This window comes from Motacilla alba, chromosome 12, assembly GCF_015832195.1.
Source record: "Motacilla alba alba isolate MOTALB_02 chromosome 12, Motacilla_alba_V1.0_pri, whole genome shotgun sequence".
NCBI lineage: Eukaryota > Metazoa > Chordata > Aves > Passeriformes > Motacillidae > Motacilla > Motacilla alba.
The window spans coordinates 15,569,390-15,641,153 of record NC_052027.1 but is presented as its reverse complement, the minus strand read 5'-3'; the positions used below and the strand labels follow the sequence as shown (position 1 = coordinate 15,641,153).

The 71,764-nt window shown below is 44.0% G+C and overlaps 1 long non-coding RNA gene across 1 annotated transcript; it reads left to right on the top strand.

Annotated features, from left to right (window-relative positions):
• The first annotated feature begins 38,721 nt into the window (after positions 1-38,721).
• LOC119706086 lies at positions 38,722-53,922 on the top strand. Its single transcript, XR_005258394.1, has 4 exons — positions 38,722-38,831; positions 50,908-51,009; positions 52,068-52,182; positions 53,517-53,922. It is a non-coding gene; the product is annotated as an uncharacterized LOC119706086 (long non-coding RNA).
• The last annotated feature ends 17,842 nt before the right edge of the window (positions 53,923-71,764 follow it).

Genomic DNA, 71,764 nt, shown 5'->3' with positions numbered 1-71,764 from the left:
TTTTCAGTTTAGCTGAGCTGAACAAATATTAGCTTGGAGTGATTTGAAACTGAAACATTTCAATAAATTGAATATTTTTTTGTGGGTTGAATGAAGAACTATATCCAACCATGAGTAAATTGAAATTTCAACTGCTCTTAATAAAAGCAAGAGGCTGTACTCATAAAATGGAAAATGCTGAAGTCAAGCTCTAATTTGGAAGACGGTTCAGTTTGAAACCTTTTTTCTTTTATTTATTATGAATAAACCTTTCCTAAGGAAAAATCCTTTAGTCCTACATTTCAAAAATAAGTGCACGTATTTTGGGTGGAAAAGCAGAGTCCTTGTTGCTCTCTCAGTTCTCCCCAGCTGCAAAATGCTGTTCTTGGTGGAGTTGACAGTGAACCCTTTCTGAACGAGTTTCATTTTGGAGCAGAATGTCTCCTTACATAACAAATCACCTCCTCCCTTGTTATTTAATCCTTCAGAATTTGTCAAGACTGGAGTCTTGAAGCTGAGAGATAAATGATGAAGTTGAGTGAAGGTGATGGTAACCACTGCTCCTTTCTCATCCTCACTGCTTGTGGGGCTGCTCCTTGTTCTTTTCCTCACCCTCAGTGTCAGGCACCACTTTCCCCTTTCTTAAGTACAATTTTGGAGAGACGATTTGAAGGAAAAGGGGGTTTGTTCCCTGAGCCATGAGAAGGTATTTCCAGTGGTTGCCTGAAAGAACAGAATCATGAGGGGAGAGTGAAGCAGAGCCTTGCTCTACATGCTCAGTGTCAATCAGAACTGAGCAGTGTGACCCAAAAAGCTGCTCTTGGACACTGCAGAGCTGTGACAGGAGAGATCCAGTCTGTTCCAGGAGGGAGGAGATGCAGGAAGGAGGATGTGAGGACTGAGGAAATAGTGTAAATTATATTTGTGTGGTACCTTGGGCTCCCCTGTTGAGCTCCCTCAGGTGCACTGGGCTGTGGCCAGGGGTGCACAGCACAGGCAGCATTGGGAAGGAAGGAGGATTGTGAAAATTCTCCCAGAATTTTAAGAGAATTGTGAAAATTCACCTAGAAAAAAAAATGGAATAAATACTTGCTGGGTTTGGGTGGATCAGTCAAGTGCCCCTCAGAGCCTACTTGGGTGTCTCCTCTTTGTGGCATCATTGCTTCTCATGAACCTCAGCCTTGGGCTGTTTTCATGTTTCCTTTTGTCTGTGCAGACTGTCAGTTTCTGAAGGAAATGTGGCCAACACGAGGTGCTCCAGTGCAGCCTGACCTGTGCTCTTCCATTAGCTCAGAGGGATGGTGCCAGTTCCCCCTCCTGTGGGAGCCAGAGCTGGAGCTCTGTGACATCACTTTATCTGCCCTGTTAAAAACTCACACCTGCAGATTTTTCCAGCAGAAGTCAGGCTACCTGGGCTAAGGGACAAAGCATTCACAGTAATTGCCTTTTCTCACTATTCATGGGGGCACAAGAAATCACAGTGCAGCTTTTCAAAAGGGTTTGGACCCTGACATCATCACCTTGGGGCCATATCACTGAAAGAATGTTCTAAAGTAGCCAGAAATATTTCCTGGGGAGCCTGTGGTTTGAAATTTCCAGTCTGATGAAGTAGAAGAAATTGGGAAACCAGTCATGGTAAAAAAAAAAAATTGGTTCCTGCACTTATATTGTTGTTGCCTTAAATAGTTTACATGTATTATATTATTTTTCTGTTGCTGGATGCATTGAATATCAACTCTTCTACATTTTTGGCAAGTCTCCTAATCTGTGGCAGACAACAACTTTTCCATTTTCTCCTTATCTGTTACAATTATGATTGGAAGGTCTTCTGCAATGAGGAAGTAAGAGAGAATTTCATGTTTTCCATATTCTAATTAATAGCTTGATGAAATATCCCAGAGAAGAAATAGTTGCTGTAATTGGTCTAGAACTAATGAAAGAGAAGCTCTGATGAAACATATTGATATTTACCACAGTCTGCCTACAGAAGCAATTTTTTTCTTTTTTTTTTTCCCCTTTAAATTCAAATTAATCCGTGACAGTAAACACTAAATGCTCACCATTTAGAGGAGGGGGATTTGTCACAGAGCAGTGGCATTGTGGCATTTGTAGAGACTTTTCCATCACTGAGGGATAATGGGTTTAATGATGGTGTGAACAGATTGCTAAGTGCTGCGGTGAGCTTTCTGGGCTGCAGGGAGGAGGTTGGAGTCTGGCAGTGTCAGCAGGTACCTGGCAGGAAAACACCATTGCTTTCTATACCAAATGGCACCACGTTTGTGTTTGGTCTTCATTTTTCTTGTGGGCTCTTGTTCAGAGCAGCAGTTGGATTGCAAAGTGCTGCAGGGTCGCTCTGGAGCTGTTCACTGGGACCCGAAGGGCTCTCTGCCCACCCAGGGCTCCAGCCCAGGCTGGGGTCACTGCTTCCACACAGCTCAAGTGCACACCACAGCCTCTCAGCTCCTTCATTCTGTCTCTCCTGCTGGATGTGATCTATCTGTGCATGGCAAAGGGAGCACGTTTTATTTTCAAGAAACTTGTGTATGAATCTAGTGCAATTAAAATGGTTAAACATAATGAACAATTCTGTACCATCCTTGTCTGATGCTGTGAAACAAACAGCTGGGACCATTTTCAACCACAAGCTTCAATGAGGCTCAGACAAATAACTCCTTGGTTGACCTGTGAAAGGGGAAACTGTGCAGATCACCTTGCTCTGCCACCTCCTCAGGGGAAGACAGAGACCCAAAATCCAACCAAAGTCCCCAGACAGTTTGTCAGCCCTGCAGGAATTAGGGTGCTTGTGAAATTCAGAAGGTTTTCACGGCACCAGGGATTACTTATATCAAATTTCCGCTTGTTTAAAATGTGTGATGGATGAGATTCAGAATTAAAAAGCATTTCTCTAAAGTGTGGCTACTTCGTGGAGCCCTTAGACAGTGTCTGTGGCAGAGGGTTTAAAGAAGTCCAAGCACTTCACTAGGATACAATGAGGACCATCAGGAGAACTGGAAGGTTGATAGGGATTTAACTGAATGCACTTCCTTTTCTTTTAAATTTATGGTATGTAAGACACTTATTAGAATATGCAATTAACCTTGAGTTCCTAAAATTGTGATGTATTTCCTTCCTTGGAATACAATTCCAAATGAACTGCTGGCATAACTTCAGAAATGTCCTTGAGGTATTTAATAAATATTAATTTAACAGGTGATTTTATGTACCGGTGGAGTGCCATATAAATACCCATTCTTGGTTATAAATATTAGATTTAATCTCGGTAAGGACACTTAAAGTAAAAGTGAAATATAGGTGGCCATCAATTCCCAGGTCACCTAATTAAGTGGCATCCTTGCTTTGTAATTTTTATTGTGCTAAACAAGGAATTTGTGTACTAATTATGATGACTAATAGTTATGTTCAATCTAATTATAGCACTGCCAGGAGGCACTATAATAATTAAGGGTCTGTCAGTGTTTTTACTACAAAATCTTGGCATTAGTGGTGTGCAGCTGAGCTGCACTGTGCTTGCTGCCTTATGATGTGGCAGCAGATTTCACACTGCATGTACTGTCTTGATTTGAATTACATTTGTTTACTTGAAAGGCATCTTTTTCTTAGTGTTTGAGAAAGAAGGTTCAAAGTAAAAATACTGTTTATTGGTTTTGAAGCACACACAAGCAAACTTCAAAAGTTTACATCACTGCTTGTTCTATTTGCATAAATATCAATATTTGGTTGTTTATTTGAGTGGAATCTCCTGTGTTAGCCAAACTGAACAGGAAATCCAGCAGGAGCAAGATCTGAGCAGTGCTTTGGGTTCAGTGTTTTTATCTGGGATGGCTCAGACTGGCATGAACGGGAGGATTTGCTCTTCATTTATTTGAACAGAAGGCAATGCCTTTGTGTTTACTGGGGCAGAAATGGGAACAAGGATGTAAAACACACCTGGGGCTCACACAGGCTCTGCTGCTCTGCTGGGTGTGGGTGTAAGGCACAGGATGGGATGTTTTGAAATGGAATTCATCAAAATCAGTATTTATTGTCGTGTCCTGTCCTGAATGGAGAAGTTCATTGTTAGGATTAACTATTTCCCATTAACTTTTATGGTTGTGGTCTACTGAGGACTCTAAAAATTGACAATGATGAAATAGATTTGATGAAGGATGGTAAATATAGATACAGAACAATGCATTTAAATGATAAAAGCCTTTTCTTTATTGATACAGGGATATATCTCATGAGAAATCTGTTTAAAACTATTATTACACACGCTAAAAAATATTTTGGTTATGGCTGCTGTACAGCAGGAGAACAGCAGAAATGTACAAAGTCTTCTCAAAAATGGATATGAGAGAGAAGAGTTTCTTTTGGTTGGTTTGTGTCAATTTTGATATGGGGAAAGGCAAGACAGGTGGGACAAATCTCACTTTCAAATAACCTGAAGCAGTGTTCCTTGGTACACCTGTGGCAGAGCTGTGTTCTCTCTCTAACAAGAATGACATTTTCCACCTGAATTTTCAGGGTAGTCACTGCACACGGGGTGACAGGAGCAATGATTGTCAGCTGTGCCCCCCTGTGCATCATCCTGCTTATGCAGGAAAATCACCACGAGATAGCTCAGCTCCAAATGAGCCGAGCCTCTGAGTACCAGGGGACTCATTAGCAGCCGTGTCTGGGCAACCAGCAGTGGTGAGGGAGGACATTTCACGGGATGAAACGTTCACAGGGCATTTCAGGAGCTGCCAGAGCCAGGGGGACGCAGTGGGGCTGGGGCAGGAGAGATCTCCTCTGGGCTGGGACTCTCAGCTCAGCATGGTCACAGGATCAGAGGCAGGGGTTGCTTTTTCTCACTGAAACGCCCACCTGGAGCATCACCAGTGCCAGAATCTGTGGAAGGGCCAGCTTGGTTTGATTTGTGTTTCTGGCCTTGCTGGCTGAGGCCAAGCACCTTCATTCCAGCTGCAGTGCTCAGAGCACTCCCTGAGGGGCCTGGCTGCCTTCTGCCCCTTCTCCCTGAGCCCCTGCCAGGGACACAGGCTGCCCACACAGCTCATCCCATCCCCTGAGTACCTCTGGCTGCTGCTCACCCCAGGGAATTGTTTTAAATCATCCCTTCTTTTATAGCTTCCTCCTTCTCCAAATGGAAGCCCCCTCAAGGAAAGCAGAAGCAGCTCACCAGCCTCAGCTGTGCCCTTGGTCCAGGTGTGCTGGTACCTGGTTATTGGCTCAGCACACATTCCCAATGCCCAGCGTTTGCTCTGTGTGCTCAAACAAACAGACCCTTCTCCTCCACCCTCTCAGAGATCAAAAAGAGCTGACAGTTGGTGTTTAATGTTGTCTTTTGTGTGCTGCTTGCTTGCTAGAAGATTTGTCATTCCTGAGAGTGTCAGGTGTTTCATTCAAGAGACCATTGAGAGAGTTGATGAAGAGTGAAATAATGCAATATAAGCAAAAGCCTCTTAAAATGAGCTTGGAAATTCACTACCAGCCTTTGTTCCCTTCTGGAGTGTCTAGTGCTGCACAAAGGAAAAACATGCAGTCTTAAGAAATGGTCTGCCCCCTTACACATGAGCTATGTAACACATTCTGAATGTGTTTTTTTTAATGTAAGGACAAGAAATTGGAGGGGTTTTTAAGCAAATCGAAGAAAGACGTTCAGCTCTTCATTGTCAATATTTCACTTCTCTGCTATAGGACTGGATACATCTCCTCAGTCTTCTCTAACTTTGATTTTCTCAACTGGCTGTGTACTTTTGTAACTTGGTAGACTCATGGATTATGGAAATTTTTACTCAAGGGGTTCAAATTCTGCTTGAACTTTGTGATCCTCACGGGTTTATTTGGTGCTGGCAGTGCACCAAAACCACAGCCAAGGAGAGTGTCCAAGCAGCTGAGGGACTGTGCAAGAGGGCTGAGACCAGGTGAGGAGCCTTGCTCTGATGTCTGCAAAGAAAGATTCACTCATTGGACTGAATAATCCAAGCCTGCTTGGATCTCTCAAAGAGATTATTCTGACGGTTTCAAACAGGGAGGCTCAGGAGTTGGAGCAGTAGGTGTTTTCACAGCCTGTCTTGGTGATGATCACTCCTGAGTTTCGTTTGACAAGTCTCACAATTAAGTGTAACACAGCTGGGAGAATGTAGGTCAGCGGTCTCTTTATTCTAACTATGATTTGTTTTCAAGGGGAAAAAAAAAAAAGCCCCAACAACTTTAAAGGAACTGAGAGAGAACAAAGAGCAGAAAAATTACTTCAAAACAAACTTTTAATGAAGCCTTCTGCTACACACTTAAAGAAGAGGTATTGTGTTTCCTGGAGCACGATTTACATAGCTGAATTATCTTTATGTGCTGCCACTTTATCCTCAGCCTCTCCTGGTTATTCTGACTTTGCTGTTTGCCACAGCCTGCAAAAACTTTGCTGGGAAAATAAGTCCCAAGGCTGTGAGTAAGAGACCAAAGGGCTGCAGAGGTCTCTGCAGAATTAATAGTCCAGCTTTTGTAGTAATCCAGCTGCCAGCCCATCTCCACCCCCCATCTTTGATGCCCCTGTAAAATCCTCCCACCCTGGCAGAGCTGTCCCTGGATGCTGTGCTGGGATGGAGCAGGAAGGATCCCCCTGTGCCTGGGGCTGTGAGAGCAGTGCTGGGTTCCCCAGGGCAGCTGCTCCTCACACACACCTGAGTCAGCAGAAATGCCTGCCTTAGGAGGGGTCGATTTTAAATTCCAGCTTCTTCCTTCTGCTGAGACCACGATTACCCTGGAGGCACACAACTGATTGTTTTTGCCTTACAGCAGCACAAGCCAACACAGAATGGCCATAATGGAAGGCATGAAAATGCTAAACATTAATATTTAGCATGTAGCAGCCTGAATAAGGACCCTTTATGTGAGACAAGCAGATTGCTGTGAAATCCCCTGCACTGTTGTGGGGAGAAACAAAAGATGACTGAGGTAGCAATAAGGTGAGGGTTATTCCAATAAGCAGCAGACACAGCACACCAGCTGCCCAGCATCACAGCAGAAACATTTTTGGGTAGTTTGAGAGCAGCCTCCAACCATTTCCTTCTCCAAAAAGCCACATTTTTGCATCTCAGTCATTACTTGCTATTTCATTCAAGGGATATCAAGGTATTGAGTGTAAAAATTAACCTGAGTGTGCATTTCCCTCGTGCCTGGCTTGATACCAGAAAGAGATTAGAGATGAATTTGCATTTTGTGAGGGAGAAAAACTAGTGTGAAATTCTAGTGTGAAATTGAATTTCAGTCTTTTGTGGGGTTTACAACAACCCTTCCCCCAAATAAGCGACACTTGCTTTAAAAACAGGTGAGAAATGTATGTTTAACTGACAGAAAATAGCATTCAGCCAGCTGATTACTTGATTGATTGCCACTGAGATGGATTGGCACTGAGATGGATTAATTGATTTTCCTGCATTTGGCAGGAGCCAGGGCTGTCGGAACAATTCTGAGCACTTCACAAACATTTCCCCTTTGCTGTCAGGTGTGATTTGCCTTCCTGTACAGATGGGGAAAACCCAGCAGTCAAGGATGAGTGCCCCAAGTGAAGCATCCTGCCAAAACAGATGTGGATTATCATCTGGGATGCCACAAGGAGCCCTGTGCCTCAGTGGCCTAAATTTTGATCTCATTTTTTGTTTTGGGGTTATCCAGCCAGGTTAGAATGAGGTGTTTGCAGAGCACAAGGTTCTACAAATGCTGTCTCCACGGGAGAGAAGCTTACAGCCATTTTCCTGATTCACAGCAATCATTGATAAAGTATTATGGATCCCAAAATATAAGGAGATGTAGCCAGCCAGCCTTCTGAGCTTCAAATATGGAACTAGTTTGGAAACCAGATGTTTCTCCCACCTCTGTTTGTTATCTTTCATGTCCTCTCCTAAGTCTGACAAGAAGATTAAGATAGATGGCCTCATAAAAGCCTTAAAGCACTAAAGACCAATTGTCCTGGCCAGCAGAGTTTGCCTTCTTCACACTGGATGGTGCCAATGTGAATTACCAGCACATCAAATACAAACACATCCACTAAGAGTCTCACCTCTGTCTTTCTTTGCTCTCCTCCTTCCATTTTGGACAGAGGTATTAATACAACAGTGACAAACTAGAAATCAATGTCAGATATAAAAAGTGTTTATTATCCATGAGAAACTGAGTTCTGCATTTCCTGTGGTGTCAGCAGTGATTGATGAGGCTGACACAGGAACATCCTCTTGTTTTGACAAGTTTGATGGAGCTTTTGACTTGATATTTTTTTCCTGATGGATAAAAAGGAAACAGATGTGGCAGGCTTAGTGTATATAGTGGTTTTTTTTTGGTACAGCTACTGTCTGCTGAGAAATCCTGGTCTTTGCAAATGAAAATCTTTGAGTAGCAAGCTTCTCTCCAGCTTCCTTTGCAGTAGCTCTACACACTTTCATTTCTGCACCCTCATTTCCTATCCTTCCATGCCAATGACATGCTTTCTTCTCTCAGCCAGTGCATAGTGGTAATCAATTGTTATTTTTTTACTTTTACAATCCATGATTTTTCTTTAAAAATTTAACTGAGGACACCCCCTCATTAATTTATGCTCCATCACATTACCTTCTCTTCTAGCCTGTCTCTCCAAGGGATGTTGTAGGCTGGTCTGCTGGATTCAGGATTATTAGTGTCAGTAAAAATTAAACAGTGAGCACTTGCTTTCACATGCTCCTGCTGTTCCTGGAGATCTCTGCATTCTAAGTGCTTGTGCACTTCTGCATGGTAGAAGGAAAAGAAAAACAGTCCAGTTAAATCAGGTCTTGTTTAAAGCAAGGGATAAAAGGGATGGGATTACAGAACTAGCTCTTAAATTGAACACTTACCTCTTTTTTTAAAACCTACACTTTAAATATTAGAAGCACAAGGCCAAGTCCTGCTGAAGCCTGACAACACACAGTGCTTAGGGTAGGAGCCTAAGTGCCATGTTTATTAAATGTTTGATGTGCTGCCATGTTGGTGGGATTAATTCACCCCCAAATGAAAAGATATTTTACAAACCTGAAAATTACCGTGGTCGTTGAAATGCTGGAGAAAGAGCAGCCAGCTCTGGAGACAGGGGCAGAGCTGCTTCTCATGACTGTGTTGTGTTTTAAATGTTGGCAAAGCCAAACCTCCGTGAAGGTTTATTATGTTTTCTGTGGTTGTGGAAAGATGAGTTCCCAGGCAGTTCTTTTTATGCAACGATTCAGTCAAAAGAAGCCAGTGACTGCCACTTGGAGGCAACTGTCTTGTCACCAGGACTTCTGGTTACTGGGTCAAGGTCCTTGGGATTTTGCTACAAAGCTGTTCTAGGGACATCCAGCTGCACAGCTGGAAAAGGGAATCACCCTTCCTAAGGCAGGACAAGCTGCTTTGGAATGAGTGCTCCCACGAGAGTTAATGGCTCACAGGGTGCTGGGGATCAGTGGTGCCTTCAGAAAACATCTGCATTTCTGAAATGTCATCTTGGCAGCATTCCTGTAACAGCTTGAAGGTTTTCTGGATTTCTTTGGTGGTCAAATGACCACAGCTACATCCTCCATAGGCAATGCAGTTCATGATTGTGCTCAGGCCTGCTCTGCCTGTGTGTGGAGCTGGGTGATTTCAGGGTTTATGATGAGGGCTGTATAATTCTGAGGGATGGAAGAATTGGGAAGTTGAACCAACCTGGTTCAAAGTAGCATGATGAATTAGAGATTTCTACAAAGATCTGAAACTCCATTATTTGAATTCCTGTCTGGTTTGGTTTGAATAGCTGTAAATAAAACTAATTCAGAGGAAGTGTCTTTACTGATTAAAAAAATCAAAATAACAATGTAACATCAGATGTATCATTAACTTTTGTTATTTACTTCTGAAGAAAGCAACTCATTTTCCCTTGAGATAAATTAATTATTTTATCATGTGTGAGCTCTGCCAGTGACAGAATATCTGTCATGTCTATTAATTCATGAAGCACCTGTAGATTTTGTTTGTCAAGAACAACTCCTCTGGGCTCTACAAATATATATTCTTCAAGTTTCTGCAGCCCAGCATGTCTGGCTGTAGCTCACTTCCACTGCATCCAGAAATCTCAGTGCTGACATCGTTATCACTGATACCCTTATCTCTAGGAAAAGGAATAAGTATTACAAATGAAACAGGAATGGTGAGTGAGATAATACCATGTCTCTCTTGCTTCACAGAGATGTTTGCTCTGTGAGCTTGGGGCAGTAGCTAAAACTTGTTCACAAAATTCAAACGGAAATGTGAACTTCTAGGAAATAAAAAAATGCAGTGATACAGCCTGGCTTTCGGCTGGAGAGGCAGCTCCAGGGGATGAGGCATAACACCTTTTTTTTATTTAAGAAATGAATACACTTCATGTTAGCAATTTGCCATTTTCTAAAGAGTTAATTTTTCTGCCCTCATTTTCCCTTGAGTTTATTCCAAGTTATCTTAATCACGGGCTATAAAGTAATTAAAAAATAGAGATCTTTAGATCCATCCCTCAGAATGGCTCAGAAGGGAGCATGTGGGTCAGGGGAACAGGGCACTGGAGCCTCATCAGACTGTGACAAAATAAATTATTCCACCATTTATGAGAGCAGAATATGAGGTTTGACATACTGAAAACTGAAGCTCCTTCTGTGCCTGGGATTTTTCATATAGCAGTGGTTGTGAAGCATCCCCAGAGGTGTTTGTGCAGCTGTTTTATACCACGAGTTTTCTTTACAGACACTTGAACAGTCAGGCTTGCAGGAGTGGCTGATAGAGCCGTGCTAAAGGAAGGTGTCAGGGGGCAAACCCATCATTTTGTCCTGCAAATGTTCAGGGACTAAAAGCAAAAATAAACCCCAAAGAACAAAAAACCAACACAGTGATCCAGAGCCCTTGGCTGAGGGAGAGGATTTGGGTTAACAGCCTGGCTGGGTGTGTGAGGGTGGAGGCTCTCAGCAGAACCACTGCCCTGCACCAGGAGGGTCTTTTCAAGGTGATCCATCCAAACTGGTAAACTGGGACAAAATGTGGGAGGTGAACAAAAACTTGTGCACGTAACAGAAGTCCAGAATGTGACTGAAAACATTTCAGTTCACTGCTGAGAAGTGCTGATCAGCAAGAGGAGCACTAATGGCTCCAGCATGTGTGTGAATGGGCAGGGTGTTTCAGGATCTGCTCCTTCTGCCTGATTTTGTCATCCACAGATTTGGCTTCTGCTGGTGGGAAGTACCTTTTTCTCTGAAAAGAAATACCTTTTTCTTTGAAGACAGAGCAGATGCTCATGTGTAGCATGTAGAATACAACAAAACCATGTGTGAATGTGCAGACTCCACTCCAGGCTGGCTCAGCAGGGCTGCAGCTCCCAGAGGAGCCCAGCCAGCAGCCCAGGTTCTCCTGGAGAGGGTTATCCTGTGAGCTCTGGATCCCCCACAGCTGTGCACCCATGGACTGCACACACAGAAATATCCTCTCCCTCCACACTGCTCCCCCTCCCACAGCCCAGCCACTTGTTGAAAATACCCCTTTCCACCCTTCACTCCTCCTGGAACGTCACCCTGAGCTGTGGGGACAGGCAGGCACACACAGTGACTTGGTGGAGATGGGACAGGTATCCAAGAAGTGCCCCAGGGAGCATTTCTGAGGACATGGCATTTCTGGGGAGCTGATGCCTTCCCATTGTCTCTGGAGAGAGCCTTGGGAGGGAGCACCAGCCTTTTGTTAGGAGCAGAGCCCAGGTCTGTCTGCCCCATCCACCCCAGGGGCAGATGTGTTTGGCAGGTACAGTCACTGTGGGGTGGATGGGTTTTCTCCCTCCCCAGGGCAGAAGGTCACACTTACAAGAGCTGCAATTGTCCCAGAGCCCTGGTAACTGTGGATTTTGCTGGGCTATGCCAGGAGGCAAGAGGGGGTTCAGCTCCCTGAATCGTGGAAAATATCCCATGTGCAAAACTGCATTGCTTGGACTGCACTCCCAGTGGGAAGGACCGTGGGGCTGGTGCCCATGGGGGTTTTTGAAAGGGTGAAATGAAGCCCACTGTAATACCAGTAATGTGGATGATGTTCTTCTGTTCTGCAGTTCTGAGTATTATTTAATTTTCCATGGTGATGGCAATATGGTGCAGGAGCTCAGGGATCCTCAGGGGTCCTGCTGTGGGTATCCTTTGGCAGGTGAGGAGTGGGGATTCCTGGGACCCTGCAGGGGCAGCTGCTGGGAGCTGTCAGTGAGTCAGAGAGCACAATGCCCACGGGCCTGCTGCTCTCCTGCAGTCACCTTGTGCCAGTCTTGGCTCCCCCAGGGCACAGGGATGGGGCAGAGGGAGAGGCCTCAGCTGTCACCCTCCTGGCTGCAAATACTTGCACTCCTCTGCCACCCCCACACAGCAGCTGAAGGGTTTTTTCAGGATTCCTGACTAAATAACACCCAAGCTCAACTGTAGCTTGTCTAGAAAAAACACCCAAAACATCCTTCCTGTGCAGCATGAAGAGAGACCTCAGGACTGCTCTCCTTATTCCATTCTCCAAGACCATTTAATTGTGGTGATCCACAAACACCCGCTCAGTGCTTACAGGAAGAGTCAGTGAAGTGCTGTCTTTACATTAAAAAAATAATTATTTTCTCTCTGCCACCCAGAAGCCCTCCTGTGAGAGAATGGTCTGAGCTGGGAAGCTACTGATCTCTGTTCTATTCCTCTACTCTTCCCAGTGATGGTTACATAAAAAGTCTCAAGAAAGAACATCTACACAGTGATTTGAATCAGCCTGCCTGGAAAACTCCTTTCAGTCATCTATCAAATGAGTAGTAATATTTCTACATCTTCAGCACTTCCAGAGGCGTTAATTCAGATCATGATGCAGCTGCAGGGCTCAGGATTAGCAGCTTCCCTGGGCAGTAGATTTACAATTGGAATGTAAAGCTGCATCCAGTATGGCCTAACTGGAGAAGGATGGTCAGACAGCTGACTTAGAGCACTTCCAAAAGAGTAAAACAGCTGGAGGAGTGTGGAGGGAGAAAGTTCATCAAGGCAGCGTGGCTGACTCTGTGCTGCAGATTTGTAGTTCCCTGGGAAGCAGCAGTATAGCTGGTCAAACTGTAATTAAAGCCAAAATGAGGTGTTTTGTTACAATAAATTAAATGCTTCAGAAAAAAAACCAACACAAAACTCTTTCAACTCTCCTGTGCAGATACTGTTTTTTTCAAAATGGAGTTTCAGTTCATTAGTGCTTTTTTCAGAGAGCCAGGATTTCTTACTAGGTGAGGCGCTGAACAAGTTACTGGCCTCTAAGGAGCACAGGCTGATAATTATGCTACCTGATCTGGGATATTTCACAGGTTAAGGCTGTTTCAAGTCAGTTTTCCATCTAAATCAAGTGAAGCTGTTCCTTTTCCTGAGTGATTGGCCTGTGTTGTAACAATGTTTTGTCCTATGGCAGCAAAGAATTCTGTTGGTTGACTATTGAGGAAATGCACAGCACAGTAAAGTCACTTGAGAAAAAAAGGTGACAAAATACAACAGAAATGACACAATGAATAATAAAACCAGATGCTCTCCATGGCTGATGGCCTCAGTGACATAGCTCTCTGCTTTTTCCATGGCACTAAACAATTTATTCTGAAGTCCAATAGCTCCGTAAATACCAAAACGAATGGAAGAAGAAAAAGTCAAATTAAAATCCCAACTAAAATAACTGGAATTTTTTTATAATGCTGTAATGTTTGTCACAATCATCTGACTAGGACTCTGTTCCAGGTGCCCCCAGTTTAGCAGGCAGACGAAGTGTTTGGGTTTGGAGCTGGTAACATGCAGAAGGCTTGGCCACCAAGAGGGTGGGGACAGTTCCAGAACAAGTTGTGCCTGGGAAGAGAGACAGCTATGACAGCGGGCTCCAGCAAGCCTGGGACTGGGTGAAAATGATATTTTAGAGTTTTTGTTGTTAAATATAACTGTGAGTAACACAACAATTGCCTTCATAACTTTTCTTGCAGAAATGAGGCATGTTGAACTGCTTCCAGGTGGCAGATGGTAAAGGATCCCACTCTCATGTTGGCTAGAGCTGCAACTGGCTGGAAAGCAGCTTTTCTTCTGTGTTGTGGGATCTGTCATGGGAATTCTCAGACAGAAAATAAAAGGTACTGAAATGAAAAGGCTGGTAAACATTTCCCCTTATTCCTGGATGGGGAGGCGGATCCTGCCTCAGCGAACTGCTGCAGCTCATTGTTGCTCAGAAAAACACTCTGTATTCACATCCACACCTGCTGATTGGAGATGTAAATTCAAATGTCCTTTTCATAACTTTCTGTTTTTCTTTTTTATTTGGCTCTTCACAAAACCCCTTTCTTTTTAAGCAGAGTTCAAAGTGAAATAGGAATGTATCAGTATTTCCTGTCTGTTATCTAGGGGATCACTTCCAGCTGATGGTCCTTACACTATTTATCTGAGATTAATAAATAGAGTGACCCATCTTCTTGTGTCAGCCAAGCTACAGCCAGTGGGAGAAATAAAAATAGTAGCTCCCAGTGATTCTGCTTGTCTCTGTAAAGTGTTTGAAGTCATTATCTGAGTTGTGACAAAGTAAATGACTGTGCTGTGCTTTGTGTACTTGACTTTCACTGGGCATGGCCAGTGAGAGCGTTTCCCAGTAAATTCTATGGCTGCCCACTGATGTTGCTTTGCCAGGCAGTCAGTTTGTCTGGGAGGTGTTTCAGTGTGGGATTTGCTGTTCTCTCCACTGCACCTCAGCCACGGTGCTGGCAGCCCTGAGGTACTGGTGATACAGCAAAGGTAACAGCCAAGGCAACTGGCAGGGTTTTAGGGATGATGGCAAAGCACTTATGATTTTAAATGGCAAAATGTGTAAAGTGCCTATGACTCCATAAAGATGCTGAAAGAATAAATAAAATAAATTGGGCCATCTGGCACTCACGACTTTCTATGCAGTCTTAGCCAGCAGTTTGTAGGAAATTAAAACATGATAATATTGTCTCTCTCAATGGTTGTTAGGAGTGATCATTGTGAAACACGTGTAAACACTGAAGTGGAATTTTTGGAAACAGCAGTGTATGCAAAATTGGCAGAAAATCTCAGTTGCTCTGGGGATTAGAGTAACTGGAAGGAGAGCACCAGCGAGCCTGGAAAGCCTCTTGGATGTGCAGGACAAGGAATGGCTCGTGCAGAATTGCTGGCTGGCTGTGCCAAGGCTGCCAGGCTGAAGTGCTGCTGGAGATGTGGCACTGCCCAGGCTGCAGGCTCTGAGTGGCACCAGGCTCCCTTCCAGCTGCTCGTCCTGCCCTCCTCCTTCACAAGGACCAGTTGTCAGAGCTGCTGTGAGGAACAGGCTCTGCTGAGTGTGTTCATAAGCTCTTATTGTTTCCTGAGTGCTAATGAGTAAATCATGGAGAGAGCTTGTAGGAATAGGCATCTTATTTAGCAATTTATAACCTATTGACTGCTGGGTTTAGTTGATTTGAAATTACAATGCCCCTCTCCTCCCAGTCTCATTTTTTACATTCTTGGCTTATGTACATTGGATCTTAAATATTTTCTTCTATTTGAACCTTTTCATAACTTTATTTTTTTTTAATCATAAATGTCAGTTTTAAGATTGAAGAGGAAAGCATAGTAATTGGAAATCTTTATTAAGCTGTAATGCTTGATGTATTCACCTCCTTGTTCAGATATGTGGAGCTTCTGAAAAGTTGGAAAGAAAACCTAAAATGATGCTGTGCTGAATATTTGGGTTTGGTTTTTGGTTTTTTTTTTGGTCATCTTCTTGTGGAGTTAATGACACTAAACTAAATTGGGGGTGAAATGGACAACCCTGAGCTTCTAGTCTGGCTGTGTGGAGCACATTTTGATAAAAAGCAAAGTTTTTTTTATCTGAGCAGCAACTTGAGGTATAATGCCTACCTCAAAATACATCAGCATATTGATGCTGGATTTACTCTTATCTGGGATATTTGACTTGGAATATAAAACAAAAGGTTCAGCTCTCATTTTAAAGTGGAGCCCAAGGAGCAGGATCAGAGGAAGAGAGTGAAAGACAGAGTAGCTTGAACCCCTGTGGTGGAAATTAGAGGCAAAATTCACTGTGTGCCTACACATACCAGTGGGGTGGATTGGATTTGCTCCCTTGCTGTGGAGTTGTGGCACATGCTTGCACATTAGTGGCACATATAGAGAGAAAGAGGTTTTATTTGCTTCTTTTCTTTTATCTTTTTAAAGATGACAGTTGTGACTGAGACTTGTAAAAGGGCCATACCCCTGCCCTGGAGCCCTTCTGCACTTTGTGACATGGTGGAAACCTTTCCTCCTCCCAGGCCCTGACACTGGGACCAGCTAAAGGATCCAGAGATGCTTCTCAGTGCTAATAAACTTACTGAATTTCATGTATTCAAGTGTTTCATGTTGCACTTCTAAAGAAAACTCTTTAAAGTGTGATGAAAGCAACACAAGTCAAGCTGATGCTGGCAGCTGGAATCCCTGACATCAGGCCATGAGCACAGGCAGAACTGAGGAGAGCCAAGCTTTCATCCTGCAGTTCCTTATTTTGGGAGAAGTGGTTGATATCCAGTGGTTTTAATAAAATTAATCATTGCAGAGGACTCATTTCATCTAGCTGCTGCTGCCTGGGAATGAGGTGTGTGGTGTAACCCATGCTCAGTGGCCAGCTGAGAGAGGCAGGGAGCTGCAGAGACCCCTTGGTTCCACCTTGGTACACACCTGTGGTTAAGTGAGCTGAGAGGAGCCCCACTCATCATCCTGTGTTCTGAAGAATTCAACTGTTGATATCACAAGATTTGACTTAATAAACAGGCTTGTTTGTAGGCACCATTTGAATGAAAACATTTCATTTAACTTGATAAAAGTAGATGAAAATGATTTTTGGGAGGACTTAAAATTGCAGCTTTTGTCCACAAAATACTCATTTTGCTGCTCCAAATGAGAATAAGGCCTTGAGTGTTTCTCATATGGCAGGTTCTGCTGAAACTGGATGGGAGAAATTCCCACCTTCAGAAACTGATGAAGAACCTTTTGAATTTTCAGATTGATCGAGCTCGATGATTTCTGTTCCTTTATCTTTTTGTTTGTGTTTACAACCAGTCTGGTGAGAATTAAATGTTCTATGGAGAAGCAGTCAGAGCCAGGGATGTGAGAGAGCTGTTTTATTCAGTGCCAGGCTGCTCCCTCCTTGGTTGTAACACAGGACTGGGGACAGCAGTCAACAAAACATTGCACTTTGGCCTTAAAATATAGAGTGCAACTCTTCAGGAAAAGGATCCCAAGGACTTATTTTTGTAGGCACAACCAGCTGAGGTTTTGTTTTCCAAAGCTAGTAAAGTGACTAAACTTAGGCTGATTTTTGTGGAGATGGCAGGAAGTGGTGCTATTGTGCCAGTAGCTGCCAAAGCTTTGAGTTGTGTTCCCAATTGCAGGGTGGGCAGAGCCAAACGAGGAGAAGGTTGAAAGCTTTTTATTGTGGGCAAAGCAGCACACTGCCTTCTTCATTTTAATTCAGAAGCACTGTATTGTTTTAGCAGAAAATTAAAAAAAAAAAAAAAGAGATTGCTTGAGGCACATGCCCAGCTTGTAACTTTCACCCTAGAGCTTGGCAATGGCATAAATAACTGACAAAGGGTCTCATAATGGAGAGATGGGTAACTTCAGTAATGCTGACTCTGATCCTTCAGATATATTTAAATGGAAACATCCAATGTCCATTGTTTTACTGGGTTTCTTGCTTGCAGCTGGCATTGTTTCTTCAATATAGAAAGAAATACTGGAGCATTTTGTTGGGCAGAAAAAAAGAAAATTTTCTATGCTGAGAATTGTGCAACTTGGCAAATGTTGGCAGAAAGGCAAGAGCAACTGTAAAGTACTGTTTAAAGTTAACTCTGGTTTCTTCTGCATCTCAAGCACAGTTTATTTATTATTGTATATTGAGCCATTCTGGACTTTTTTTATAATTTGCATAGAGCTCCCCTAACTTGCATGTGACACAGATCATTTACAGCTCCAGGAAGCGGCCCAGCTTGAGGGGCTGTGTCAGATCTTTCTTCCAGTGAACCAAAACCCAAGTGCTATGACTGGGTCTTCAGTTTCAGTGGCAAAAATGGATCAGGGCACATTCGATCACCAGAGACACCTTCCTGGAGCAGATCCTGCTCTTCCCATTCCTTGGGAAGTGTGAGATTGGTTCTGTGAGGGAGGGTTAGTTGTTATATCCCAGAGGAAAGGAAAACAAAGAAGAGCTTGTACATCAGTGCCTGTGCATGACTGTAACTGCCTTAATGGACAACTTGTTGCTGATATTTTTAATGAGCATTTTTTAAAAAATGCTGGTGCGCTATTGAAAGCTGGAGTTATTTCCAATTATTAAGACTGCAAGATCAGGTTTCTCCTATTTAGCTCTACCTTCTTGCTTTTTCCTGCTTCATTTACTAAAAGAAGCTGTACACAGCAAAATTAGAGAGCAGAACACTAATTAATTGTTTGTTTGGGCAAGGCAGGGTTAAAAACCCAGCTCTCTGCATGAACAAAAGCAACTGGGTTTTTGATTTAGCAATGTCTGATGCAGGGGATGTTCTTACTCCAAATTCAGTCACCATGGAAACAAAACTTCTCTTGAAGCGTGCTGTATCTTTGACGGAGCAAAAGACTCTTTTTGGCAGACATTTTTCCATCTTCTTTGTGCATGATGAATACTTCTGGAATGAGCCACTTTCTCCTGTCTCCTCTGAAATGCACTGAGTTTCTACTGTGCAGTAGACAGTGCTCCCCTTGAAACAAAGGCAGCACTTTTCCACATGTTTCTAAAATCTCAGGAGGTTTAAGATCTCTCTTTTCCTCCAAAAATATAAAAAAATCAGAAGGTTCACATGGTGTGTTGGTAAGAATTCCTATTAAAAGACTCTCAGAGGTAGCACAAGCATCAAGTGATGTGAAAATTGCTATGGTAACTACTTTTACTGTACTTTTAAGTCAAAAGTCCCCTAAAACCTGTGCAGACACTAGTGAGTAAGTGAAAACCTAGGGCAAAGCTCTCAAAACCACTCTCCACATTGTCTGTCTGATTCCTGCAGTGGGAGATGTGGTGCCTGGTGTGTGCACGGAGGGTGGTGACCCAAATGCTCTTGAGTGGCTCTTGATGCTGCTGCTGAAAGGGCTGACCATGAACCACAGACTGAATAATTGGCACCAAAAAAGCAAACGCATGATGCTAAACACTGTGTGGCTGGTAATGTGGGATCTGGGGTTTGGCAGACCTGCCTTTACCTCTCCAGGGTTTCAGCCACTCAGCTGATGTGAAGAGAATGTCTTAATTTTTTCATCTGAAGAGCCACTGATAAACAGAGCCACATCCTTCCAGCTGTGGTGCTGTAAGGGGAAATTGGGGCAGACAGTAATGGGCTGATCCAGCTGGACAAGGATTCTCACGACTTGGCATCAACTTTGAATGTGAAGAAGAGCATAAAAAAGTCCAATTTAAGAATCTTGAGAAGTGCCTGCCTAAAGGTTTTTTTCATTTCATGGGGCTCACTCAAGTGGTTTTTGTTCAACTCATTATCCCTGCTGTGTGGAGAGGAACATCTCTGACATTCAAGATATCAAAAGATGTTGTCTTTTCTGGGATTTGTTTTGCTATTCCTGAGATTTGTTAATGCTCACAGGCAGACTCATGAGGACTTTAGAGCTGATTGTAGTAAATCAGTAGCAAAAAGGCTGAAGGAAGTCATGGCAGGATTTTAATTGCTTTATGGTGATCGGTAGAATCAGCATTCCTGGACCTCATTATACTAATTACTCTGTGAAAGTTAAAAGGAAAAGATTCAGTTCTTGCTCCAAAGCTTTATAATCCAAACACAGGTTATGCATTCTGGAGTGCAGGGAGGGGGATTGGTGCTGGCTGCTGCAATGTGCATTTGGATTCTCTGATGGTTTTGTGGTGATGGTAACACAGGAAAGAGAACAGATAAATTCCAGTGGGCCCTTTAGAGCAGGGTCTGGACAGATGTGCCAGCTTTCAAGTGTCACTTATGTTTGGAGGATCCGGTTAGGAATTTTTCATGTATGGCTAGGGCACTATTTAAATATAGGAAAAGGCTCTCTTTGAGCATACTTGTAATCCACCATGTGTTTGCCTGTCTTACCTTGCCCAGAAAATTATTCATGTCTGTTACCTTCTTAAAGCTCTGTGAACAACCTCTGTTAACAACTTCTGTTAACAAGATACAGCTACACACTTTGAATGTGTGACATTTTGGCTTTTTGTACCAGATTTTTTCCTGACAATTCTGCAAGCTGCAGAGGACAGGATGTTTCATAAAGGATTATAGGCTTTGGTTCACTGACCCCTCACTGGCTGCACACACTTTTATCAAACTTGCAGCAAGCTGCTTCAGGACTCCAGGCTTAGGCCAGGAGGTCGGTGTCTGTTATGGTTCAGGATAATAACAGCTGTGACAGTGTCTTGCTCTGAACAAAACTCTCCAGGGCTGCCTTAGCAGAGCCCATTAGAAAGAAGCAGATGTGTCTCAGTGCTGCTTGGATTGCTGCAGGTATAAATCCTATTGCACAGCCAGAAAGGTGCCCCTGTGCCTATTTCCAGCACAGTCACATAATGAAGCATTTGAGAAATTTTGTTCATAGGGAGCCCTCCATTTGTGCCCCTGAAGTTGTAACACCTAAAGCTTTGACATCTTGCTGCTGCATTATAGATATAAATCATGAACTTGTTGTACTTATTGTATTGTATTGTCCCATGTGTTCTCCAAGGGGGAAATTCCTCACTGTCAGCTCAAGTCTGATGCTCCTATTGGAAGTTCTTTCTACTCATGTTTTGCTCTGTGGAAGACTTTTGCCTACTAGCAGTAAACAATACAAAGAAACTTCAAGGTTGGGTGATGTCAGCAAGAGATCTGTGCCACATTGCTATTTGGCTCTGCCAAAAAATCCATTTGCTGAAAGAAGCTGTGTGTGTCACAAATAATTTGGGATGATGTTTTAGGTAGTGTGTTTCTGTGTTGGGTGGGCTTGACTAATTCAGAACAGCCTGTTATTCCAGCCTGATAAATACAAAGATGCAACAGTCTTAAAGAAAATATGTCAGGGAGTGTGGGAACAGTCAGTAGATGAATGGATATAATTATAAAGTCTGGCAGAATTAAAGAAATGAGCTCAAAGGTATCTGGTTTACAAAACAGACCCTACCTAGAAATACAGGTGATGTAAGCAGAAATGAGAAGCTGTGCTTGGGGATATCACTGCAGAAACCTGAGGAATTGGAGAGGCTCTCAGAAACAGGAGTGTGTCAGATAAGGAAGAAAAAGGGACTGTACACACAGCTTTTGTTTGTTCATCTGGATGTTTTCTCTTTTCTATAACTAACTTAACAAACAACCTGGTGCCCAGTGAGCTGGGCGGTCCCCAAACACCCCTGGAAGAAGCTGCAGCTTCTGCAGGGATGCCACAGGTGTCCAGGAAGGATGAGCAGGTAGCTGAAATCCAGATATTTGAGTTTATTCAAAGGGCCTAAAGCACAGTGATTCCAGTGTCCACAACCTCCCACTGAAAGGGTTAATCTGAAAGCAATTTTTGTGCAGTTTTCCATCTCAGTGTGCTGCCTTGGCTCAGAATGGCTGCTCAGTGCCTTCTGTGTGCTCCCTGCAAAATGCTGCTACTTGTCCTGTGTCATTTTAGGAAACTGAGTTGATTAAAATGAGAGGCCAAAGACTAGAAATGCTGCATTTTTTCTTTCAGCTCACCACACAAGTGGTCTTTGGGTATACTATTGGTAGCAGTAGGTTTGGAGGGTATTTCTCTCCCTGGAACTAAACAACTTGGACTTGCAGCACTAAATCCAAAGTACAAACTGCTGGGTTTGCCAGCTTGCAGACACTGAAATGTGTAGGGTGACTGTGAGAGGTGTCAGAGCACATAATGCTGTGTGACCTTGGCAGTCAGGCTCATGGCGCTAAAAAGTCATAGAAAGCATCACCCAGAGACGTGATGCTGCACTGGAAAAATTGTGCTATTTCTGTGTTTGACCAAGTCATCTATGAAAGGCCTTAATGGCATAGCTCAGTGTCATTGACTTCTGCTTCTACAGAGTGTTTTAATCTAATTATTTCATGTGGCTGTAGACGGCTTTGAGATGTTTGACTTGATATTTTTGAACAAGGGGTCTGTCTGAATGTCTGTCCCTTGTTGCAGTAAATAATGTGTAAAGATGCTAAAATCAAATTAGAGGCAGGCAGAGCTCAGCTCAGCCTTTCTGTCTGCAGGCAGGAGGAACAGGGCTGTATGCCTTAAATCTGAAGCCAAAGGGGCTTCCAAGAAAGTTACTAGTAGAATAATGGAAGAAAACCAGCCTGTGCTCAGCAGCCTCATTGTTTGTGTACTGAGAATCCCATTCAATATTTAACCCAGCTTTTTGTGCTTGTAGTAGTAAGAAATGCTCACTGGGGAATGTTACAGTGGAAACATTTGTGCTAAGGACAAAAACAGGCTGCAGAGGACAGATGCCAAAGCATTGTGGCTTTTCAAAATTACTCTGCAAACAGAGCAAATGAAGTGATTTTTTATTTGCATGATACCTTACACTCAGCATTCCATGGCCTGACCCTGGAATTAGCAGGGCAGCCACCCTGGGTCACACGTTGTCCTCTCCAGTGAGGGGGTGTCACGAGGGGCATCCTGATCTGCCAGAGGGTTGAGTAGTTGGCATGCAGCTCTTCACTTGTACTCCTCAGTAGCTGTGGGGGCTCACACTCCTCAGTCAGCAGCCTCGTGGGCCAAGGGTTACACGTGGAGCAGGGTCTGGGTGTGCTCTGGTGCTCACAGCACAGACTCAGTGTTTGCAGTGCACGTGGCACAACGCAGCATTTGGCATAGGGATAGTACAGAGCCCATTCACATGGAATTCATTGCTGAAACAATGGAAGCACCTACTCTCTGGAGTATTTTTGCCACTATTGGAACATTAAACCACTTTGTACTGCAGTTTGTGTTTGCTGTAGCTGGTAATTCCCTGCTCCAGAGGCACGTAGGCAGAAGCAGCCTAGTACCAAGGGTGGGCTCAGATCTGCAGCCACAGGCTTTGGCACCAGAAAAGATAAAACAACTCAGTTCAGGAGCTGCATGAATCAGTTGGCAGTGCTGTCTGGTGTTTTGTACAGGGCACAGAAAACCAGGAAGGAATCTCACAGGCTGAGGCTGTCACCTTTCAACCCAAACCTCCTGTCTGTTTGAGAGTTTAGAGCCCATGGTGACCATCAGCAGGTTTCAGTGGGCTCCTTCAGGGGCTTCCAGACTGAGGAAGAATATAGATTTTCCCCTGATTTACAGAGGGAATTCAGAGTCTCTGCTGGCCTGAAGTGTTGCTAGAGGCTGTTGAACATGTGCTGTCTGTTATTTGAACTTGGACACTGGGATTTATGTGCAAATGGTACAGCTTGTCACACGGGTGAGGTCTGAATTTCAAAAATGGGTGGCGTGGCTGGTCCTGCGATAGCTGATGTTCAGAACATGCCTGTGGCTGCTTGCTGAGGTCCTCTCCGGCCTCTTGGCAGGAAGAACAACTCCAGTTCTTGTCTGACAAGTAAAAGTGTGTGTGGGAGTTCATTTAATTCAAGCACTCTGGAGGTCTCAACTTGTGTGGGTGAGGCCATGCAGAGAAGGATGAAGCTGAGGTCCATCAGATCCTCTCACTGCATCCCCTGCTGAAGGCCAGTCAGCCCCAGCCAGGAAGGGAAGGACACACTGCTGGGAAAGTTTGGCCCAAAGTTCTTTTTAATGTCTCCAGCTTTTCTCTAATTCTCAAGCCAAGAAACTAACTGAACTTTCAGCCTCTTAATATGAATGGAGAGCATCCTGAAAATAATTGCTGCAAACAAAATTAATCTGGCCCTGCCTGCAGAACACCCCTGAAGGATTGCCTCCAAAGTGCTTGGAGTTAGATAAGAAATAAGCTCTCTTTAGTGATGTGTGTGCTTTCTAAATAAACTCCTTTTAAACAGACTTGCTGTTTAAATCTGTTTATTTACTGTGGCACATTGTGCAGATTATGTTTTAAGGAGCTCAGCAACCAACATCAGAGCTTTTACATAAGTGAGATCTGAGGAAAAATGGGGGTGAGATTTCAAATATCCCATTAATCTTTTCACTTTAGGTCTGAGCCAGCTTCAAATTGCACCGAGCTGCTGCCAAGCGTGAGTGAGTTTCCATCCAAATAAAGGAGCCTTGGCAGGTCTGAGCCGAGGCTTTGTTTGCAGGAGTGTTTCAAGGACTGGGGATGGAGTGCTGGTGGTGGCTCTGCCCGAGCGCCGCGGGGCTCCGTGACGGCCGCGTGCCAGGCGGCCCCAGCTGCCCACGCTGAAGGCACTCCTGCTTTCTACATTTCCTTGTCTCTGTTTTCAGTCTGTGCTCACAGAGGGGGCTGTTCAAATGTTTGTATGTGGGAGCCTGGAGTTAGCTGTGACTTAATCCCACACGTGCAATTCAGCATCAGCCACTGGGATTTAGGACTTGGAGCTGAGGCTTTTCCTCAATGGCAGCGGCAGGTTGTGCAGCTTTTGGATCAGGTTCTGCTCCTGCCCATTGCCGGACCTGAGTTCATTCTGTTGGCCTTCTGTAGTGTGAAGCAGAGGGGTTAAAAGGGGTTAGAGCTGGACCTGGTGGGGTGAGGCGGGGCTGGCAGCGCTGTGGCCATCGGTGGGGAGGCCTCTGGGCAAGGGGAGGTGCAGCTGGGATCTCACAGCCTACCCAAAACTCAGAAAGGCCTTTTTGGTTTTGCCTTTCATTCCTGGGGATGTGGATGGAGTCCAGCCTCCCCACTTCATGGAGGGCAAGCAGGGGCTGTCTGGAGGGACAAGCTCTTGAGATTCTGCTGGGGGAAAGGGAGCTCCCTCCATCCAGCGTGTGGCCAGCTCAGGTCTGTGCATGCAATAACCCTGAAACTCCCTCCTGCAGTCTGCCTGCTCTGTGTCCTCCACAATCAGCTGTTTGCAAAGTCTTCCCAAACACTCTTTCCTTGAATTTTCCCTGAAAGAGGGACTTTATGACAGCAGAAGTGAGGAGGCCACGGTGGCCACCTTCTCTTGTCTCCTGCAGACATAAATTTAGGATATCTGCTGCACAGCACGGGCATTGGCCAGCCTTGCCAGGATTCCAGGTATTAATCTGGAATTATTTGGCTGTGATCTGAGTGATGACATCCACCTAAAAATCATTTCCTGCAAAGCACTTACTGTTTCTGGGGGCTTTGTGGTGTTTGTGTCACTTCTTGCAGAAACCAAGGATGAAACACGAAAACTTTCAGAGTTTTACCAGTCCTCATTCTTCTTCCCCTGTCATGCCCTTCCCACTCCAATGAATTTTTTCACTGTGAATATAGGCACTGTGAGTAAAGAAAGTAATTGAAGAATTCCCTAGACGACATTTGTATTTTTGGCAGACACAATTTTTGTTAACATCTTGAAGGCTCTACTGCCTGGAAAGCAGTTCTCAGTGCCTCTGCTTTGTGTTCACACCATGACTGCTGCCCTCAGCCTGGCTGCTGACTCTGCTAAACTAAAGCATTAAAATAAGCTAAGTAGTTTGGTGCCCACAGGCCCTTTTCTCTCAATAGCCTCTGCTTGATTTTAGGGTGGTCCAAATTTCTTCAAAACCCAGTAAACTTACGTAGCTGGATAAAACCTTTTCCAGGACAGTTTTTGTGTGCTCCTCCAACCCAGTGACTCACACCTCTTTGTGGGATTGTAGCACTAGGTTCCTGCTGCTTTTACTTCTCTGCCTGCTAGTACTCTTAGTTGTCTCTGGACCATTTTCTCCCCTTTTTTCTCCTAAAATTTGGTGGAAAAAGCTGCTGTATTTGGATTTTCCTTGATCCTCACCATGCATAGAGTGAATGCGACAACAGACTGTGGTGCATTCCCCCACACAGAGCTTTCCCATTTTTTATGGATCTCTGGGGTGTTTAAGGCCTATTTCTGACATTCCCACTTTTCCCTGTCTGCCGACCTTGTCTCTCCTCACACACACTCAGTTATTCCCTGAAGTCAAGCAGTGCATCATCTCTGGTGCCTGTGGAGCACACAGAAAGCTGCAGTGCACAGCTTTTCCACACCTACAGAATTAGGTGTTAGCCCCTGGGCATCCTTGTGAAAAGCCAGCACAGGGAGGAGGATGGAGACTCCGTGGTGTTATCACCTGTCTGGCCTCTTAGCTAAAATCCAGTCCAAGTTTTGCTGAGGCAGAAACTTGGCCACCGAAGCAGCAGATGCTGCTGAATTTCAGAATAAAATGTCACCGTGTGCTGGCACAGGGAAAGGCGTGTAGCGCCTTGCAGAGCAGCCAGCAAGGACACTGCTCCTGGCTGGGAGCTGAGAGAGCCAGGAGCAAGCCCATGGTTCCTGCTCCTGGTACCTGGCTTGTTTGTCTGCCTCCTCTCAAGCCGATCTCTGGCTCTGGCAGAGCTGCCTCTGAGCTGAGGCTGCTCTCAGAGAAATTGGAATACAAGCAGCCACTTAAATGGGCAGCCCAGGGAGGGCTTTTTCCACAAGATTGTCTTCCATCGATGTCAGCTACACACTGGCATCTGCTGAGCCTTGTGGTCCTTGTGCCACCTTCTCCATGATTAGTGTGACAGACAGGACACATTTTATCATCTGAGGGGTTTTTTGGGAGCTGTGCTTTCTTTAGGGACAGTCCAAACAGGCCCCCCTGTGCTAGATAAGAGACTGCTTCCCAGAGCATTCCTGTTGGGAAGGGGTTTTTTATGTAGAGGAATTTAACCTTGGGTGGAGCGAGGAGCAGAGCTCAGGTGTCTCTTCTATCACTCAACTCACTCTTGCAATGAAGATTTCTTTCTAGTACATGCTGGTTTGTTCTCAAAGCAACCTTGGATACAGTAGATTTTTTTAAAAAAAGAATTTTTTAAAATTGGGAAGTGCAAAGTTTTCTGCACTGCACACCTATTAATCCCTGGCAATCCAGCTGCCTGTGCAGCAGCAAAACAGGAGGGTCAGGGGATCTGGTGTCTCTCCGGCTTTTAATGCTGTGCCAGTGTCACTCATAGTGCCCCTCACTTCCCTGGCCATCCCCAGCCTTCCAGGATGGCAGTCAGCCCCCATGAGAGTGTGCATGCAACTCATTGCTGGGCCAGATCATGAAGAGAACCCCAAAAGTAGAGTGTAATGTCCTGGGAGAAGGAATGAAAATTGTGTCAAGTTTCAAGGCAAAAGAATGTCAACAGCCCCTTCTTGAGCAGCATCTGCTGAGGGCAGGCTGGCCCTCTCCTCTCATTCTTCCTCTCTCTTTTTTGTTTAGATGTGGATTGTACACTTTGTATTTTCCTCCACCTTGGATAAAACTCAGCAACCTCTGCTGAATGCCTGTAGGGCAGCTGTCCCTCACTTGGGAAAAGGCTCTTCCCCCAGGAATGGTGGAGCACTGAACCAGGGAATGGGCACAGCCCCAAGCCTTACAGAGCTCAAGAAGTGTCTGGACACTCCCAGGCACATGGGGGGATTTTGGGGTGTCTCATGCAGGGCCAGGAGTTGGACTTTGGTGATCCTTGCGAGTCCTTTCCAGCTCAGGATATCCCATGATTTAATTACTTGTATTTTTGGATGGTCACGGGCATTCCCGTCCTCTCTGGCTGCTGCCCTTGTTGGAGGTGTCATTGCTTCTGTGGAAGGTAGGAAAGTGAAAAGTGCTGCAGCGAGGGAGAAGCACCACAAGAAGTCATCATCTGTATTGATTTCCTTATTTTTTTCTCAAAGTGCAACTTGTCTGCTGCCTTTCTGCTGCTTCCTAAAGAAGACAGGCATATTTGATGATTTTTTTGAAGCTGGAAGTTTTAGGAAATGTGTTTTTTGTTTTGCTTAGGGGTGCCTAAAAGTTGCTGCATTAATTTTAAGTCCAGTGTTGAATAATAACTGCCTGGAGGTTGTTACTTGTGTAGCAGGTTGGTGCCTGATGACCAAAATGTAAAACCCTGAGAGCAAGCATTTATGGAGAAGAGATAAGAAAATTTTTATTAAGAGAATGTGCTTGTTTTTCAATTTGCTTTTTTTCCCTTCTTAATATTTTCTGTGGCTAAAAGCATCCCAGAATTTGAATTGTCCTGAATATTGTCATTCTCAACAGCGCTTTCAAGGGCAAATACCTCCTGAAGTGCTGAATAACAGATCTTGTATCCATTCTTCAGAGGAAATCCTGTGCAGTGCCCTGAAATCCTGGCTGGTTTCACCATCTCCTAAGCTGGAATATAGTTTTCCAAATGAAGTATCACTGATTCCACACCCAGGACACAAAACACTGCAAAATGTGCATCCCTCAGAGTGGGCTTTGGAGGCTTTTCTCTGATGTGGCTCACTGGTCCTTCTGGGGCCATTTGCTTGTCCAGGTGTGCCTTGGTCCCTGTTGGTACCTCAGGTGCTGAGAGTACCAAAACCAATCTCCTGACCAAGCCTGGATGAAATTGTGCCCTGCTGTGCTTCAAACCACTGGACTTCGGGGGGGACCCAAGACACCTTTTCTGTGGCAGCTTTGATGTTTCTGTACTGTTAACATTATAAAATTATTTCTCTGGATGATGCATGAAGCTGAGATTTGGAAAGAAATATGAAGGAGTAGCTGCTGGGAAGTTTCAAGCTTAGAATAGTGTAACTGTAGATAAAAAAAGCTTTTTAATTTTAATCTTAGTTGTTCTAAAGTGGATCTGATCTTATGAGATAAGGAAGAATTGCTTTTGAAGCAGAAAGGGAAACAAATATGCAAATAAATAATGATTGAGGAAGCACACACTTAAAAACCCCACCACTCCAGCAGGCTGTTCAGGAGAACAACGTGCACATTCCAGTAAACACTGTTAGAGCTCATGGCTTGTTCTGGGGGAAACACACATCAGCTCAAATGCAATGAGACAGGGACCTCAAACAGTTGCTGTATTTTGAAATCTGGGCCTGCAATTCTTCTGGTTACTGATAAATGTGTGTCCTGCACATGCTGGGATGCAATGGGAGGGCTTTCTGCTGAGCAAGGTGTTCTCTCTGCTTCATCCCTGCAGCCCTTGTTAGCTGGGCCTGTGGATATAGATACTCTCTGGGGATTCTGCAAACATTCTGCAATTGTTCCCAATTAAGGGGCATGATATTTGCTTTAGTCTCTATGATCCTTTTAAAAATATCAGCAGCAATTTAGATGCTTATGGCACATTTAATGCCCTTAAAATGCTATGCTACTTCCACATCATGTCTGCAGATCCCATGCACTATGTTGTAAATAGCAAATTGTGGTATTGGCATTTCATTTTAACTCTTGTGATAGTCTCTTGCAATTTCAACAGTAATGGTATCCTGGCTACTTACAATAAATGCTGTAAGTTTAACCAAGAGCCTTGTCCTTTCCAAACAGAACTTGGGGGAATGTGTAGTAAGAGCATGAGAAGCAGAAACAAGCACCATACCTTGGGGGCAGCACAACAACAATCAAAAATCAAAGGTAATAATCAACAGAATCCTTGCAGCTGTGCTAGATCTGATGAAATGGGATTTGGCTTTTTAAGGTTTGGGAGAGAGAGTTTTTGCTTGTTTGCTGCTGTGATGCTGCTGTTGGTATCCAAAGAAGGTGATGTCTGCTCAGAGAGGACTACACAAGGGCACCTGGAGATGTGGGAATTTGGTGGGATACCAGCAGCAGAGCTGAGTGCCCTTGCACCCCCTGCAGCCCTGCTTTGGCTGCCCAGGCAGTGCTCATGAACCTCCCCCCACAGTTGTTTACAGCAGGTCCTGCTCTAGGGGGGTGTTTGCCAAGGGTTTTACAGCTCCAGGGATGTGGCATCTCACCAGGGACTCGCTCCCCAAGGCCTTGCTAGTGCTAGATGAGAAACATCCAAAAGAAGTTGAAGTAAAGGCCAGGGATGTGGGGGTAGGGGTGACTTTTGTCCTTCACCCAAATGGATGCAGTGTCTTACACTGCCGCCTTGCTCTGCTGCCAAATGTAACTTGGATAAGAATTAGAACCAGGTTCTTGATGGTTTGTAATCACTAAGATCTCATGATGCTTTTGAAAGTGTGTAGCTGCTAACCCCAGCATCCTGGCCACGTTCCAGCTCACAGAATTACCGTCTGTCTTTCCTGCCCCCTTCCCTCTACACCCCTGTAGTTTCAATTAGATGTCATTCCTGACTTCTCTCCAGAATTGTGCACGTCTTTATTCTCCCCACAGAGAAAACCTTCAACATCCACTGTATTTTTTTTATCTAGACATAATTTGCTTTACTTTGTCATTTTGTTATCTAATTAGTATTATCGTGTCCGTGCACCTGATACAGCCTGTTTGGTTCTGGGACCTGAAGGTTTGTAGGAAGTGCAGCATACAGCTAATTTATTAATCTTCTAAACTCTACACCCAGTCACGTATTTAGGCTGAGTGTAACAGGCTTCTCAGTAGTGATTTTTGTCAGGAGGATGTTGGTTTACTCATCTGTACATGGTGATACAAGCATCAGAAGTTGGAATCCTTAATGACTCATTTCTGGCTGCTGAGTGGTTTTTGCACAGTGTTTCCAAGAGCACTGTGGGGATGCTGAAAAGGGGTTTTCTTGCCCTGCTGGCAGGCAAAAGCACGCGGCTTGGGCTGGACCAGTGCTCTGGAGGTGGTTTGGGGTCTGGTGCGTGTTTCAGAGAGGTTGCAGCAGTGCCTGGCACGGTGACTCGACACTGAAAGGAGTTGACCTTTGTTGGGCTCCAGCTGTGCCTGTGGCAGCCTCAGCCTGGGCTCCAAAGAGGGAGATTTTGAAGTCCTTAAATGGCTAATTTCTCCTGATATGCTGTGACGGTGCCCCTGTAAAACAGTCTGAACTTCGTGGCTCGCTGCATGTGATAGCAGAGGCATTTCTAGTGCTTTTCAAACTCAAATGACTTTTTACACTTCAGCAAAGAAAGCGAGTCCTTTACCCTGGGATGTGAGCTGGGAACAGATGGACAATGATTTTTCACCAGCCAGTCTGTTGTCAGAGCAGTGATTCTCATTGACAGAGAAGTTAATAAACATTAGGAGGATATTCCACAATTGACATCTCCAGTCCATTGCCTTAATACTGGTTGTAATTCAGCTCAGGACCATACAGAATCTTGTGTTTCCCAAGCTGTCATTTGAATGTGTTGGATGGAATTAAATCCAGTCTGGTTCAGATGTGAAAAAATTGATCTTGATTTTCTCTACTTAGGCAGGATTAGGCTGGGACTGTAAATTTTTGGAGAGAGCCTGTGCAGCTACAGTATGCTAATGGTATGGTGCTTAGGTTTGCTTATGGAATACACAAAAGGTGTGATATAAATAAGAAATGACTACATACAATAATGGAAGAAAATCAACGGGGAATAACAAATTGTCCTTAGAATCTCTTAAGAATATACTGTTTGCCTAAGGAGGAGAGTTTAATTAAACTCCAGGGTGAAATGCATCCCTGGGGAGGGGGCCAGCACATGGCTTATGAATCAGTTGCACATTAACCTGTTTCTTCCAGTTTAGAAACAGATGTATGGGGTAAGTGCTTGCTTCTTGGCTCATTGGGGAACAAATCAGTGCCCCCTGATGTGTGCAGGGGGAAGGTGCTCTGAAGGATTTTGGCTGGTTTCCTCCCCTCTAAGCCTCTGCTCTGTTTCTCCTCAGCAAACCCCAGAAGATCAGTTGACTGCAAGAGCACGGAGGGACAGGACAAGGGGGAATGACCACATGGAAGAGAGCAGATTTAGACTAGATATTAAAGAAAAATCTTCTACTGGGAGGGTGATGAGGCACTTGCCCAGGGAAGCTGTGCCTGCCCCATCCCTGGATGTGCTCAAGGCCAGGTTGGATGGGGCTCTGAGAAACCTGGTCTGGTGGAAGGTGTCCCTCCCCATGACAGGGAATTGGGAGGAAATATGAGCCTGTGTGCTCCCTTCCAACCCAAACCATTCTATGATTCTGTGTTTCTGTGATTTCCCACTTGCTGTTGATTATCCTTCTCCTTTCAGCAGCTCAGGAGAGCTGCTGACCTCCACTGCTGCCTTCTTGGAGTTTGTGTGTGTCAGTGGCCCCAGGGGAGACCCTGAGCACCCTGTGCTTGGAAGGAGAAGGTGCAGAGGCAGCACCCAGAAATGTCTGAGCCCTGCAGAGGATTGGAGCAGGTGACCTATGTGTCCCAAAACAGCTTTACAGAGGATGTGCCAGTCTGGGGATCCATCTCTGCCTCAGAAGAAGATAGGAGAAATCATATTTACCCTGTAGAGAGCAGCACCTGCTCAGTGTTGCTGAGTACTCTTTGTTCTGATGAAAGCCCATGGAAACACTGGAATAAAACCATTAGGATGTAGTGGCTGCTTCCTGTCTTACTTTCTTCACAGTCTGGTGCAGGTGTAATGAAAGCAAATGTGGCCCATTGGGCAACCTTCTATCAGGGGGGTACTGTGAAGGCTGTGGTACCTGTTCATCTGATAAAAATAAGTATGGGGCAAATCTTGATTTATTCCAAAGCCAGCAGTGGAAAATGATACATTCTTAGTCAGATCTGCTTTCTGTGGTTTTTCAAAGAAGTGTCTTACCGAGCCTGATGAACACAATTATTTTATGTCTAGTGTATGGAAGGACATTATTCTGCTTCAGAATTATGGTTAAGTAAGTGCAGTTCTTAGGAAAAGTCAGTTCTTTACCAGCCCTAAGTAGTCTTGCTGGTAAGACAGACAGGAGCAGGGAACTGGTAAACAGTATGAGCAGAAATGTGTTGGTAAAAAAATCCCACTTTGAGATTGAAGTAATATCAGTGAAAAGTTTGAGTATGAAGAGAAGAGGCATGTGTCAGAGAACAAAATCTTTCTGACTAGAAATTGCCCTCATGAAAGGATCAGACCTTGGAATGCTCCTCATCAGCCATTATGCAATAAGCTTGGTAAGGCATTAGAGTGCTTGAAAGAGCCCTAAAATGAGTGATAAGTTTTGTGTGGCAATTGAATGTTTTCCAGACTCCCATTACCCCAGACTTTTGTAGAAAAAGTGGCTTTTATGTAAGTTCAAATACATTCTGTGTGCATGTGAGCACGGTGGCTGTGCACTGCAGGTCTGGGAGCACTGGGATCACTGACTCCTGTGTGGACAGAGCCTGCAGGGGAAGGGAGAGCCCTGGAGCCTGGGCAGACAAGCTGATCAATAAACCACATGGAGCCCAACATTCTTAAGGCAGGTCTGAACAAGTTTATTAAACCTCTGCTAGAGCTGAAAAATCACTGCATTCTACAAATCCGTGTTCAGTTCTCTCTGGGTAAAATTGCATGGTAAACATAAGCAAAAATCCATGTCTATTACTTACAGCTGATTTAATTTTTCATCCAAAATGTTTCAGTAAAAAGGAAATAAATTGGGAGGTGCATTTTCTATGCATGGGGGCTTGGCAGTGCAGCATGTTTGTAAATAAGTGCAGAGTTTGGCATTTCAGAGAATCAATAAGGCACATTACAGAAAGTGGGAGCCAGGAGTGTTTCCCATCCTTTGTGTACTGGTAAGGCTGGGAATAGATCAATTAGTTTCTGTCAGCATTCAACAATGCCACAACATCTTTCTGAAGTAATTGGGCAATTCACAGAATGAAAGATGCCATCCAAGGGCTCTAATACTAGCTTCTGTAAGAGGAACATTTATCTGGTATTGAGGTGTTCTGAGGAGACCAGGCAGTCATCCTTCTTTTTCTTCCTCTTCTTTTTTGAGGTAATTCTCTTCCTTTTAAGGTTACTTGTAAAGGACTTCAAAATGACAGTAGAAATGCAAATGTCTTTTCATGGCTTCACCACCGATGAATAGAACAGCCTCAGGTTGGGTCACTTCTTTCTGCCTTGAGGACTCTTTCAAAGGAGGTCTGAAGCTTTCATTCTCCGGTGCTTGCAATGCAGATGGAACAGAGGATGTTTTTATGTTTATTATCCGTGTCTTCCAGTGCCTGGAAGTGAGGTGTGCTTGGTTACTGGTGACTGGTGCCTCCTTTTCCCCTCCTTTGCAGCTGAACTGTGAACAGCTGTACTCATGGGGAAGGAGAGAGAATGGGAGATGTTTGTGCTCAGGACTTCCCCACAGGCAGCACCAGAACCATCCCTGTGTGTCTCAGTGCAAGTGCTGAGAGCAGCACCCCTGTGTGTGCATTAGAAAGTGTCCGAGCTGCTTTGGGCTGAGAATTGCCATTGATGGCAGGAAGGAAAGGTGAGGAACAGCAAACATGAAAGCTCCTGAGACTTGCCACCATCATACCCTGGTCAGAGACCTCAGGAGTTTTGTGGTGTGGCCAGCAGAGAATTGGAAAACTTGCATGCAACATCCCTTGTTCCTTCAGTCATGGTCCATGCACCCTTCAGCAGCACAGGAGGAACCTCCAGGACACTTGTGGGCATCTCTGTGGAATTCAATGACTCTTGTTTGTGCTGTCACCCTCTGTAAACTGAATGTGAAGCCTTGGCCTGAGAAAAATTGTTGTGCCAAATATAGGAGGTCTGTTTAAAAAGGATGACATTCCTGTGCTGAGTGTGAAGGGTAAAGCTGTGGGAAGTGTTTCCTTTCTTCTGGAAAATTGTCAGTGGCCATGCAAGTCTAAAAGCTGGATGTGCCTTTGGGAGGTGGAGTTGGAAGGGCAGCAAGGCCCAGGCTGTGCTTTTGTTAAGTGTTGTTTGTTTCTGGAGAAGGGATACCCAGAGAGTGGGTAAAGAGTGTTAGTGATGCTATGTGAAGATTAAAACCAGAAACTGAGTCAATCTCTGGAATAAATGCCTGTTGTGGAGCTGTTTCAGGAACTGCACTGGTTTGGTGTCGAGAATCCCTTCTAGTTTAGTGGTCTTTTCCTTCCTCACCAGTCAGAAACTGCTGCTTTAGTCCCTTTTTTCATTATTTCCACTTGCAAAGTATCATGTGCCCACCATTGCTTTTCTAGTGTGCTCAGGCATCACTTTTAGGAAGCATATGGCACAGAAAGGGGATTACTTTCTCCATCCTTCTTTCCCCAACCCTTGGACCATCCTTTCTCTCTTGCCTTTGTTCTGATACATACCTGTATAAAATGGCATTTCCTAGTTAGTGCTTGCATGGCCAAGCCTGGGAGCTGCAATGGCAGCACAGGGGAATCCTTGGTTCCTCTGAACTCAACCTGTGCAAAATGCAATCTGTGCACAATGTCTGCAATGTGAGCATGTCAGGCACAATCATTGTCAGGGGAAACCCAGACCTAGAAAGAAAATTATTCATTGCAACATTGGGGAGATTAAGTCAAACCCTGTTTCAGGGTTGATGTAGAAGGTTTCTCCTCATGGTGCCAGCCAATGCTTTATTTGCCTCAGTAAGGTATTTGTCCAAGGTCTACATTTTGAATGGCTTCAAAATAAAACTCATTTAAACTGTGCCAAATACTTTCTGTCATTTCCTTCTCTTCCTGGAGTGAATTCCTTTATTTTTCTCATAACTTAGTTCTAACTCTTCCAGTTCATAAATCGAAGGGGGGATTGCTGCTTTGTTATAACATGAAATTTACCTTGTATGCAAGTGTTTGTTTTGAGATCTCTTTCACAATGTAGTCCTGAGTTCAGGAGAATGAACCATTATTTCTTTCAAGCTGATTTAGTCCAAGTGGAAGAAATTGCCTCTCTACTGCTACATGCACTGTGGAACCAAAGAGCTCTTGGATAATTTTGCTGAGGTTGCAACAGGGTCTTGCTTATAGTGCAGACTGATATTTATTGTTCAGCATTTTCCAGAGAGCTTAATACATGGCTGCATATTAAAATAGAGATAGGAAAGGATAGTCTGTGACATGTAAGGCAGATTTGACAGGAAAATCCCTTACACTGCCCAGAGCTAAAGCAGCACTGATGGCAATGGAGCAAACCTGGCTGCTGTGCCTTAGCCCCAGGTGACAGAGGGATGATGTGCCAGGCAGTGTCTGCCTGTGTTCCATAGGGGTGGCACCAAGGGAAACTCCAGCTCGACAGTTTGAACAGCGATGCTCAGCAGGGCAGGATGTGATGCAGCCTCTCCCAGACTGCCCTGGCCTTTGCATCTCAGCTCAGGGTAAAACCATACTGTGGTTTGATTTTCTGTCTAATCATTCACCTTCAGGCACAGGTGCAAAAGAGCAGACCACAGGGAGAAGGCATCAATTAGCAATCACATTTTTTGTGTTCTTTATTTTTAGTAGCACTATTTTCATTCCATACCATTCAGCTAAAATTAGCCTTCTGACTCCTCGCCTCCTATTCTCCCACTCCCTGGCTATTTGGCAGTTGGGGCTGGGTTTTTGTTGTTGTTTTACCTTCCTCACTGACTGGGACATAAATTGTTTGAGCAAGAAGGAATTAGAGTAGGACAGATGGCACCACCTGCTGCTAGTGCTTTGCTCCTTGAAAGGCTTCCTGGCCACCGAGTCTGTTTTGGGCAAGATGAGGAGGAGACAGTCAGGTTTATCTACTTTTCTGAAGTCCAGAGAGTAGCTGTTATTCTGGTTCTCCTTCTCTCTCTGCTGTGAGCAGCACTGTATCCCATCTGCTGGTGGCAGGCAGGATAAGAGCTTGTTTTCTTTGAGTCTTTAAGGGCTTCAGGTTCTTCTGCCATTTCTGCTTCTGCTTTCCAGCTTCTGCTGCCAGCTCTGTGCCTTTCTGTCTATCCCTTCTCCTCCCTGGCAGTCCGGTACTGGCCAGTTAAGGGAGGACGCCAGCTGGGGAGGAGAAGGAGGAAAGTGAAGATGAAAAGGTCAGAAATTGCTGTGGTCCCTCAGTCCTGTGTGACCTGTGTCAGGCAGAGCTGCTGGTCCTGGCAAGATCAGGCTCTCCATGTCATGTTCTCTGGGTTCCCTCCCACAGGGAGTTCTTGTGAAAAATGATACCCACAAACTAAACATGAAGAGTCGAGCCCATTCACATCTTTCCAAACCCATTCCAAGCCCATTTGGCTAGAGTCTTTAGTGGACCTGGTTATGAACAAACCGCAATAAAAAAACTCTGATTTGTCTTCATAGAAATTAAATCAAATGGAATCAAACAAAAATGGGAAAGTCACACTGGAGATCCTGAGCAATTTTCTTAGCTGAGTTGTACCCAGCAGAGTAACTTTGGCTTGAATCTAAGCGAGGATCTAGCTCATGTATCCAGTTACATGCAGAATGCTCACTAATTATGTATCTCATCAGGTGCCCTGTCAAAGACCCCAGGCAGACTGGAAGCACCTGTGGTTAGTCAGGAAATGAATGACACTACACCCATACATGGGAGCAATAAGCAGTCAGAAACAAATGAATTTTTAATAATTGCAAGTGATAGCTGACATTTTCCCCCCCTCACTTAAAAATGGCATCTGCAGGTTCCAAAATGCAGAGAGGCATTTGGTTTTGGGGGAAACATGCTCAAAAGTTTTCTTTGCAAAGGGCCAGAGTAATGGGTCTTCACACAGCAGCACTAAGTTCATTGCTTATGGGGCATTGAGGAAAAGAGTAATTTATCAGAACTATTATGTTAAAAGAACAGCACCAGCACTTTGAGGCAAGGGATTACTTGAATAAATAACCATGTAAAAAATATTAATTCTAAAGGATTTCCTGTACATGCCATATAGATGCAGGAATATTCATGAAGTGACTCACCTGATCATCCTTATCCCAAATGCCTGAAGAAGTTGTTAGAGAAAAGTAACTTTCTTGTAAAATCAAACAAAAAATCCCTCTAAGAAACAAAACCATCAGAGGCTATGGTAGGGAATTTAAATAATTTCTTTAATCTTAAATGCATATACCCATCTTATTCCTGGTGGACTTTGCTTTAGATGTTTTTCCTAGAACTCTTCCTAATTAGCATACTGGCTGCCATTTCCCACTCTTTAAATTGCAGAAATCATCTACCTTCTGATTTCTGTTGACAGCTTAGAGGAGAAATGTTCCTGGAAATCCCAGCTTTTTATCACTACTTAAAAAACATCACATATATTCAGGAAAAAACAAACCCAAACCCATGTTTTTACATGCTGTAGCCTTTTTGAGCTAACTCCTCACTTCCGTCTATGCTAGTGTATCCCAAGTGGGGAGCAGGGACCTGGAAGGGCTGGCTGATGCTGCTGAAGTTGTATTATGATATTGTCACTAATCTGTCCCCCAGCTCCTAGTTCTCTGCTTCAAGTCTGGTGTAATAAAAGCATGTAGCAATGAAAACTCTTTCTGTTTCCAACGAGCTCGGGGTTTCGCTGTGTTTTGGGTTACAGCTGCAGGCTGATTTCCTTCCTTTCATCACTCACAGATCTGGAACCTTTTTTCCTTCTTGTAAATTAACGGGAGATTTAGGAAAATCCTAAGTTCAAACCCACTTGGCACGAACGGCACCAGGTACCTGCTCGGGTTGTGTCTGTCAGCCCCGTTAAACTCCTCTGCGAGCTCTTGTTCTGACACAGCATCCACTTAATCCTCGCCCTATTGATTTCACCTAACAATCCACGCAGGCTCCTATCTGGAAAGCCTGTGAAGGAATTGATGCGAGAGGAGCTGTTTGTGAAGCCCGCGGAAGCAGCGCTGCTGGGGCAGGCCGTGCCCCCGATGGCAGCGGGGCCGTGCCGGGGGCGGCGGCGCGGCCTGCAGGGAGGCTGCCGGGCCCGGCCGCTGGGGCTGCCCTGCCGCCCGCTCTGCTCCCAGGAGAGGGCAGCTCAGCTCCTCTGCAGGGCCACGGCTCCTGCGGGGACTGTCAGCTCAGGGTTCCGCCAGTTTCAGGGTCGGTACGAGCAAGCGGGAAGGGGATTTCGCGTCCCGCTGGTTGTTCGGAAGCGAGGAGCAGCCAGAAAGGGGCTGCAGCTTCGCGGGGAAAGAAGGTACGCTCCCAGCTGGAACACGGATTTTCAATTCCTGGCAGGTTGCTCGTTCTGTCATCTTCTGTGCTGCGGCTGACTGCCGACTTCCCGCTGCCTTTCAAAAAGAGATCTCAGCCTCTGTCTGTCGTTCTCGGTGATGTCCCTCCTGCCGGGAGCCGGGAGCTCCTCATCTCTCTAATCACCCCTCATCACCCCGTCCCTGTGGCAGGCCGAGGGCAGTGGCTGCAGATGGAAAGGGAATAGCTTAGGTTGGATATTGGGAAGAAGTTTTTTACTGTGAGGGTGCAGAGGAAGCTGCGTGCAGGGTGCCCAGGGAAGCTGTGGCTGCCCCATCCCTGGAAGTGTCCAGGGCCAGGTTGGACAAGGCTTGGAGCAGCCTGGGATAGTGGAAGGGGTCCCTGCCCATGGGGGAGCTGGATGGTCTTTAAGGTCCCTTCCAGCCCAAACCATTCTACAATTCAAAAATGCAGTCTAAATTCTAGATATATACAATAGGCTCATGATTTCTGGCAGAAGGTGGAAGAGGCAGTTCCAGATGTGATTGTTGTAGCTGCTGCAGAGATCATAGAGAAAAGATGCTACTTTTGATCTTTTTCCCCCCACTAACATTCATGATACTTTCAAAAAAGTGAAAATTGGAGCTTTGGTAACATCAGGACCCATTATTTCAATGCCCACCTGTCTTGAATTTTCAGATGAATGGAGGATCAGTAAAGGCCACCAGAAAATGTTGAATGTTGGAGTAGCCCAGAACAAAGAAATGTATGGCAAGATCTTGTTGCAGTTCTTGAAAACTCTTCATTTTCCCACTTGGTCTTTCACTGAATGCAAACCAGAGTTTTCTTTAGAATTAGAGCTGTGAAATAACACATGGTTCTGAGGAACAGTTGCTTTGTTACAGAAAAAAACAGGGGTTTCACTGTGTGAGCTGTCAAAAGAGTGATGATAGTATCTTATGAAATGTAGTTTGTGTTTCATCTCATGTTTGACTACAGAGAATTGTTTGAGCACTGACAAATGGTGTTAAGGGCAGTGTGATCTACAGCATTTGAGTGGTGGTTGTGGTCTGCTCTGGGCTTCAGTGTGAGTTACTGAATGGTGCATCAGTTTCACTGTGAGACAAAGCATGAATAACACTGAGCGAAAAGTAGTTTCAAACTGTAAATATTGTTACTATATTAAAGCATTTTTCTTTTTCTCCTATTTGTCCTGTAGTCTCAGGAAGTCTGAGTTATTGCCATGTGAATCTTTTTTTATAGCTGGAAAGAAAAGGTTTTGTCTGGATTTTAACAAATACTTATTTCAATTAAGATTTTAAAAAACCACCAAAACTGAAATTAATTTGGATCACATCCTTGATGTAGTCTGGAAAAAAGTCATTCCCATTTTTAAAAGTATCTTTAACATCAGAGTAGCAAAGGAAGTAAAGAGTTGGATTTATACAGAAATGTGAGGCAGAGAGATGGGAAGCAGTGAAGATACTCCTCAGACTGTGCACTTGGGGGTGGTGGCCTTTGCTGAAAGTGGGACAAAATCCCACCCCAAAGGACCTCAGCAGCAGCCAATGTTCCAGCCATGACTAGAGACTGCAGGGGTGTTCTCAGTCTTCCATTGGTGCCCTCTCAGTTTGTCTAAAGAACTTGAACATTCATGAGGCAGAACCACACTCGGCGTCCTGCCTGTTGGGTGGATGCTCTAATCTGGCCAGGGGGACTTTCCTTCCCGGCCAGCTCAGCCAGCCTTGGTCTGTGGTACAAACTGCATGAGCTCCAGGCAGAGAGGCTTGGAAAAGAGCCCTGGGAGTTTGCTTTCCTGCTTCCCTGGGCTGCAGAGTGGTGGCTGAAGAAGTCCCTTTTTGGGGCTTCTCTAGAGGCATTTCTTGCTCACCAAGAGGATTTGCTCGGTGGCTTGCACAGCACAGCCTTGGGACACACTCCTGTTCCATGGGAAAGCACCTTCTGGGAAAGGGAAGATTGTTTTAAATCCTTGCTGTGAAATAGAGAATGGATGGATTTTCCACATTCTGTGTAAATGTCCTTGTTGTGTTGGGTAGAAGGCTTTTACTGTCCCCTTCCATTCTGGGAGTCTAGCCTGAGAATAAAACAATTCAGCTGAAAACTATGGGAGAACTTAGGCTCCTTTTAAAATATCACCACATAACCTCCTTCCCTGGGATGCTCTTTCTCAGCATTGGGAAGAAGTCTCTGTCCCTGGCGTGGCTAGTTGATATTTTGGGTAAGAGTTGACTCATCATATTCCCAAGTCTCTGTTTCTGCCTTTCCTATTTCTAGATAACCCTCTAAAGCCATGTTAGCGGGACTGAACATTGAGCTGTTCTCTTCTGCCTTCAAATATCAGTGTTTTATCCCGGGCTGACTTCCCAACTGGTTGTTTTTCAGTAATCTGCATCTCTCATGTTATTTTCCCCCCCTAATTATTAATTTAGCTAAGAAAATAGAGCACATTGAGGGTAATCTCAGATAGCTGAGCTCTTCTAGAAGCTGATAAGAGATAAGCTGGTTCTCATTAAATTGCAGAGGGAGAGCAGAGGATCACACAAATTCATCTGACATCAGGAGCAATAATCTGGGTAGCACATGAAGAATTAGCCAAGTTCGAGGCATCTGAGCACAACTGGGATTTTTGCTTTCCATCTGAGATTTTGAGAGAGCAATGATATACTGTTTAAGGTGATGAACTTAGGTATTGATTTAGGTATTGCTTCAGCAAGCTCTTATCTTTGCTATTATGGTAAAGTGTGTTTCAGCGGAAGTAGTCTTATATTGTAACAAAACAATAAAATTAGGAAGCCAATTTTGGATCATTTTAGGTAATAATAGCTTCTGATCTGTCCAGACCTCATCTATTACAGAAGTCAGGTGGAAATCCAGTTGCATATGTTTCCTGATGCACCTAGAATTATGTGGGAGCAGAAGGAAACACAGAAAAGTGAGGAGCTTAGATCTTGGGAAAGGTTTGTAGTGAGGCTGTTTTGGGGCTGGTTTTTTTTGCTAAAAAACCTTTTTTTAAGAAAACCTTGCTGTTGTTGGCATGCTGCATGTGTAGTGGGACATGCAGGTGGCAGCAGGCCATTGTAAGAGCTCCAGCAAGTCTTAGATTACAAGGGGAAACTGAGGAATCTGTTAAAACATTTCCATCTAGCACTCTTCATGCAGCCACCCCTCAATAGTGAAGTGCAAGTGCTGGCTCTGTGACCCCACAGATGACCCTTGTTAGAGCTGCCAACATAACCCTGGCAGCCTGGCACAGTGGTGTGGCAGGGGTACTGAGTGACAGATGAAGTGGGCAATAAACTTTATTCAGATATTTAAACTGTCACAGTCCCATCCAGGGAACATTCCAGAAATTTATGATAATTTTGTTCTTAAAGTAGTAAACTCCACCAAATGCTGAAACATCTCCTGCAACTAAGACTCCAGATTCTTCCCCAAGGCCATGTAACTCTTAGTTACTTTACACTTGACTTAAATTACTCCAGTTAATATATCTTTGTCCTCTAACCTTTGCCAGAAAGGTCAAAATCATTTGCTAGCAAATTATAAACTCCTTCCCTACGCAAGGACTCTCAGGAGTATAATAATTTTTTCAACTTACAAATATATTTCTGACCAGTCTGGGCAAACCTTGTAAAGGATTTTACCTTCTACCACCTTCTGTGCCCCAGGTACTGTCCATTTCTACAGGGGCTGCTCACAAGCTGCAGAGAGTAAGTCCTGCCACTATTTAAAAATAAATAAGTAAATAAATTCAGTGCAGTTAGATGCATTTCCATCTCCTTCCCTTTAGATGTGCTATGGGCCCTGTCAAATTACACCATGTGAAAGGCCAAGATAAGCAGGTTTCAGTCCTGCACCAGTGACAGGTTTTCCATGCATAAACCCCACTACTTTGAAGTCCATTATCTTGTAGTTCTGGGTTAGAAACGTCTTTACTCTTGGAGATGGGACTCCCTGCACTCCACATCAGCTGGGCTTTCTCTCTCAGCCACAGGAAGGCTCCTCAGCACCAAAGCCATCTTAGTTTTGGGTCATTTGTGAAGGTACAATGTGCTCTGAGTTGGATTCAGGTTCACCAGAGTGTGTGGCTTCACTTACGGCAATGTGAGCAGTGACAACAGAGCAGCAGTGCTGCAGTGAGCAGCAGGGAATCCTCCCCTGATGCTGGCCCCGTGGGTGATGCACAATTTGTTCCCCTTGTGATCTCTCCTCATGGAGCCCACAGAGGAGCCTATCCATGATTTCAGAGGCCAGGGTTAAGGTCTTTGTACACTTGGGTCGCCTCTGAGGGTCACACTGGCAGCTTCCCAGGGCAGGTACTCTGTGCAACAACAAGGTCCAGCCCCTGCCAACACTCTGACAGTTGTTGGAAATTCTCCTTGTGTGGAAACACTGCTGTGCCCTGCGGTGTGAGCAGCGCATGGCTCTGCCTGTAGGTCTGCTGGAGTCATACACTCTCATGTGTGTTGAATGTGTCCTGTGCAGGGCACATTTCTTTTGTTTTATTTGTTTTTCAGCTCTTGCTGCAGTAAGTTTCTGAAGTCATGCATATACTTCTACACAAAACAAGGAAGAAAATATATCTAATTTGGCTTCCTATAGAAGCTACACCCTTTTGGCACAGCTTTCATTTACAACTGCAGTGATAAGCAAGCAATTCATCTTTCAGTGCAAATCAATAGGCGAATCTTGTTTCATCTCCATTTCCTTTCATTTTGTTTTTCTTTGCTACGCCGCTCTTCTCCCGCCTGTCTAATCCCTCTGAAGGGAAGCTCAGCCCTGCCAAGAGCTGCCTCTGGGTGATTGAGTCACTCACTCTTCCTCCTGCAAGCTCTGTCCAGCTCCAGAAAGGTTGGACACTCAACTGCTGTTCACGTGAGCTTAAATTTAGCTGAGTGTAGCTGTGTGTAGGAGCAGCTCTGTGAAAAGCTCTGTCTTATTTCCCAAACTGCTCTGGGCTGGCACATGGAGCTCATCCTCTGGTAGCCCTGCTCTACACTCTCTGCTGTTTCCTCCGTGGGATCTCTGCTCCTTTGCTGCATGTGTCAAATGAACTGGGGAACAAATCCTGTCTGTGAGATCTGTGCTTCCACTTGAGAGGCTTTGTCTATGTGTGAGGATTTTTTTCTATGTTCTAATTTACAGCAGAACACAGAGTATCTTTCAAGGGTTTTTGGTAGATACTGGTGCTTTGAACCAGCCTGGTCTTCTGGTCAAGAAATGTCTCTTCCTGAATGTTTCAGTGGGATTTCGTTAGGAATTTTTCCTTGTCCTTTTTCTAAGTATGTAGTTTTCATCAAAAAAATGAACATTTTTAATTTGGATACGCTGGCAGGGCAGAAGGGAGCATCTCTGAGACATCAGTGGGGAGTCTCTCTGCCTTCAGTCTCTTGCCTGAGCAAGTGTCCATGTCCAGACTGCACATGCCGTGGTAAACTGTTACATGGAGCTCCCTAAATGCTCTGCAGTGGCCAACAGCTGGGAACTGTTTCCTGTTTTGCTACTTAAAATCTATAGCTTGGTCAGGAAGGAGAATAGTGGCATGAAGTATGGGACTGCAAAGCCACCAGGATGGCAGCACGAGCCAGAAGAGTTGTGAACAAAATTTCAAGTGATCTGTTAGAGATGTTCTGCTACTGCTTCAGATTTTCTTAGGGGTTTAAAATAGTCATGTCAGTCTTTTCCTAATGGAATCCAGTTGTGGAACCAGCTATAATCAGGGTTTCCTTTGCATTTCCTTGTGTTAGTGTTCTCCTGTGCATCATTCAAATGAACTTTTGAACTGATAAGCAGAGCTGCTGCTTCTTCCCTTTTGTGGGAAGCATTTCTGGTGGGCAGCCAAAAGAATGGATTTTCCTTTCAGTTCAAATTAACAGCTCTTTTAATGAACTAACTGAGCTGCAGTTAAACCTGCCACTTGTCAGCCTCATGCTGCTGACATGTAGCATAGGTATAAATTTTGTTACTGTGAGCTTCCAGATGGAGAAACTGTCCAGTGCAGAGAGCATCTCTATATGAGTCACATCAGTGCTGATAATTGTTTATTAATTGTTTATTTATTAATTGTTTAGCTTTTCACTCAGTGCAGGCAACATGGAAGTATCTGCTGAGCCTTTTATCTGTGAGTTTGGAGTGTGCTGTACTGAATACAAAGGGACACCTATGTAGTAAAACATGGATGTGTTTTAGTAGTTTGTTTGCAATAAAAGGGAAAAAAACCCCAAATCAGGCAAAATTAGTCGTAGTCCAGCACAGAACAGGGTGTAAACTTGGCCTATCACTGCATAGAATTCAAATATTCCGTAGGTGCAGTTTTTGCTAGGAAAAATAGATGCATTGTTTGCTATTTTTAACTCATGGATGTGTGTCACATTGTTAAGGAAACAATCAAACCCCGTGCTGAACCAAAGAGCAGAACCAAGAGGGGATAAACAACCTCTCACTTTTGAAGTTGCATGTTGCTGGAACTTGCAAAAACCTGAAGATATTGTGCAGTTCTACTAATTGCTGCTTCAGCTGGTCCAGCCTCAGGGTCCTCATGAGGGGCACCTGAGTTTGCTTCATGGACATCTAGGCAAAGGCAGGAACCTTTAAACCCTTCTGAAACAATGCCTGTGAGAAAGGGAGGTGACACTGAAGGTGGTACACAACCAGGGGCTGGGGGGGCCTTTCAATTCATCTTTGGGCTTTGGGCACTGGCAATGCAGCTTTTATTCTGTGCTGCACTTTAGAGCTTTCCCCCACAACCCTGAGCCTTAATAACTGTTTTAAAACACTCTCCTGGCAATTCTTATATAAATGCAGGGCCTCTAGAAAAAAAATCCAGGTGTGAAAGTTGAGATAAAGTGTTGACAATGGGCACTGCTGCTCTTTGTGGGAATACCTGTCACCCGGTGGGGAGGTCTTGCATTGTCACTGTTCCCTGTTTGAGACCAATTACTGCTGGCCAGGGAAGAAAGAATATGCAAGAAATCTGTCTAATAACCACTTCTGAGGTGCTTTGTAGTGACTTTTTGTAGCTAGCAGTCTGCTAAACTGTTTACCTCCTAGAGGGCATTGCTGCTGAAAGGCCCAATGTAGTTTTAGCTGTAGCTTTTTGCAAATTCCTCTCAAAAAGACCCTTCTCTTCTCATTGTCACCCCTTTTGTTACCTCCTTCTTGCTCATTTTTATGGACATAACCTGAATTTTTATTGGAGCAAGTGAGGTCAAATTCAACCTTGCCATCTCTGCTGTGATTTGGGAACTGCTTTTGTGTTCAGGGAGCCATTGTTCTCCAGCCTCAGCTTGGAGAGTTCTCACAAGGATAAGGCTATCTCATAAAATTAAAATCCATGCAGTCAGTTACTGGGATTTTTTTTTTTGGTTAGTAATTAACTATTTTGACTGACATTCTGTCCAGGTTTTTGGGGAAGGATTTTGCTCTAAGGAAATCAGTCTACACGTTTAATAGCTTGGCACTGAGAAAACCTTGAAATATTAAAAAGATTTTTTAATATAGGCTGTAGCATGGCTCAAAGCATCATAAAAAAGTTTTATGTTTGGTTTTGTGGTCAGAAACTGAGAAGTACTCGGCCAATACAGATGGAGCTCTCCCAAAATCTGTTTACAATTAGGAATACCAGCTCTTTTTGCAATCTGACCTTCAGTCCTTTGGTTTAGACTTAAATATCATTTTCCTTAGGCTGAAAGGGCCACTACAGAAATCTCTTTTGCTGTCACACACATTCTTTGCTGGACTCATTTGCCAGCAGCAGTGTCAGGAACTCTTGTTCACTCTCTGTCTCTGCACAGTAAAGCATATCCTTGTGAAAAATCTTATAAAACCTGGGATTTTTCTACCGTGCCAAATCCCACATAGCTGAGGCCATTCTGGATTAAAGTAAATACCAGGTCCAGACTGCAAGACCTGTCAGAGGGCTGTCCTGGCAGCCTGGCTCCAGTGCCCATCCTCACTTGGTTTTGTGTAAGGGGAAGGCACCAGGAGTGAGTTACTGTGGTTGCACTGGAATTTTCTGCTCTTTCCTGACTGTTGCCATTTCCTCTTCCTTAACCACCTGCAGCTTCAGGTCATACCAGAGTAACACTGAGCACATCACATTTGGGAAATGCAAACAGGGGGTGATGCAATACTCCCACGCTCACACACACGAAATTCAAGCTGTGTAATATATAGCACCCTCTTCTTAAAAATTCCTGAATGTTTGTACCAGGGAATTTTGCCTCATCTTTCAAATTTTAACCAAGTGTTTTTGAAGTACGAAGTGATTACTCAACCATCACCCAAAAAACCCCAAGCCATTAAGGGAAATTTTGTAGGCATTCATCCATATTTGTCAAATGCAACCTAAATTTTTGACAGTGGTGGCAGAGAGAAATGTTGAATAGGGTGGTTGTGGGGTCAGGTCATTGTTTAATGAAGATATGTTTTGTAGCCAGCTTCCATTAAGGCTCTCCAGATCTGACAGTTACTTAAACCATTGCTTCTAATCACACTTGCTGTGATTGAAAACCAGTCACATTCACTGCCCAGCCATACCTGAAATAATCAAAGCATGGAAACCTGAATTGGTTTTTCTTTCACTGTTTTCAAGAGGATGTGTAGGAGTTACCACTGAGATATAGCAAGTGCCCCTTAAGGAGCAGAGAGTGATCAGAACTCACCTAAAGTAGGTATTAAAGAAAAAGATACGTTTATTTATTTCCTTAAGAAAGATTTCTGAATGTTACAGAAAATTTAGAAAATGGAATATAAAGGAGTTAATAATCTGAAACTCAGTGTTTATCCTGAGAAAATGAAGCTTATAAAGGTGTGTCAGGGTGGGCAATGGGAGTGGAATCATCTCCTCCTTCTTTAAAATGTTTGGAGTTGTTGATGTTGGGTTTTCTTATTTTGTTTTGGGTTTTTTAAAGACAGCATGTGATGTTGGTGCTTTCGCTGTGCTGTGTAATTGAACTCAGCAGCCAAAGTGAGTCTGGTTTTCAGATGCCCATACCCTTTGTCTTGCATAAAGAGTCAGGACAGCTTTAAACATCCAGTGAATGGCTGGGCTGGGACTGCTGGAATGTAGAAAGAAAGACCCTTTTAAAAGCTTTATTTAGGTACAAGGCTCAAGGAAGGAGCATCAGTCTCTAACACAAAACTCATCATCCGAAGTCTGGCTGTGATGCTTTAACGTATCAGACCAGCTTCACAATGCAGAGAGCAGTCAGCCCTAACAATCCAAGCATCAGTGCTTTAAACATTCCCAATTTTCTGCAAAGAATTGAGACCTCAAATCAAACAAATACGCTGTGTTCAGTCTATGAATGCTGATTTTCTTTTAAGATGCAATTACCTGCAGGTGGCTTTCAGTGCCTTCTCATTTGCCAGCCTGAATCCCAGCAAAAACACGTGCCTTGAGCTGGATGGGTTCCTTAGCTGGGGAAGGAAATCTCATCTTTTCTGCTGGGGAATTTTAGACATCAGGGATGCAGGTGGACATCACCTTACTGGAACTTGGGCAGGCATCTGAGTGCAGATTTCTGATGGCTGCTTAGGGTCCGTGGTGACTGCATGTGGTCACTGAAGATTTTGCCTCTATATTTATAAAAAGCATAAAATACACACATATATATATAATATAAATATACACAAGGTATTTGTTTGCAATATAGAGCACACATATAGAAGACAGCACATTGTCATTCTCCAAGGGGAAATTATTTCCTTAAACAATGAAGAAATACTTTAGGTTATTTTTAAACAAAAGAAAGAAAGTTTTCCTGGGCAATTCCAGCATGCCAAACCCACAGCAAGAGTACACTTCGTGCTGAGGAAGGTGTAGACTGAAAAGACTGAATGACTGAGTGTCAGCATCAAAGGAAAACAGTGGCTGACAGTGAGTGAGTGGGAGATTGGGCTGTCACATCAAGGGGGAAATCAGTGCATGGAAACAAAAATGAAGTAACATTTTACTAGTTGGTTGGATAACTTATAATGATGTTCAGCTTTTGGACACAATGCCTTAAGCAGACTGCTGATGTGAGAGGAGCCCCAGCAAAGATCTGCCAAGTCATATGTATTTTTAGGTGTTCACACAGATTTCAGCGGGTGCAGGGAGAAAGGAGAGGTAGAAAAAAGAAAATACAGTAAAAGGTGCTAGGGCTCTGACACCACGATCTCTGGGAAATTATGCCCCTTAGAGAGGAGCAGGACCCAGGAAATATGACAGGACAACCACAAATGCATCTGTACTCAGTGACTACTCTTGTATGAAATGATTGCTGGCAAAAAGTGAATGGCTTAAAACAAAATCTGAATTCTAGAGATTTTCTTCCTCTTGTTAGTCTGCTTCCCAAGGACCCAATTATCTGGCTCATGGAAAGAGATGCTTATACATTCACCCTGATCAGTTGTGTTTGTGCAGAAGCTGAGCCCCCTTCTCCTGCAGTGATTTTCACCTGCTGGAAAGGAGAGAGCTTTGTGACCTCTCCAAAGGAGAGCTCTGCCAGTCTGATGCTCTTATTTTCTTTGTTTAACAGCTACATGTGTACCTGCAGGAAGCTCAGCTCATGACTTGTTAGCAGAACACTGGAGTGGTTCCTCCCTGTGCCCCAGCATTGCTCCAGTCTGGTCGTTCCTCTGAATTGGGCAGGAGGGCTGAGACAGGGAGAAGAGGCAGGGGCAGCCTGAGCAGCAGCTTCCCTTACAGCAGTTCAGTTGTAGAAAAAAAATTCAGCCTTAGGTTGGGCTCTCAAATAGATGTGGGTCTGCTGTGAAACAGAGGTCTGGATTTAGATTTGCATTAATTTCCCGAATTTCTGAAGAATTCACAATATGATGGCTGGTCATTTCTCTTACTCTTGCAGGCTTTGGAGGGAGGTGGAAGCCCTGCAGCTCAGTGGTGCAGCTTTTGCTGCTTGGGCACCTCCCTGTGCCTTCAGGCTGGGCAGGAGCTGGCAGCCCCAGTTTCCTCCATCCATCCAAGGAACATGGGTTCACCTTTGGGAAAGTTCACTGCAAAATTTGTGAACCTTTAAAACAAACTGGTCTTATTAAAACTCCCAATTTAAAATATCTGTGTGCTCCTTTTGGGTCCTAGACTGGAAATAAAGCACCCTGTGGGCTTGCTTGCCCTCATCCTCACAATGTTTGTGGAGTTTTTTGTATGGGTTTTTTGGTTGTTTTTTTTTTTTTCCTTGTGTGGTTTTTTTTTTCCCATATTTTTAAAACTGTCATTGTGTCCAGAAGTCTCATCTCCAAAGTGTGTTCAGGTTCTGTAGGCTAACAGGTTACTTTAGTCAGTGATGCCTATATGACTGTGATGTTAATTAAAGAACATATTTTGAAGTTATGGTGAATTTATTCAAGAAATAATGTTACCCACCTGAGATATTTGTGCTTGAAAGGTATCACTACAGACAGAAGGAAAAGTGTGAACTGGCTGCTTAGGCTGATGTTTTCATACTTTTGTCCTTGGATGTTGGAAGTAAATGCATGTGAGCATTGAGCTGTATAAAATTGAGCTATATTTTATCATTTGAGTCCATACTTCACTTCCAATTAGTTTTCTCTGTGTGCTTATTTTGACTGACCTCTTCTTATTTGCATTAAAAGCTCATGAGTAATTTCCATTTCTGAGGACCTTTGCTGCTGTGCCTCTTGCCGTGGCCTTGCCAGGGTGAATGCACTCACCGGGCTCCAGGCAGGAGCAGGAGCTCCCAGTGAAACAGAGCAGCTGCTGATGGAATAATGGAGCTGCTCAGCAGACAGCACTCCTTTGCCTCAGTGCTGACTGCAGTGCAAGTTGCATTTGGTATTAAAGATCACCATCCTGATGATACATGAAATAGGGAGGGATAAGAAGTGCTGTTTCTTCTAATCTTTCCCTTTGAAGTATTTGCGTGTATAGAAATTATCATTTTGGAAAAAAGCATGTTTGAAAGCCAAAATGTACTAATGCGGTGTTTTTCAAACCAAATGACTTGGTGTGCTTTTACAAAACATTGATGAAGTGTCTCTGACATGAGAGAGAATGCAATGGTTTTGAAAGACTCTGTTTCCTTTTTATCCTACAGAAATATTCTGGATGGATTCCCTGCCGCTGGCTCCTTGTGAAGTGGCAGTCCAGGCTGAGAGAACCTTTATTCCCATGGTGCTGGAGCCTTTGATCAGTGCAGGTGGGGAATGATTGTCCAAACTGCCTCCTTCATCTCCTGGGCATCCTCCTGCCCGTGCCCTGAGCTCACAGACGTGGCCAGGCCAGTGGGGCTCCTGGAACCCTCCTGCCTGCCCTGGTGCCAGGCAGCTGCTCCCTGCAGCTTCTCCTTTGTTTTGTACCCAGACCCACAGAAAAACAGATCTTGGTGTCACATTTAGAACATTTTATTGCTTCCACATAAACACTTGAAGAGCCTGTGAAATAAAATTGCCTTGCATGTGTTCTGAGCAAACAAAAAAAAGGGATATGCTGAACAAAAAAAAAGAGGGAGCTGGCCAGTGGGATGGCTGGGCATCAGCCGGGGAGGGGGGACAGCATTGAGCACCACTTGTTTGGTACATTCTTTTATCATTATTATTGGTTTTCCTTCCTTTTCTGACCTATTAAACTAGAAAACTATTTCACCTTTTTCCCAATTCTCTCTGTGTTTGGCTGCTGCCAGGTTAAACCACAACACTAATTAGCGCTGCTGCTGAAAAGGCTCCTTCTTAACAACTCTAAAAGTGATGTGGGACAAAATGCAGACCAGAAAGTTTCTTCTGGAGAAAAGATCAAAAAGTGATTTTTTTTAATGAAACTCATTATTTTTTCTTCTGTTTTTCCCATTTTTTATATGATTTCACAGCCTGCTAATACCAGCAAAGTTGGCTGTTACATGTCAAATCACACGAGCATTTCCAATCATCTCCCATGCTGTAATCCCAGTAGTGTATTTCATTTTTATTTTCTTTAAACCTTGTAGGCAGATGAACATTACTTTTTATTTTCAGCTCAGAAGAACTGTTGTACATTACCAAGAAATATTTTTACTGTGATTAATGCTGTTACTAGAAAGCAATGCTGTTCCTGCTGTGTGATACAGTCAGGTCAAACAAGAAACAAAAACAATTAAATTTTAAAAAGTGTTTCAAATTACCTCAATCTTAATCCGGGGGGATTGTTTTTTACCATTTTTATTTCAATGTCTTTTCCTTTACAGGGAATTTTGAAAATTAACTGGGTTTTAATTCCAACCAGAAAGAAGAAAGTCCACACTTTGGACTGAAGTCAAATCTGGAAAACAAGTCAGGAAAAGCTGAAACCTCAAGCTCTGTGTGCCATCATAAAACTTTTTGCTGCAGTTTCTAATCAGGTGAGACTCCAACTAAAATTGATAGAAATCTTGCCTGTGGAGTTTTGGCCTTGAAAATGAGCTGTGAACCAAAAAAAGGAAGGAAAAATACAAGGGAATCAATGCCAGAAAAACCCCAAGAAAATATTAATGATGGAGGACAATTCATGTCTTAAAAGAAGTAATTCAATATTGAAGGGAATAAAAACTTTAATAGCATAATTTTACACTAGTAGATGTTGAAATTCTGATGTTTTAGGGTATCAAGAAAGCAACACTTTGGCAATCAAGAGTTCAACCCACAAGGATATGTCTTTTAAGGATACTTTCAAGGATTAGTTTTTGAGTTTCCACATTCTGGTGTCCTTTTAAAAGAGCTGCATGATCAGGGGGAAGTGTTTTGGGAGCTGATGCTAGCCAAACTATACTGCAGCATAAATTACAATCAGTGGTAATTATTTGTAATTAATTAGTGGTAATTATTTAACTTAGGATAATTATTTAACTTAGGTAATTATTTAACTTAGGATATTTATCTAATATCACATCCGGCAACCCAGTATTCTCCTCTGTGCAAAAATACCCTCTGCTCATTGATCAAGGAGTCCTTTGTGTCTTTTGAATCTTCTAAAGAAAGTTGTTTCAGGAATGTTTTGAAATCCATCCATCCTGTAGAGATGAGCTTCATGTCCAACCACTTGGTTCAACTACAGCTATCAAAAAAGAGTTAAAACCCTCTTACCTGCTCTGGGACAGAAATGCTCTTCTAGAGTAGTTAATTCCATCCAGTGTCAACTGACAAATGACCTCATGAATCAGAGGGATCTATGGAGACATCAGCGTGGAAATTGCAAGAGGATTTACCAGTGATAAAAGTCTTCTTAGTGTGCAATTCAGAGTTCCCTCTGGGAGTTTGGGAGGAGTTTAGGACGTGTGGAGTTAAACCCTCTGCTCTTCCCTTGCCCCCATGACTCACAGCAAGGCTCAGCTTCCTCTCCCTAAGGCAGCGCTGCTCCAAAACACCACAAGGTGACTTGGGATAAAGTGAACTCCATTTTCAAACCACTGGAGGAAATTGGTCAATGCAGACTGCATCCCAAATGATTGTTTGTCTAATTTAAGTCTGAATTAAGGAAAGCATAAGTAAAGGTATGTTATTAAAAAACAAGGAGGATAAGGCAAAATATGCATCTGCAAAAGCTATTCCACTTGTGTGTATAAATCAGGGGACTGTGTGCTCAAGTGGAGAATTAGGCTGAGTTGCCTGCTGTCATGCATTTAAATTAAGCAGGATTCTAATAGCTTTTTGAAAATCTGGCCCTAAGTGTGTTTGGTTTTATTTTTTTTCCTCTCAGGGAAGAGATCACCTAATCAAAAGAGTGCTTTGGAAAGAAGAACAATTCAATACTGAACATGAATGAGGAGCTCTAGCTCCTGATAAAGACTGCGCTGCTCGGGGAAGATTTGTTGCTGTTGGTAAAAGCCTGAACAGGCTCTTTGCAGCCAAACTGGGAGCAGAGGAACTGTCCCAAGTTCTAATGGGATGAGTGGTGTTTCTGTCCTTGGGGCAGCTGCTGATGGAGGGGTTGCTCTCGGTTTTCCTGCTCTCTCTGCCTTCCCTTGTGCAGCTGCAGAGCTGTGCAGAGGTTTTGTTCCAGGTAAGCCCCTGGCTGTCAGCTCAGCAGCGCTCAGGCACAGGATTTCTCCCCGTTAATGCCTCACTTCCACACGGGGCTGCACTCGGGTTCTGTAGAATTCCTCTCCTTTGATCTTTTGAACCGCGTTCTAAAACAGGCGGCAGAAATTTCCTAGAAAGTTTTGACCTAATTTCTTGTCCTGTGAAAAGAAAGGCTGGTGTTCCAATCAGCTGCTTGGAGGCAGGGAAGGGAAGAGCCTTTCCCCATCCCTGGACAGGGAGGTCGTGCTCTAAGCACGGCTCCGGGGCTCGGCTCTCTCATCTGCCCCTTTCCAGCAGTGCTTCTCTACCTCAACACATCATTTTGCCTCTTTGTCAAAACATCTTTCTCTAAACACGGGCTTTCTGTGTGAGCTGGACACGACAGAGCATGGGCAAAGTATTTTTGGTACAAAGCACCCGAGCCTTTTGTCTGCTATTGTTGTACCCTACAGACAGCTGAAAATCAGAGGGAGCACTGCACTTGTCCTGCAGAGATCAGTTGATAGCGGGGACTTTAAAAGCGAGTTCAGTCCAATTGCTGCATTTTTGAGCTTTACAGAATGGCTAATTTCACTTGACTTATTGGGAAGTGAGGTGAGGGGTTTTAGTTCGGCAATTAGGAGACCTGAAGTGTCTGCACTGTCTCTGGGAAGGATGTGGCTAAAAAGCAAGTCTGAAATTCTAACTGTGTTCTCTTTGCCTGCCCTTTTTTGGTCCTAAAATTTACTATCTGTGTCTGCTGCAGCTGGAGATGCCCTGGCAGCTGGAGAGGCAGAGGATAATGGGGAGGCAGAGGTGCTGAGCCTATGCTGTCTGCATGTTTGTGAGTGCACTTGGGAGGGAAGCAGGAATCTACAAGAGCTGGCCTGGACGCTTTGGGTGGTGACTGAAGTGCTGGGCCAAGTGGGACACGGAGGGGAGGCAGCAGAGTGGGGTGGGAGGCAGTCCTGCCAGTCACAACAACTCTACTAGAGGCCATGGGTGTTTCAGAAAGGGATGCAATGTGTCCTGGTATTCCTGGCTGAGTACTCTAAGTAATTCAGCTTCTGAGCAATCTCCTGTGACTTTTCCTGCAGTTTGTGTCCTGGGCTGAGCTAATCTACAGCACAACTGTATCGTCTACAGCACAGAGCACCAGCTGGTAAATCAAACCATTATTTCAACTTCCCTTTATTATTTTTCCTCTTTATTCCTGCTGCCTTTCCCAATGTAGAGCTGGGAATCTGTGGCCAGATAAACAGAGCCCTCTGCCCCTCTGCTATGGAATGATTTCTTGCAGCCTGGATGTGTGATCAGCATTTTCAGCCTTTCTCAGCCTCCTGTGTAGCTACACCTCTTTATACCCTGTTAGCAGCTTTATATCCTTCATATGAGGAGTTCAAGGCCTGCTAATCTTGCATCATTTGTAGTCCTGTCTAAATTCTGATCTTTACAGCTGCTGTTCTAGAAATGAAAAGATTAATCAAATGCCAGAAGATTACTGGAGCTTCAAACCAGTCAAAATCTGACTGGGAAAACATGTTAATCACTTCTCACTTAGCCTGAGCACATACTGCACCCTGTATTTCTCCTCCTGCTCTTGTCACTGATGTTCTGTATAATGAGCACCTCTGGCTGACAGATGCAGAAGAAATTATAGTGCTTTTTGCCTTCTTTTTTACCAGATATCTCTGTGTTGGTGCTCTAGATACTTTTCAGTCATCCTGCTCCAGCCTATGTACAGTATAGGCAAGATCTCCACACCAAAATTCACAGGTAGAAATGCAATTGCAGAGAATTATAGAACCATTTGTAAGATTTACAAAGTACTGCAGAAGAGTAGTAAATAAGTCAAAGAGTAAGGATAAGCTACACTATTCAACAACTCATTTCTCATAATTTGGTAACTTCAACATAAAGCTGTTTCAGCAATAAGCAAAATTTGTTTCAAGTGTTTTAGTATAAATGCATTTCCTTTAACAGAAAAAAAACCAAAAACAAACCCTTGACCTTTATTGCCATTTTGAGCATGTGAATGAAAAAAAAACAACAACCCAGCACTTTTCAAACACTTGGTTTTTTCAGCAGCACCCAGTGAATTAGTCCTGCTGCGGTTGACAGGATTGCTGCAAAACTGCCCAGATACAGAGCTGAACTCAGAGAAAATCCTGGTACCCCCTTTGGGCAGCAGAGCCACACCAGGGAAGGACAAGGAAACAGAAGTTTGAGAGGTGTTTGCTCTTCAGGAAGTTGTGCGTGTCCCACAGTACCACAGACCAGTCCATGCACACTACCTGACACTGATATCTGACTGCATCCCAGTGTACCCTCAATATACACATAGATCCTCTCTTCTGACTTGTGTCTAAAGACACAATGGGCAGGAGGTAAAAGAAGAAAATATCTTAGTTTATTCTGCTGTTGTTTCCATCAGGTTAACTACTGATACAATCAGTGTTGGTTTTTATACTATTTTTCTGCTTTTAAATTTATAGAATGACTCAATTCCCCAGCACACCTTGTTGATTTGGTCTGGAAAGAGAGAAGTTCCCTTCACACACAGCTCAGATGAGTTTAATTTTAATTTAAGGGTTTTTTTTAATTTGGGCTTCATTTTCTTCTTCACATTTTGAGGGATTTTGTAATGGGAGTTGTTCCCTCTTGTGGTCCTCTGAGACTATTGACATTTCCCTGTTGGGGACCAGAGGAATGTCTGTAACTGTGGCTGCAGCTCCTGTAAAAGCTGCAGGTTTATACTGTGTGGTGGCTGGACTTGGGAAAATACTCATTTTGTGATGGGACTGTGTCTAACACCTCTGGATACAATGGTGCTGCCCAAAACTCTCAAAGATACTTGGGCTGACCATTATTATAAATGCATAAGAGGAATTTCTGTGATTATGTTATCCAACTAACTGCAAGGAGAAACATTAGAAGGTAGAAAACAGAAAAGTGACAAACAAAAAACCATTTTATTATAATAAAAATAGTTTCTTGTGCTGCTTTTTTTTGTGCTGCAATAAGGGCGGGACTGTGCATGCATAAATCACAGCCTTATAAGTATAAAGTAAGAGTAGGAAGAAAACCTAAGATCAGACTTTTTGGAAAAGAGTCTGTAGGATGGGAAAAATATTCATTGACTTACAGGAAACAATAAAATGTCCAAAGAAAATATAGGATCCAATTGATTTTATGTGCCACCATTTGCAATCTATAAATACCCCCGTGGCAAACTCAGAAGATCTCAGTTTATTTGTGACTGGGAAATGGAGACCAAAAGCAGCCTCATATATAAATACAATGGATTTCACAGCCCCAGGATTTATTGTGTCTCCTTCAGCAATGGGGGTTACACACTGAAACAAAGCTGAGCCATAATGGGAAAACTGTCCTGCTTGGGATTTATGAATTTATAAAGGATATAGCCAGTTTTGCTGTGTGATTCAGCAGTAAATCACTCCTGTGGGTGCCACAGCTTGCCTCAAGTGGGAAGGTGCTCATGGAAGGACACAGCACAATTCCCAAGCAGCCACTGGCACCAAAAGGGAATGAAGGGAAGAAGGGTGAGCAGAGAACCTGCCCCAAATCCAAAGTGCTCACTGAAGCATAGCAGTAGCCAGCACTGGAAAGATAAAACTTCACAGCCAATATTTGGAGAATTTTTAAATTAGAAAATATTTTCTGTCAGGCTTTTATTTAACTTTGTTTGCCTCACCCCTTCCTCACCTTTTGCTCACTGTCTGCCTGTGAGTAGATTAGGACAGGTCACAGTTCCATGCAGGTTTTATTTACCTGCAAATTTAAGCTTCCATTGCTTTATCTCTGTGTTATATGACATACAGTGTTTGATGATGTGCTGCAGCACCTATGAAAGGTTTTCCTTTTCATAATTGCAGCTGATGTATTCAATTTTCTGAGGGGGGTGGAATGTGTGATGGAAAGAGAGGTTTCCATCCCCAGTCTGACTGTGGCAGGAAGGTTCTGCTCTCATCCTTGTAGAGAATGTGCATGTTGAGAGACAAGTTTGTGAACAGCAGGCACAGTGCTGTGCTGAGGCTCAGATGGGATCAGACTGTGTATCAGACTTCAAATGGGGCATAATCAGGCATTTCAGACTGCTGCTCATGCTCCTGGAGGGTTGGCCTGATTTTCAAATGCACCAGGCAATCAACTGCCCCTTACTGATTTCAATGGGAAGTAGTGAGCCCTCAATGCATCAGAAAAATTGGGCTGGTTACCTAGAAACCTGCATCTGGTTTTCAAATCTTTACTCTGGGGTTGTTTTGTTTTGGTGGTTTGTTTTAATTGCTGGAACTAGCCTCTGTTTTCCTCTGCTGCATATGCTCTTCATATGCTTTTGCTTACTCTGCCAATAGTGGCGTTTTTTGGCACACTCGGCCCTGGAAGTGCAGTTGATGAATACTTTTTGTCTTTTCTAGATCTGCCTTGGAGGAGTTAAGGAGTTTGGTTTTGGTAATCAAAAGATGGCTTGCCCTCTCCTCTGTTTCTCCAAATTTTCCAGTTAATTTTGCTGAACTGGGAGTCTTGCTTTAGATGTCAGCTGACAGAGACCCTCTGCCATTGACACAATTTATAATCACTGATGTCCACAGGTGTCAATTCCTTCTCCCCTGTTGGTACAATAGATTCTCTGCATGTTGTGATTCGGCCAAATGCCTGCTCTCCCCTCTCATCCCAGGCAAAATGACCTGCAGGAAGAAAGAGGAGAGGGCAGGAACAATGATCTGTGAGCAAAAGCAGAGTTTCAACAGAGGAAGGAAAAGTCTCAGCTCTGACAGTCACCATCGCACAGGTGAAGGGCTCTATGCCTGTTGTCCTCTGCCTCCTTCTCCATAAGAGCAAGACAAAAGGGTGCAAATTTTGCAGCAAAGAAAGTGCAGGGTGGATATTAGGGATGTTTCTTGCCTGTTGGGGCTTGAGAGAGAGCAAAGTGCTGGAGGAAGCTTGTGGAGGTTTTGGAGGAGCAGTTGAACAAGCAGATTTTGGACCCATAGGGTGGTGTTTGAGTCATTACAGGCTGAGGAAAGTTCCATCCAGGGAACTGCAGATAAGGGAGGTCCATAGGGGGCTGCAGCTCCCATGGGAGGACGTGTGGGTGGTCCTGAGCAGAGCAGAGGCTGAGAAGTGCAGCTCTGGAAGCAGGTCCCTAGAGGAAGGATGGCAAAAGGGGGTGACCATTCCCTTGCAGGTGTGACTGGAGCTGTGGTGACTGTCACAGCCAGGTGCTCCTTTCCTTCCATCTCTCACTGGGAATGTCCTGCTCCTTTGACTGACGTGTCAGATAATTCACAGGCTGGAAGGAGAGGGAGTATCCAGGGGTGCTTGTTCTGCCTCTGCAAGGAGGGGTCTTTGCCTAATCTCAGGAGTCCTTTCCCAGTCACAGCACAGAAGCACCATGCACCAAGGCAGCAGAATGCCACTGAAACATTGGAAAACAGCTGGAGTTTGCAGGTATTTTCAAACCAAAGATCCAAATAGAGCCCTTATTCCCAAAGTAGCTTGGTACATATTTTTGTAATCAAACCAGTGGAACAGGCTCACAAACAGCCCTTCCTAAGGGCTTTGGTGGGGGTTAAAGGTCCTGTCCCTCTTCTCTCAGTCTTACAGCTCTACACAACTTTCATCAGAGACTGGGGCAAAGAGTGGTTTTTGGATAGAACTCCCTATTCCTTATTCCTTATTCCTTTAGCAGCTTCCCGTGCTGCCAGGCAGCAGCATGGGGCATGCCCAGGAGCAGGGCACAAAAGGGATCATTGCCAGGTCCCCATCTCCCCAGGGCACCTCAGCTGCTTCCAAACCTCTATGCAGAGCCCTGAGCAGAGGCTTTGTGTAGCCATTGTGACAGTAATGCTATAAGAGATGCTGCTGATACCAGTCTGAGACAGGAAACATGGAAGGAATTAGAAACAGACTCCCCTGAAAGAAGCAAGACAACAGGATATATTACAATATCAAAATGTGCTTGACAGGTGGAATTTATATATCACATAGTGAAAGGAGCTGTTTGGTGAGTGATACATTTCATATTAAAATATATAAATCATTCGCTTGGAGAAGAATTGGACTCTGTGGGCAAGTAGCTTAGCTACTGCATCTGACATGCTGCCTGTTAAAACAGATATATTCATTTATGAATCTGATAATCACTACCTACTTTTTGTATTTATTCCATGGTAAAATTCAGAGTTAGATGCATCAGTCACAGCATCTGACAATACTCTGTGTCTGTTGCTGGCTTGATTGTGTTATTCCAGTGTTGCAGGATAGTTAATAGTCCCTAGTTAATCAGAGTATCTATTGATTAATATATATTCCCATTAAGGTAAATATAAATCATAATAAATTAGATAATATATCCATAATAAACCTGCTGTATCCAGTATGTAACACACTATATCAAAATTAGCAATTACTAATTGAAATTATATCCCCTAGTATAGCATTATATAAATCAAAGGCATTTCTCTAAAATCCATGCATCATTCAGAAGATTAATCCTCTGGCAACTGTAAATGTTTTTCTACTCCACTCATTTGGCTAAGCTGGATAATGGTAATAGCCTCGAGGTTAAGTACACAACAGTGAGTTAGAGCTGACTGCTGCCACAGGTGCCCCTCTTGCCCATCCCCCTGCACCCACCGCTGTCCCTGGGCTGCCCAGGGCACTGCACCCACCACCAGCTCCCAGGCCTGAGGGCAGATTGTCTCTGCAGCGTGCTTGGAAGGTTTCTACCCTGTGGAAGGACCCTTTTTTGGACACAAAACAAAGGGCACAAAACCAAAGTGCTCATCTGGAAGAAACATCGGGGACCTGGGTGATCCCAAGCCCACCAGGGTTTTCCTCTTCCTTACTTCCTGCTTGGAACTTGAAAGACTTGAGAGGGGTGATCTGAATTTCATCTCCACCATCCCAGGGAGTGGATGGGAACACCAAGAGGAGCTGCTGTGCCCTGAGATGGCAGGGCAGTGACTGAATAGCTCTGCATTGATCCAACAGCCTGGCGTGGACAGGCCTGAGTGAGGGGATGCTGCCGGGGTGCCCGGAGGGGATCTGGGAGGAAATACCCTTTATGAATGATTTTAGAGTGCATTTCTGTAGGGATCACCCCTGCCCTGTCAACAAGGGTCTGGAGAAGCTCCACCTTGCAGTCCATGCAGTGGGGGAAACACTGATGGCTCTGGGGTGAGTGCAGGGTGAGGAGGTGCAGGTGAGACAGCCTGAGCTGCCTTCACTTGCAGCAGCCTCACAAAATGTCCTCACCACTCTCAGAAACCCAACTGGAGGTTACACAAACCTCTCCTGCTTACTTTGCATTTTCAAAGCAGAGGACTGGGCACCAGTCCAAACCCATAATCCGTGTGAGGGCATGTCACAACAAATAGGAAAGGGATAATTAGAATTTTATGAAGTGGCTCTCTATAATGCTACCTACTGTTTACTTACCAACAATTTTAAATTTAGCAACTGATGCATTTTAAATACCAATTTAAAAAAAAAAACCTCTAAGAAGCTCATGTTTGCTTATAGTTATGTGTGTTTTTAAAATAACCCCATTTCCCCAGTGGGACCAATGTGTGTGCACGTGTGTGTGTCTGCTCATAAAATGGTACTGAAAAGTATGACAGCATAGGAATGTGGCTTAGCAGACAATAACTCTTGATTTCATTGTTTCAAGTCTTGTGTTTTTTCTAAAAGTCAAGGAAAGTCCAGTTCACTGCAGAGAATGAGCCATTCCTGGCCTTTCCAGCAGTGTGGGAGAAGATCCTCATGACAGGTAAATCTAAAAGCAGCATGAGATGGAATGATTCCTTCATTGTGTTTGATCACAGCTGTGGAACTTAGCTAGAGTGGTTTTCTTTTACCCCAGGCAGGACACTATTTCAGTGGTATCTCACACCACTACGTGGTGTCCAGAGACAGTAATTTGACATATTGTTTGGAAAAAAACAGTGCTTTAGCAAGGCAGTACATTTTACATTATTGATTTGTTGTAGCTAATAGAGCTGCATGGATATCCTTATCCATGGGCAAATCTGAGAGTATTAATCTAGTCACACAAAGATTTGTGTTAAAAGCCAACACAGAGAATGTAGCTCAGTTCTTGAGCAATTTTTGATATCTGATCACCACTAAAGCTCCCAGTGCACAAACAGAACCACAAGGCAGAGGCAGGGCAGCCTCTGCTGTGTCCTGCCAGGAAATCACCTCCCTCTTGCAGCCTTAACACAGCTGGACCTGGGCACTGATCCCTGCTTCTTACAGCACTTGCAGGGCCATGGTTTGAGGAGGAAGACAGGGAAATCCTGTGTCAGACAGAAGGGCTGTAAATCATGGGGTAAATTATCCTGGAGCATAACCTGGCAGGGATATGGAAAAATTCAGCCTGTCTGATTCAGCTTCAGGTATTTAAATCCAGTTCTCCCGCCTGTGAGAGCACTGCCCTGCAAAGTGTTTGCCCTGCTCTCAGAAAGAATTTCTCTGTGCTTTCTCCCTCCTTTGGCAGCATTGTGGACAGCTCTGCATCACCTGCGTGGGCATCTCTGGTGTGCCAGAGTTAGGGCTGGGTGGTTTAAGGGCTTGGCTTTTGCTAAAGGTAACCCCATGAGACATCATCGAGGTCCAGTCTGTTCATGTGAAAAGCCACACCTTCAAACACAGAGTTATATGCAGAATCTGAAAGCATTGCTTCGTTGTGCTCATGCTTAATATGTGTAATAGGTTCTCACGATGTGGACAGGGTGAACGGTGAAATGGATTCAGGTCTTTTTATTTTCTTTTTAGCTTGTTATTATCTAGAGGAAAAAAACACTAATTACTAGAAGCTAATAGCTAGTGTGTTACTTATCCTCTTAATTAGTACCCTAATTATTAAGTGTGGTGATAACCACCAGTTAGAACATATTTGCTTTTTAAGACTTTGTTTATCTGTCTTCCCACTCCTTCTTTTTAATGACACTGATGCCAGCAGAGTTGCTGGAAAGGGAATACCAATAATTTCCCCTTGGGAAGTGAGTAATTTTGAGTCTCCTGAACATTGTTATGATTTTCATTCTGTTGTAAAATGCTTTTCACCTTTGAACTGCTGGCTCATGTTAGATTCTGATATTAAAGTGCTAACATTTGAAGCTGTGAGGATGAACTCAGGGCAGCAGAAAAGGTCACCTCAGCAGCACAGGAGCTCACTCAGCTTCAGCCCTGTGGGAAGCTGAAAGGCTCCTGAGCAACACAATCCTCAGCTTCCCATCCCGAATTCCTGGGGTGTTCAGTGAAGGATCCCCCATCGTGCCTGCCTGAAGTCATGGTGTCAGGCTGGGATGTGGCTCCACTGATCATCTCCTGCTCTCCATCCTTTGGAGTGGGAGGATGGGATTTCTGGGTGCTGCCACCCCGTGTCTGCTCTGAGCCCAGCACCCACTGCCACAGCAGGTGTCTGTTCCAAGTCCATCGTTGCTCAAGTGAAATGCCAGGCAACTACATGTGAACTCTTCATAAAAGAGTTGTTTAAGTGGAGAATTAAGTGTAAATACCTGCCAAAAATCCTGCATTGAGGTGATTGGTATAGATGGGCCACTGCCAGAAGTTGTAATAATACAGCATTTTTATGGAGTCTTATTAACTTTTTCCAGGGAGTGGCACATTGGAAGTGACTGAAGCCAATGATTTAAGACATGTGGCAGAAGGGAAGAAAGATCTCTTGATTACTGAGCACAGTGTATGGCTGGGCATGAGCTGGGTGTGCTGCAGCACACCACAAAAAGTACTCTCTCAGCTGTAAAATCTAATGGAAGGAGCAAGACATCCCTGCTCCTTCTGCCCTTGATTCTTGGCAGTTGGGATTACAAAGTGCTTAAGGGATGTGGATTAGAAGAGCTGTGTTAGCTGTATGTACAGGCACTGCTCCTGTGGCCTCATTAGCATTCACCATGCTGCACTCTGATTTGACATTGTTTCTGCCCCGAGGAGCTTGAAACCTAAAGGCAGAACCCCGTGACCATCTGAAATCTGAACATTTCAAGGAAAGCTCTGAAGAAAGGATTCATGAGACTGTGAGCAAATACATTTCTGTTGCCTTGTCAGAAGCAGGGAGCAGGCGGGGAACAAACAACTGGAGCGGAGGAGAAGAATAGTGAGAGAGTCCCAATTGTTGTCAGCTTGATTCCAGCCCTGTTCACCCTGACAGAGCCTTTGTCAGGGCAGGCTTTGCTGATTTACACTGATCTAAGTGAGAACATCCTCCGTGCTTTTATCCAACACTGCATAGCTTTTATCCAGCTGCTGCTGGAATGGTTTTAACCCCCTGGTCCTTTTGCCTCTATGGGTGTGCAGGGAGGAGCAAGCAGCAGCACAGCCAGGCAGGATGGGCAGGGAGCTGCTGGTGCTTCTCCATGCAGGAACACACTGGGAAGAGCTGCAGGAGTGCATCTGTGCTCCTGCACACCACCTGAAGCTGGCCCCAGTTTTTTCTGAGCAGTGATGACCTTCCATGTAGGCAGCTTTTCCTTTGGGGTGTTCTGAGCTACCAGGAGCACTTGGTTTGTGCTGTGGAGTGCAGGTTGTCCATCACATGACCAAAATACCCTTTTTCTTGTTCCCTTCTGATTTTTAGCTGTAAGTTCTGTTATTGGCAGTAGAAAATTTTGGTTTCCTTGAAAGACACTCAGCCTGGGGTAGGTGGGGGTTTCTTAGTGGAAAAAATATGATTAGCACTTTCTGATTCCAATTCTTGGCAGTACTGCAGGAGACAACAGGCTTCAAAAGCAGCTCCCTTTTCTGAGCTGGTTTATAAATGTCTCTGTAGCTGCACTCATAGCATTGCATGTTCTCTTTTTTTTCCCTTTATTTTTTTTCCAGCTTTCTTCTGCTGGAGTGGTGCTGCAGCAAGAGATGGAGAGGAAGGAAAACTCTTTGTCTTGAGGGTTTGGCTCATGCTGTCAGGGTCCCACCACTTTGATGGGACCCAGCTCTCTGAGCACTGGTCGCTTGAGGCTTACCAAGAGTCAGCAAAGTGTTTTGTAAGGTCACCACATGTCCCAGTGCCAGGTAAATTCCATTTGTCCATCTTGCCTGGGAGGCTGGGCTCTGCTGGAGTCTCCCACACCTCCCTATTATTAATTCTTACAGACTTCTCCACTCCTGCCCGCAGCAATTAAGTTTTGGCTTTCAAATCTGTTTTTTTGCATCCATACAAGCATTTCTGTGCAGTGATCAGAGAAGCTTTCATCACAATTTTTTTATTATCATGCTCTAATATAACATTTTCTTAAAACATTATGTACACTGATAGGAAAATGTGTGATCACTTTAAATTGAAAGCTGCCTGTTGCTCTTAGAGCATTTTAAAAAAATTAATAATTACTGGGGTGGGGACTAATAGCACAGAGCTTTCTAATTTTGTGTTCATTTTATGCTTTTTTAACACAAAAAATTGTGCGCAACTGTAAGATGTTGGCTCACACAGCATTAGATGTGCTGAAGCTGCCACCTGATGTTTCCTGATGTTGCCACACTCGAGGCCCCTGTGTGACATGTCTCTGAACATTTCTTGTCACTGTCCTTATAAATGGGATCATTTATAGAATATCAGGGATGGAGAGTCCTTCCAGGTGTGATCTGCTCAGAGTTGCCTCAGATTTCAAATTTATTCACAGTGATGGCACATGGACAGGAGATAGCTGCTGTGTGGAAATGCCAGGGAAGTAATTCCTGGGATTGTGCTGCCCTGTGCATTCAGCAATCCCTGGGAAGGAGCCTGTATTGGCACAATTCCCTTTCACAGGGCTCTTGTCCTTACTGGCCACTGGCAGAAGTGAGTCCACAGTTATGTTGCACTGGGTTTCTTTCCCTCTGAGCCTGAGAGGTGCAAGGAAATAAAATCATAAAATTGTTCCAGCAGCAGGAGTCCAGTGAATGGGTAATTGTCACACAATGTAAAGGTGTTTGAAAGAGTGGAGGAAAAAATAATCTAAATGTTCTCCTTTTACTGGGCAAATGTATTATTATTTATGAATAAATTTGCTGTTGAAGGGAAGTGTAAGATACAATCAGAAACCATAAAAATGAAATGTATAAAGTATTATTTACATTATATTGGAGAAGAAGGAATCACTGGCAGGGAGAATGCTGGTTTATTTAAATACAAAATCAGGTTATTCAGAATTGCATTCTTAGATTAACTGCTGTACAAAATGCAGTCCATAATTCTTCCTGCATTAGAAATATGAATCCTGGTGAGCACTGCTAAGACTCTAAGCTTTGTTTGTATCTCCACACCATGCTGGTTTCTGGGGTTGGGGCTATATTCTGCTGCAGCAGGAGCTGAGCAAACCCAGAGCTGAGTGAGAGGCAGTTTTCTAAAAGGTTTCCTTCCCTGCAAAGGATGAGAGAAGCAGTGAGACCACAGCAGCCAGCTCTGGACACTGGGGAGCATCCACAGGCCAGCCTCCTGGGGCAGGAGCTGGCACTGCCCTTCTTTCTGTTCTTAAAGAATAGACCCATTTTTAACGAGGTTTGCTACTAATTGTCAACATTCAAAGGTTCATCACTGCACCAAGGCATGAAATTGTCCCTGTAGATCCTCTCTGGGCTGCCAAGCTTGTGGAAGTGGGGTTGTGTTTGGGATGTTCCCTACTGTGCTTATTCAGTCCTTTCTGGTTACAGTGCCAGAAGCAAGATCTGGAGAGCTCCTTTGCATCTTGGAAGACAAAGATAGCACAAAAAGGAGAAAAATACCACATTTCTTAGTTCCCAAGATGCATTTGGAGACTGATGGTGCTGGGCTTTGTAGGTAGATGCCTCGCCTGATTTGTAGGATGGGTGATCTGTAAACAAAGTGTTTTGCCTTTGCTGTTACAGTCTGTCAGTAGTGGAGCATGAACAGGCACAAAATGTCATAACCTCAGATTTTGCACTTCTATAATTTACCATAAAATTGACTGCTTTCACAGATTGGAGAGATTGGACTGTGCTGAACAGATTAGGGGCAGCCCTGCACATCCATTAAAGAGATGAGCACTCAAAAGGGGGTTGTAGTGCTGGAAATTCTACCCAGAAAAATATAACTATGGCCTTGAAGAACATTTTCTCATCTCCTCCTATTCACAGAAAACCAGCTCAAGTAATGTAAGCTTGATATCAGATCCCTGCCAAAGGAAAAGTATTGCCTTAAAATCAGCTCAAACCACTGGGAAAGGGAGCTCCTACAGGACTGCAGACTTTGGTGGGTGCTTCTGCTTTTCATGACAAACAACAGTTCCCAAGAAAAGGAAAAAGCCTTGGATTGGAAGTTTGGGTTTTGATAAAGATGCTGAAGTTTTGGTGAGAGCTGGAGGAAGTTTTATGTTCTGACACAGCAGGACAGAAGCACAAGGAGCAATCAAGGACTGTGCAGAATGAAGAACTGCTTTAGAAATGTCCAAAATATTTGTTTCCCTTGACAACCTGCTGTGTTTGCTGTCATGATCAGCTGCTTCCTCAATCCCTGCCTTGATGTGTTCAGGGAGAAATTCCAGCTGCTGCTCTGGGCTGCCTACACCCCTCTGTGTATGTGTGTGTGTGTAACCATGCCTGGGAAAAGAATAAAAGGAAAAGCACTTTTGCTTTCCATTTTAAGAGCAGTTCCTCCTTCTGAATAGTGAAATAAAGGTGCTGGATAAAAGACAGTTCTGTGTCACAACCTCCTGAGCCACAGGCTGGTCCTCAATGCTCAAACCCTCTGGATGCCCAATTTCTACATCTCCACATGAGGCTGAATGTCACAGTCTGCAAATATCTTAAAGAAAGGTCTGGAAGGATAAGGAAGCCTGGATTTTATTCACTCAGGAAACAAGATTCCAAGTGGCCCGTGTATCAGGCTGCCTATAATGAAATGTCTGCACGAAACAAATACAACAGTACAACTCCTTTTTACCACTACAGCACCCCACACAGAACACAGACGTGGTGAATAATTGGCACAGTGATATATCCCCAAATTTATGGTATTGCACAAAGTTTTTCACTGGGAGAGTAAACACAGGCGATGTGTTATCTGTCAGGGGTAAGAGGGGACAGGCAGGCTCAGAAGCTGGAGATCTGGAACAGCCCCTTATGTGAGCAATGTCTGCAACCCAGGGAGAAAATGAAGCACTGCCAAGTGTTTAACAATCATTCATTTTATTCCAGCATTACTCAGGGCCTGTAACTCAGTGAAATATTGTTTGGAAAGCCGATTGTTCAAGTGGGTGTGGATATAAAACCAAAGAAAATGCTGCCCTTGGAGGCAAGGCCATAGTCCCGAGTTTCAGTTAGAAGAAAATAAATAGTAACTATTACTCTGCAGCCTTTTGAGAGCTTTTTGTGGTCTTAAATCCATGAATGACTGTGTGGGGGGAATAAAGAAAGAAAAGGTAACCTGCTTAAGATAAAAACAAGTTTTAAGTGGTTTCTCTTTTAATTTTGGCTCAAGACTCCTGCTGAGCCCAAAGTAAACACTGTGATATTGGAAGAAACCAAATAAGTTGTTTGGGGTTTCTTTTTACACTCGTTATTTTTATTTTTCATTTTGTGTTTTTTGGTTTTTCTGGGAGTACCTGCCAGTTCCTGCCTAGATGACCTATGAGCTGTGGGATTTCTCTTCCTATTTTAAAGCTCATTCTTTCCAGCGTTAAAAAGGTTCAGGTTATTTCAGAGACAGAAGTCAGACCTTGCTCTGTATTGTTCACAGAATGCACCCAGAACTCCTCAGGCTCAGAAGTTCCAGGACACTCCATAAAGTTCCTTAGAGGAGGTTGCTTGATGGCAGAATGCACAGGAATTAAAGGAGAAAAGGTCTGGGTGATTTGTATGGTTTGAAAAACGATGTTAGCTTACAACCTCTGGACTTCAGTTTTGAAAAAAATCCTTTGAAAATCAAAACAGAACTCAGGGATTTCAATTTAAATCAGCCTGAGAAGCCATGAATTGAGTCATCAGTACTGAAATGCGAGTCACCTGTTTGCCAAAACATGCAAAAATATCTGTTCTGTGTTAGAGCAGGGATTAACCAACATCAGATCTGAAGAACTGGCAGGTCTCATCAATACTTCCAGATAGCACAAGTGAAGATAAATACTTATACTGAAACCTGAAAGGAGGAAGCTGAGGCTGCTCTTCATTTTCCCCATGGACCATTGCTTTACTTGCTCTCAAGTATAATCCTTTCCAGCACAATCAAGATTTTCAAGTTTTCATTTTTTAACATTTAATCCACTTTGAAATTTTTCAAGATGGACTTCAAATTGAGTTTGGTTTTGGTATTCTGAGAGCAGCATGAGGAGTTCATCCAATAATAGTATTTAAAATGATTGCCAGCTTTTTTTACTTTATAGGCTTTTACAAAAATTCCAAATCACTACTTAAAAGTGCAAATATTTACATATATAGATGAAAGTCCAGCTATAGTTTTTATTTTGCAGACCACATTTCAGAGCCAAGACATGAAAGAAATGGATTCTTGGGCTACAGAGTCAGGTTGGTTTATTTCTTGCTTTTAAATTTCTAACAGTGTACATATTTACTGACATCCTTAAAATTAGCCTTTTCTGGAAGGTTTGGAACATCAGCTGTCAGGCAGTACTTTAGAAATACAGTTGTGTATTCTATTTACCCTCAGTCCAAGCAGATGCTGTGGATGGGATCCCTGCCTATGGCAGAGGGGTTGGAACTAGATGGTCTTTAAGGCCCCTTCCAGTCCAGATCATTCTGTGATTGTATTTTGAGCTCGCAAAATTCTAAATCTTTGTGTTTATTTTGGGGTCATGTAGGTAATTTGTCACTGTTTCTATCCAACTAAGTACAAACTTACATGCTCAGTGGAATTATAGGGAAGTTCCTTTGTCTTTAATTTTTGGTAACAATGGTGTGTGTGTGTGAGCTCAGATTCGAGAGTGAGTATCTAGATGAGTAAGCAAACCTGTCCCCTTCCTTTTTCTAAAATTTCCACCCATCTGACCATTTTTATCTTGGAGAAAATGTGAAGAAAGAGAAACTCTCCCCAGTGAGCTTTAAAGACTGCTGGTGAAATAACCAGTCCCACTGAGCAGAGAGTTCTGCTCAGTGAGTGGCTACATTCAGAGGTTATGAACTAAAAGAAAAAAGCAAAGTCCTAAATTGGATTGCTGGCAGCAGCTCCTCATGTTTCACTTAAGCCACTTTAGTTAAAATGACTTTCCTTTTTGTTTGCCAGGAAAAACAAGATGCTTTGTTTAAGTTCATTGCCTCTAATATTCTGTAAGTAGGTGGGTACCGAGCGATGCTCTGTTTCTATGACCTGGGCTCTGGGATGAGAGCATTGCTGTCTGGAAGTTGCCATCCTGCTCCTGTTTGGGTGCAGAGCATCCAGCACTGCACAGAATCTCTCTGGGCTTCCATTTGTATCCTCTCTGTGCTTGGGTGTGCAGCCTCAGCAGCTGTGCTGCCTGAATAGAGGGGAAATGCTTTTTTCTCCCACTTGCTTCTATTCTTTGCCTCTCAGTGCTAGGCACAACTGAAATGTTTCTCTCTTGGGTCATGAAGGAGGTGAGACTGAAAGCACAAAAACGGCTGTGCTGACCATCCCAGGTGCCTGGTGCCTGTAGAGGTGTAGCTGGGGGTTTTGCTGGGGAGCACCATGGCTACAGTGGACAAAATGCCCAGAGTTATCACCTGCATGGACTGATGTGTGCACAGAGCACAAATATTCTGCACCAGGCCCTGCCCTGTTTGTTCCCTGCCTGAGGCTGGCTGCTCACTGCCTGGTGGACACCAGGCTCTTTGGGATGCTTTTTCACAAGGATTTACTCCACACCAGAACAAGGTCCTTTCCTTGTAGGCAGGTCAAACTCAAATGTCGCTAAAGATCTGGGACTTGTCCCAAATTGTCACTAAAGCATGGCTTTTCTGAGGAATAAAAGCATTTTTAACTCTGCTCCTGGTTTCCTTGGCCACATCTGGTTTGGCCTGGGTGCAGCCACACTGGAGGTGCTGCTGTGGGTTCCTGTAGGGCTGTTCCTGGGGAAACAGTGCCAGAGGCTCCTCACTAATCCCAAGGAACCTTCAGGACACAAGGGAGGTCCTGTTGTTATGCATTAATCTCATTTCAGAGCAAAATAATTGAGAGGACAGAGTATGACAAGGAATGATGGAGGGTTAAAGAGCAAGCCCTTAAATAGGGTATGAATAACTTGAGGAAGGCACATCAAAGTGTTCTCTTGGGCTAAGAAGCAGTCCAGCCTCATCCAGAGACTGTAAATAATAGTGCCCCCAGGGTTCTGCTGCTCAAGCAACAGCACAATAAAATCCTTTCTGCAGACCAGGGGCTCCATTTGGATGCTGGTGTTATTGCAATTTCCAGAAAGTTTAAAGTTGAAGTACTGCAGAGACAGTGGGAACTCAGCAGTTTGGCTTCTCCTGGTGCCTGCCCCGAGCCCCCCAATCTCAGGAGTGCAGCTGCAGGACTGGGGGCCAGAGCAGCCCCAAGCCCTCCCCAGCTTACACAGGGGCCAGATTCTTTATATGAAAAACACAACAAAACAACACCCCACAAAGCAAAACAAGTAAAATCTGCTGTTTAAGGGCTCTTTCTTCAGTTTTTGCATCAACTTAATGACTGAAATGGGCTTTGTAGGCAGACACACAGACACACTGTGGGTGAGGATTAAGCAAGACCAGTTTAATCCTACAAGGAGTAATCAAATGTGGAAACACCCTGTCCTTTCCCCTTGGGGGACATTCAATGAGCAGCAGTGTTCAGACCAAGCTTTGTTGTTGGCTGGAGCCACCTCCTTGCTGGTTTCCTCATAGTGCAGGAGTTGATGCAACCCTGCCTATTAACTTTTTTTTAATTTTTGTTCTGTTTGTATATTTTTATTATGAAAGGGAGTAGGGAAACCAGTGTGCTTGGCTAATCAGGTTTATTTATATCCAGCCCTG